This window comes from Thalia democratica, chromosome 4 (genome assembly GCF_965202585.1).
Source record: "Thalia democratica chromosome 4, ktThaDemo2.hap1.1, whole genome shotgun sequence".
Lineage (NCBI taxonomy): Eukaryota > Metazoa > Chordata > Thaliacea > Salpida > Salpidae > Thalia > Thalia democratica.
The window spans coordinates 59,015,055-59,076,002 of record NC_139168.1 but is presented as its reverse complement, the minus strand read 5'-3'; the positions used below and the strand labels follow the sequence as shown (position 1 = coordinate 59,076,002).

At 24.9% G+C, this 60,948-nt stretch overlaps 4 protein-coding genes across 9 annotated transcripts; 2 read left to right on the top strand and 2 right to left on the bottom strand.

Annotated features, from left to right (window-relative positions):
• Positions 1 to 233: 233 nt before the first annotated feature.
• Positions 234 to 10,198, bottom strand: LOC145834401 (4-galactosyl-N-acetylglucosaminide 3-alpha-L-fucosyltransferase FUT5-like). 4 transcript variants are annotated; one of them, XM_082941822.1, is made up of 5 exons: positions 10,002 to 10,198; positions 8,316 to 8,414; positions 5,142 to 5,215; positions 2,069 to 2,185; positions 234 to 1,824 (listed from the first exon to the last, which is right to left on the bottom strand). In XM_082941822.1, exons 1-5 carry the CDS (start codon positions 10,068 to 10,070, stop codon positions 1,089 to 1,091), a joined length of 1,095 nt encoding a protein of 364 aa, XP_082797948.1. In that variant the 5' UTR covers positions 10,071 to 10,198; the 3' UTR covers positions 234 to 1,088. The 4 variants fall into 4 exon arrangements, with proteins under 4 accessions (XP_082797948.1, XP_082797950.1, XP_082797949.1 ...); XM_082941824.1 differs by having other exon boundaries at positions 5,142 to 5,207; positions 10,002 to 10,139; XM_082941823.1 differs by having other exon boundaries at positions 8,321 to 8,414; positions 10,002 to 10,139.
• Positions 10,199 to 13,196: 2,998 nt separating this feature from the next.
• Positions 13,197 to 29,198, bottom strand: LOC145834755 (tyrosine-protein kinase transmembrane receptor Ror-like). Of its 2 annotated transcripts, XM_082942264.1 has the most exons (11): positions 29,087 to 29,198; positions 27,722 to 27,852; positions 26,779 to 26,920; positions 23,939 to 23,953; positions 23,337 to 23,442; positions 22,109 to 22,282; positions 21,210 to 21,451; positions 19,596 to 19,800; positions 19,231 to 19,365; positions 17,184 to 17,334; positions 13,197 to 13,576 (listed from the first exon to the last, which is right to left on the bottom strand). In XM_082942264.1, the coding sequence occupies exons 1-11, from the start codon at positions 29,136 to 29,138 to the stop codon at positions 13,439 to 13,441; spliced, it is 1,491 nt and encodes a 496-aa protein (XP_082798390.1). In that variant the 5' UTR covers positions 29,139 to 29,198; the 3' UTR covers positions 13,197 to 13,438. The 2 variants fall into 2 exon arrangements, with proteins under 2 accessions (XP_082798390.1, XP_082798391.1); XM_082942265.1 differs by lacking the exon at positions 23,939 to 23,953.
• Positions 29,199 to 40,625: 11,427 nt separating this feature from the next.
• LOC145833471 (WD repeat and HMG-box DNA-binding protein 1-like) lies at positions 40,626 to 51,134 on the top strand. Its single transcript, XM_082940647.1, has 12 exons — positions 40,626 to 40,669; positions 41,319 to 41,442; positions 41,526 to 41,632; positions 42,515 to 42,647; positions 42,739 to 42,843; positions 42,908 to 43,064; positions 43,707 to 43,870; positions 44,096 to 44,298; positions 48,598 to 48,692; positions 49,094 to 49,252; positions 49,996 to 50,243; positions 50,955 to 51,134. The coding sequence occupies exons 1-12, from the start codon at positions 40,626 to 40,628 to the stop codon at positions 51,132 to 51,134; spliced, it is 1,719 nt and encodes a 572-aa protein (XP_082796773.1).
• Positions 51,135 to 51,308: 174 nt separating this feature from the next.
• On the top strand, positions 51,309 to 55,242 carry LOC145834716 (uncharacterized). 2 transcript variants are annotated; one of them, XM_082942218.1, is made up of 8 exons: positions 51,309 to 51,341; positions 51,456 to 51,590; positions 52,563 to 52,690; positions 52,882 to 52,916; positions 53,289 to 53,377; positions 53,684 to 53,931; positions 54,778 to 54,910; positions 55,107 to 55,242. In XM_082942218.1, exons 1-8 carry the CDS (start codon positions 51,312 to 51,314, stop codon positions 55,173 to 55,175), a joined length of 867 nt encoding a protein of 288 aa, XP_082798344.1. In that variant the 5' UTR covers positions 51,309 to 51,311; the 3' UTR covers positions 55,176 to 55,242. The 2 variants fall into 2 exon arrangements, with proteins under 2 accessions (XP_082798344.1, XP_082798343.1); XM_082942217.1 differs by having other exon boundaries at positions 52,870 to 52,916.
• The last annotated feature ends 5,706 nt before the right edge of the window (positions 55,243 to 60,948 follow it).

Here is a 60,948-nt window from a genome sequence, read left to right as displayed (position 1 = left end):
AGTCACCATTAGATTGCGAACAAAACTTTGAAAAAATAAAAATAGTTAAAGTAAGAAATTTGAAACTGCGAAAAAAAAGTATACTACCGTTGATATCTTAAAGTAGTTTAAAAGTCTGGAAAAAAGTGTATAACAATATACAATTAGTGAACTAAATATATTTAAAAGTAATTAAATAAAATTTCTTTTAAAACTCATAAAATTATGATTAAATATAATATGTAAAAGTCATGTCTACTATATTTCAAAATACTACATAAAATTAGTAAGTTTAACTTAAATCATTGTTACTATTTTTAATGTAAAGCTTCCGAATAATAAAAAAAATAAACATTACTTGGAATAAAATCTAAGGCTACTTATACTAAGCAGTTTACTAATATTTTAAGGCAACTTGAGGCTTTCATTTATGAACAAGTTGTTATATATCTTTAGAAAATATAATAAATGCGAAAAGGACTATATTAAAAAAGTTGTACAAAATGCATTAAATTAATATGACTTGACACACAAACCTGTACGAACACCAATTAGTACATCTTAACATAAGAACTTCATAAATAGAAATTCTAAAATTTTTTGGTAGGTGTCAAATTATGCAAGAAGGGACACTTTTGCACAAATTGCTCTTGCAGGAAGACACTTTTCCAGGAAGGGTCAATTTTACACAAAAATACTTTTGCACGGGTTGATTTATTTTTTATTTCTTATGTTTATTTTTTTACTATAACTGTTACCCCTAACCCTTACCTACGGTCGGTAACTTTCTTTTGTTAACTTCTAACTATCACTGTCATCTCTAACCCTTAACCTTGATCGGTAACTTTGTTTTTTTTTTATTGTTTGTTTTTATTCTTTTTGTTTTTATTTTTTCTTTTTATCAATATCTATGTTACCCCTAACCCTTACCATTTGTCAGTATTTTCTTTAATTGAATTTTATTTATTTAATTTATATTTTTATTATCTTCTGCAATGTGACCCTTCGTGCAAAAGTGACGCTTTGTGAAAAAGTGCCTTCGTGCATATTTGACCCATATCCAAAATGTTTAAATTACTTAATGATAATACTAATTTGAAAACATAGTTTTAAATTTCGGTAGTTGTGTTATAGCACTCTAAATTTTCGTTTTCAAAAATCCAACTATATATTGATTTAATGATTTTTCTTTTCAAATTAAAAGTTTTATGTTTTTTCAAAGCTATGCAAAGCTTACAATTACCATCTAAATGTTGATTACCGTGTATGTGTTCAGGTTTTAAAAGCCTCCATTTGAAATATTCAACGTAAGCAGTCTGATTTCTGTCTAGATAATTAAGATACTCAGCTAGTTCTGTAATGTTGTCTTTGTAGTCGTCAAAGAATATAAAGCTATGCTTCGGTAAAACTGCTTCATAGTCTGATTTTTTCGGACCCCAGACAATAGGCACAGAACCAGCTAAAAACGAATTAGTATACAATTTTTCGGTGATGTAGTCTGAGCAATGATGGCTATTTTCAAATGCAAGGTAAAACTTATACTTTGAGATAAAGTTGATTTGATCAGTGAGTTTGTTTCCATTTAATGTTATAGGAATGCTTTTGTTAAAACATTTACCTCTTCCATCTACTTTAATTGCATTCTTCATGAGTCTATTAAATAATTTAAGTCTCTTTTTTGCTCCAGCAGTTTTGCCACAGTTAGATACTATCCATGTTACTAAACCTGACTTTTTACTGATTGTCTCTTTTATGCCAACATCTTCAGTATCTTTAAATTGTTGTTTAAGCTTTGAATAAATACTAAATGCTGTGGAATAAGGCTGATATATGTCTGAGTTACGTCTGTGATAATTAAAAAAAAAACGTTTAACTTAATAAAAAGTTTTTCGAACTAGTACTAATGCTTCCACTATACGTATTTACACTTTTTATTAAAAAAGAAAGATTAAAAAGTATTGTTTTGAAAATTTTTATTTAAATGATAATAACAAAGAAAAGTTGTCTAATATCAAAAATAAAAGTTAAGAGTTTATACAATTTTGAAAAAATGTCTCGTTCCTATTTATAAAAAAACTACTTTTCGAACCTATATGTCATACTTAAGTTGTAGAAGTTTTGATATATATTCCAATCTTCTTTATTTTTACTGAGTATAAACTCTGGACTTTCCATTGAAAAATAAACATAAAGCTGGTTGTAATTCCTTTGAAATATAAAGTGTTAAAAGTGTTTTTTAAAGTTTCTATTGTATGGTATATTGGAAAGGGCTCTAACAAAAGTTCTCCAAAAATTTGCTTGTTAATAATCATAATACGAACTTTAAATCATAAAAATTCGTTTTATTGAAAGATAGATTTTTATTTATGAATAATCTATTTTTAAATACTTAACTGTGAAGTATTTGTAAACGATTCTATGTGGTTTTTTGTAAATTTACCAAACAAAAAAGCTAACAAAACTTTTTTGTTTATTCCGTGCTTTTTTTTAACTTTAAATCTATATTTCTTTAAGTTTTTTACCAATAAACTGTTCGTACTATTTGTTAAAATTCTTACTGTTCACTTTATGAATAAGTTTATTAAATATAACTATTACTTACTGAAAACATATTTTAGTAGAATTAGGTTTTGTTGTACTTAAGTTTCAAAGAGATAAACTTAGCCATTTTCAAAAAAATCATTTATATTATATTTTTTCACTTAGCATTTAAAAAGGGATATAACTATAATTTTTCGTAAATATATAATACTTTACTAAGTATAAATGTTTCAAAGCTTAAATACATTTGAAGTTGTTTTTATACACTTTGTAAATAAATACTAAATGTTTACATGACATATTTTATTAAAAAATTTATTGATTCAAAAAAGTTATCGTGTTTCTCCCTATCGTTATGAGACTGTTATAATACTGTTGGTTCAAGAGGACAAGTTTTATTTACTTAAAAGTATATATAATTTCAATTATAATGTAAGAACATTTTTTTAGGAAAGCAATAACTAGATTACCAAACAAACTCAATTTGTAAAACAAGTATACAGTAGTTTAAATACTAGGTATTTAAGCTTGGTAGCTGTCTAAATTGCACGAGGGGATAAAATTGCACGAATATACTTTTTCACAAAGATAAAATTGCACAAAGATAAAATTGCACTAAGATACTTTTGCACAAAGGGTCATTTTTGCGCGAAAAAACTTTTGCACGAGCAGACTATTTTGAACGGTTTTTTTTTTTTTTATTAGTTTATTTTTTTTTTACTATCTCTGTTACCCCTGACCCTTATCCTCAGTCGGTAAGATTTTGTTTTAAAATTTTTTATTTCAAGTTATCTATTTTTTACTGTCACTTTACCCCTAACCCTTACCATCGGTCAGTAGCTTTTTTTTTATAATTAATTATTTTTTATTTTATTTATACTATCACTGTTACCCCTAAAACTAACCCTCTGTCAGTAACTTTTCTTTTTCTTTTTTTTGATAAATTATTTTATAGTATTTTTTTCTGTTTCATTTTATTTTTTATTTTTTTACTCACGTGCAAAAATGTAACTCGTGCAAAATTGACCCTTGGTGCAAAATCGTCTTCGTGCAATTTTGTGACCTCGTGCAAATTTGGCTTCGTGCAATTCATTAACCTCGTGGATTTTTGTCTTCGTGCAATTTAGACCCGTTCCCATTTAAGCCTTGGATGCTGACAAAAAAAAATTTTTGTGTCAAATCTTAATACATAATTGACGTAAACCTTTTTTTTTGCTAAACGTCATTTTGTTTTCGGTTTAGTCTAAACATTAAAGCAAGCAAGGTTACTTAGTTTCTACAACTTAAAAATTTAATTTGTTAGACAAAAAAAGTAAGCGAAAATACTTCTACTTATAGTTATAAGTTTTTGTTAAATTAGTCTTTTAGCTGATAGTTTACTATTTCATACTTCATATATGTTGTTAACTCTAGAAAAAAATTTAAAACTACAACTCAGTGAAACAAATCAATTGTAATTATAAAGCAATTTTGTGTAATTGTAAAACATTTCTTCAAACTCGCTCAAGCTTAAAACTAGACCTGTAGATTTTTTAAAAATTATTTTAATTAAAAATGAGTTGGTTAATAAATGCCTTTTAAAATTCAAAATTTTGTTGAGTAGTAATAAGCAAAAAAAGTTTTCTTTAATTTTTTTTAAAGTCTTAACAACACTTATTATAATCATATTCTCTCTTATCTAATAATACATCAAACAGTTTTTCAATGCAGAATATTTAGATTGCATAACTTTCTGTTAATGAACCATAAAAATATGTTAAGATTTTAAAGTTCCTTTTTTAATTTAAAAGTCCGATTAAAAAACTAAAGTAACAGTTTTTCTTGCTATTTATATTTAATTAGTTTGTTAAACAATATTTAGATCTGTATAATATATAACTAAATAATTTTAGAAAGTTATTATGTTTGTTGTAACATTACATACATGTCTAATGACAACAATAAAAAAAGCTTTACTTAGTAGCTTTAAAAAAATTAGACTTTTAAAAGTTATAAATTAATTGAATTATAAAATAACTAAATTAAATAATAACTTCTGAGAAAAATTAATTTGTAGTAATTAATTATAGCTTTTAGACCGTTAAACTTTTGTTGATTAGAGTTGTTATTACTAAAGTTATTAATATAACTTTTTTACAAGTAAACTTTAATTAACAACATTAGTCTTATATAACTACAACCCTGGGTTAAAAAATAGAGAATTCAAGATATTTATTAAACGTTTCTTAGTTTTAACTTTTGATATGTAATGCTCGATCGACTTTTTCTAATCAATAGGATTAACGATTGCAGTTTAAATACAACATATTCAATATTTTTAAACATACTACTACCATCATAAACACCACATATATTTAGTATTTTATTACATTATATTAGATTATGTATTGTATAAAAACAAAGCATCTAATCTTATACGGAAAAAAAAAATGTTTAAATACAGCTAAAAACAAAGAGCATGTCTTTCAAGATTTTTCTAAATAGTTAATTTGAAAATAAAACAAAAAAAGATTACCAACAGCTGTTTTCAATGTTTTATTAAATAATGTTACATATTTTCTTTTCATGCTTTATTAAGGTCAAAATAACGATACCAAAAAAATATTTTTGAACACAATTACCTTGTATGTGGTAAGTCTTTAGAATTTGTTTCCCAAAAATGAAATATCACAGATTTTGTTGAACTCCTGTTTATCTAAAATTAGTTTAGTTTAACTTAAAAACAAAATAAGAAAATTACTAAAAATAAGTATACTTACTCTATTTAAAATCTAGTTAAAATTTTTGAAAACTTTTAGTAATGGTGCTATTTTAACTCTTAAAAAAAAACTTATTTCTACGTTAAAACTTTTGTTTTACTTTTACTAACAAAATAAATCTTTTAAAACTACACTGTGCATTATATATTTAATTTTTTTGAGGTTTGATTTACTCCAAACTGTTTGCACTTAAACTAGTAAAATTATTCTTTATTAAAGTATAATTTTTTTATTTAATAAACAAAACTTCCTAGTTCATAAAGATTAACAAAATGTTAAACTTTTTGTGTAAAACATTAGTGAATTATAGGAACTGCTAACTGAAATTGTTATAAATACAGTATTCAAGAAATAACTATAAATGTGCAAGGTTGAAACTTATTTTTAAGTTTCAGTTATTTGTTATGATAGTTAAAGTATAATTCAAATTTACGTACATCTGAACAAAAACTTTTTTTGTTTGCTTAAAAATGATTATATATTATAAAAAAACTTTGTCATATAACTGATAAAATTCGATACACTATCTTGGGTAAACAATATCATAAACTGTTTGTATATTTCTCATTTTTATTTTTAAAATTTTGCTTAGTATTTTACAAGTAATTTTTTTTTGGAAATGAGTAAGACTCTCGTATAAATATTGGTAAGTTTGCTGTTACTACAACTAGACCAGTACTACTTAAAAAGAAAATATATATTATGCTAAATGTTATATAAAGTACTTAAATTGTACGAGTTGTTTTTTGAAAAATATTTTTCTTCGAACATTTATGATGCTCATTTCGGCATGGTCAACTTTTATGTTTACAGTAATAATAATAACTTGTTTTAATTATTTGAAACCGTAAAAGCTATATATAAAGTATTTGTGAAATTTTTTGTATTTAATCAATAAAACTTTCAATGTAGGTTAGATGTGATTTTAATTGATATATATTTCTTTATTTTTATATCATATTACAATATCAATTATATATTACTATAACAAATAAAATTTTTTGAAGGTTTATATAAAAGTTCTCATTTATAAAAAAAACACATAAAAGCTTTATGAATTTAAAAAAGTACAAAATTTTAAATATATATTTTTCAACCGCTTTAATATTATATGGGGTAAACAATTATTGGATGACAAAAATAAACGTGGGTAGAAAATTTATGTACAAAAACAAAGACTATAGACAGCGCATATGATATAAAGTTAAAAAGAATAAAGATGATTTAAGTGACAAACAAAACTACTTAACTAAGCTCTTTTTTATTACTTCGTCGGCTTTTTTGGTGTATTTTAAAGTTGCTTCTCTATTTTACAAAGTCATTGCTGTTGAGAAAACGAAAACTACCGCGATCATATGTTAATTTTTCCAACTGGTTGATTATATTATGTAAAATATTAAGGTCGTGATGCAAATTTCTTTTTATCGTAGCTTAGGGTGACATTTGCTAAAGTTTAAAATGCTTGACAGTAGAACTTTTGGGATGTACTTGTCGCTAATTCTTGATACATGATTTAGCTAGCAAATCAAGTATGAAAATAAGTAAACAAAATAGTTATAGTAACATAAAATAAAAAAACGTTTATTTTTTGACTTATAGTATTTTCAATAACAACTCAAGGTTATTAGCTTAATGTCATTTTAAAATAAATAAATAAAAACCAGTTTTTAAATTAAAACAAAAACATAGAATTAAGTACATCATGCTGAAAGTAGAATACCAATTTTAGGTTTTACGGGTAACTCTAAAGGTAAAAATTTTCTTAGTGATAACAACTACAGTGCGTTTGTTTTTAAGATACGAAATATTCAAAAAAAAAAAAGCTACCTCGACTTGTACTTTTAAATTAAAAAAAAAGTTAATGTTTAATTGACCACTGTAACTTACAACTTTTGTTTTTACTTAAACTTATGTTTTATTACTTTTAACTACTGTTGACTTTGTTGGTCTTTGTTGACTTATAGAATATTTCATACATGCTTCTTTGCTTAGTTTTTGTGATATTAAAAAATTTGCTGAATTTCATGATTCTTGCTTACAGTATTTAGCTCAATTACCTCTCAGATTCAAGTATTGTTACTTAGACACGTCAACTTTTTGTTTGAACATATTAACTTTTTACATTTTTTTGTGTATGACAGTAGCACAAAGTCTTAAATAACTTTTTATATGATCTTAAACCGCTAAATGTAAGCTATTTTCCAGCCAAACCTAAACAGGTGTACAAAAAGATTATTAAAAGTTTCTGGACACTTATGTTTATTTTAAAAGGCTGTGAAAAAGTTTATTGCAATCTTTATTCTTGTACGATAAAAACATAATCTAAATATATTTTTAATAAAATTAGGAAACAAAAATAGTCTTGACCTTTTTAAGAAAATTGTTAGGATTTTGGGAGTATTCAATGTAGTATAGAGTATTTGTTTACTAAACGATTCAAGCAGTACTTAGTTATCTTTTTCTTAAACTTTGTCAAAAAATTTGCGGTTGAAACAAAAATACTTTTTGTTTATAGATAATGTTTTTGTAACTTGTTGCATAAGTTGATCTTAATCAGATAAATAAAAGTTTTAATGTAAGTACAAAATTTATAGCCATTAACTATTTAGTAAAACTTATTAAAATGCCAAATTTTATTACTACCCACTAACCAGAACAGATTTGTAATAGTTTAAAGTAAAAGTTTATTTCTTTTTAGTTTCTCGTTTGATTGTACTAAGCTTGTGTTAAAGTTTTTAGAAAAGCTTAACTTAAAATTTTAAAATGGAAAAAGATATTGATTAAGGGATTAAAAATTTCCGGTTTACTGCACAGTTGTTCTACGAATTCTCTAAACATATAAAAATTAGCTATTTTAAGTGCTCCATAGCTAAGTTAGTTACAGGTCAAAGTTAACGAATTATAAAACTTTTGGTTAATAATTTCAACTAATGTTATAGTTTAGTTAATTTATTTCTTAACCCTGTTATATATATTTTATATACTCAAGTTTTTCATTATAAATCATCGTGTTTTCAAAATATAAAACTAAATAACCATACTCCTGTTATCAGTAACTGCACAACCTCCGCACTTATCTGAAAGCTTGTAATTTCTACCATGGCCCCACGGTTTGTTCCAGTACAGAATTGTTACCTGAATTGTTTGGTATTTTAATAAAAATTGAAAGTTCAAAAAAAAAATCTTATTTTATTTTGAACTATTAGTTGCGATAATTTCCAAATTAAGTTTCTAAAATATACAGATTTTTGTGTATAACGTTTTTAATTTACTTCATTATTCAGACTTGAGATGTTAAAACAAACACAAGTTGAAAGATTTTGTTATTTGGTAACAAGAGGTAAAATAATCAAACGACCATAACATTTTTTCTTACTTTTTGATAAACTACTTAACAAACTAATTCTATTAATTACCTAAATAACTTCACGTAATTATACTATTTTACTATTAAAATGTGTCATAGTTAAAAAATAGAGTTATAAAAAAGTATATGTAGTACTCAAAGACCAAAACAATCATTTATCAAATATTTATTTATCAAATAAATATTAATTAACAAATCAATTATTATTAAATTTAAAAAAAAGAAATAAAAAGAATTTATTTACTGTAAATGTTAAAAAAAACTTAATTTTTATTTATTCAGATAAAACCAATATTGCCTTTATCTATAAAGCATACAAATACTTATCAGTATATTACTAGAATTTAAAAACTGTTTTAGAAATAAACATTGTTCTTTGTTTACTAATGGTAATTAGTTATTTAAACAAGAAAATTTATAAACACCTAAATTTTTTGTTTTTTCAATTAAAACTTAAAGATAATTTCCTTATTTCTTACTATTAAAATTATTTTTTTTAATGTAAAAATATAAACAACTAGTCTTAATTAATGTTATGCAACGAACTAGTTTATAGTTAAAACTAGAGTTACTAACAAAAACTAGTTATTACCTGAAACTCAAATACTAAAATATGAATTTATAGTTTAATTTAGATTAGTACGACAACTTTATGTTATAGAAAATTTTTAACATTTATTACTTTGATAGCATTTTTTGTATCTAAGCTTAAATAAGTATATAGTTAACTTACAAAACAAAATATATATAAATTTAGTTGAAATTTTTAATATTAAGTAATTTAAAAACTATGAAAATTATTTTAAAACTTTACTATTATTTTGTGAAACATAATTTTTGATAGTTCAATAATAACCTTTAATTTTACGGTTGAACAAAATCGATAATAACTTAGGATATTGTGATCTTATTTTTAGTTTCCTTACTTTATTTAAAATGAAAAAATATATATAAATTATTTCTATATATTTAAAAAAAAGTTTATCAACTTTAGTAAGCGAAAACGACTTCTTTAATTTCATAACTGCAATTATAAACATTAAAAGCTATACGTAACAATTAAAACAAAACTCAAACTTCATAAATTATTATAAAACTTAAACTTGCCGTTTGAAGTTTATAACAAATTGTTACATATAACTTTTTTTAATTTCAGTCATATTTTATTTTAATCATCTAACTTTTAAAAACTAAAAGAACCTTATCTAGTCTTAGTAATATTTTTGAACTAAAGCTGTGAAAAAAATGTTTAACGATACTTTTCTTTATATAATTTTTGCAAACGAAACTTGTTTTTGTCTTTACCATTTATAATATGTATTTTTTAGATAGAAATACTTAATAAAAAAGCAAACTTCTTTATTTTCTTCTTTTGATTCGACTGCAGTCGTACTAATTTTGTCTTTTTCGGTTGTTTCTATCATATAACGTTTAATTGTTCTACTTTCTACTTTTTCAAATTTTGTTGATATTTTAGATAAGCTAATCTCTCCATACTCCTGAAAGTAAGCGAAAATAAAAACTGTAACAGCGACCAGAAACAATGTATGGTACTTTGTGACCATACTGAAGGAAAACGTTGATTACATGACTAAAATGTATCGCTTAGTTTGAGTTTTTAATTTTTCTGTCTGAAAATAGACGCAAGACGCCTTCACGTGGTAAAAAAAATAAATTGCGATTTTAGTTTCAAAACTGTATTGTTTACAGATACTGTTTTAGTTTTTCAACATAAACAAATTATAAAATAAGAATATCAAAATGTTCTAAACTTTTAAAAAGTTGAGCAACTGTTGAAATTTTGTTAAAGACAGTATTTAGAAACGTTTTATCTTTTAAAACTAATTTGTCATTTAAGAATAACTTATTATGTTTTGTGTTTTCATATTAGTTTTTACTGAACTAAAAATTAAAGATAAACTTCTAATATTAAATGAAATATAAAAATTGACATTATAAGACATTGTTGCACAACTAAAATCTATTACAAGGATTTGAAAATAGTTCAATTAACTTAGAAATAACGTTTTTGCTTACTACCAAATATCCTTAAGATAATTTTCTGTTTTCACAGTTAGATCTAAATTGGACTGTACGACTATCAACAAAAACAATAAATTTAACATTCTTGAACTTTTTTTGTCCTCATTAGGGACTCATCATCAGACATAGTCACGGAAATACGCTGTTTTAGTTAAACTAAATGTTCAGGTAACTAAGTTAAAATTTACTACAACTTTTTTTGTTTGTGTAAACTCTTTAAACCAAGATTCAGTAAAAAAACCCACTTGTTCTAAGCAGTTAAATTTAAAAATGAAAATATATCAACTGATAAAAAATATTATTCCGTTATTTTTCTACTGTTTATAGGCTTAAAAAAAACCGTTGAGATAAAATTTGTTTCGATATTTATAGAATTTAGATATAATTAACACTTATTTCAAATTTATTAATTTTTTTAAACTTTTATTTCCAGCATTTTACTGTTTTAGTTTGTTTAACTTATAAAATACATTTTTGTCCCAGCTTTGATTTGCATTAAAAATTAAATATTGTAAAAATGGTACTTTTAATAAACTTTTCGAAAATTAAATGGCAAAAAATTATAATAAAAGTTTTTGAACTGAAACTTTGCAAATACTCGTTCGAGTAGACATATTTTAAGTAACAGTGCCCTAAAACGTTGATCATTAATTTTGAACTTTAAACAACTTCGAAAACAAAAAAAGTTTGAAAACCACTTGATTGTAAAATGGAACACTTGCTTACTAATACCTATACTTAAAAAATAGCTGTGCTATAATGTAGTAAATTATTTTTCATTAAGTTAGTAGGTAGTGGTACTATTTAAAAAAAAAAGTAGTTATACTTATTTAACTTTTTTAAAGAATATCAAACCGAAAAAATTGATTCAATTCATTGACATCTAGTTTGAACTGCGAAAAAAAAACTAATGATAGTTAATTTAAACTTATTCAAAGTTATTTTCTAAATACTACAATTGTGTGACGAAAAATGCAAAGATAAATATAATAAAAACAAATTAAAGTTAGTTTTTATTTCTTAGAACTCATGTTGTACAAATAACTGCTATTACGCAAAAATGTATTTTTTTTACATTAAATATTTTAATTTTTAAGCAATAAAAATATTCATAACATCGAGTATATCTTTAAGATTTGAAATATTTATTAATAATAAAGTTATATTGTTGATAGGAACAAAAACCTTTTAAATCAGCGTTCAAGATATAAAAAAAGTTAGGTAAGTATAATAAAGTTTATAACAAAAGAAAATTACATAAGTCTAATATTTATGGTGATAACCTCACTTTCTCTAAGAATTTTTTATTTAACTTAATCAGTTTTTTAAAATGGTTGTAAGGAAATTTTCTAATTTTTTTTAATTTGTATAAATGTGTTTTACTTAATTATAATATTGAACTAATTTTAATTAAAAATCAATAAAAAACTTTTATAAGATAGAAAGCTAACAAAACACTTTTATTTAGAAATTCATTCGGAGACTTTTTGTATTTATCTTGATTTGAAACAATAATTATTTTCGTATGTGCTATCTTATAAAGCAAAAAAATTTATATTTAAAATGTGAGAAGTAAAAGTCAATTCATGTTCAAACCTTACTCAATTCAAGCCTGTGTGATTTGTTTTAGTAAACAACCTGCTAATAATCTACAAAGCTTTTCCAAGATATATTGGTATAAAACTTACACATTTAAAAACAACTATAGATAAAAGTATTGCGGTCAAAGCTAACATCAAAACTTTATTTATGTATTTACAAAACAAATCACTTAGCATTAATTTACGTTGTGTAATAACATTTCAAGCTAAACTATATGTATTAAAAAGTAAAGTCTTAAACTATACTAGGATAGTAAAGCATTCCTGTACTTATACATCAGCCTGGATGAAAAAAATAAACAAAAACTTTGTTTTCTAGTATTGAAGATAATAAATATATGTTAAGTTTTATTTTTAAACTACTAGTTAAAACATAGATCGGCAAAATGCGGCCTGTTAAGCAGAAAATTGTGAAACTTTTCCGCTAAAAAAAAAAGTATTTAAAGTAGTGAAAACATAACTTGTGGAAAAACTCACGATAAGACTCTTAATTAAATAATAACTTTTTGTTAAGGCTCTACTATTGCTAATTCTATCACATTTATTTTTTAAATATAATTTTATACTGATCATTTTAATTATTTTAAACACCAGCGGCCCGCAGAAGACATTTTTCTATACATTGCGGCTCATGCGCAACTATTTCACGAAAATTTGCCAACGACTTTTAAAAGGCTGAGGACCCCTAGGTTAAAAAAAATAAATGCAAATTTTAGACTGATTTTAATATTGTTTAAGTTAATAATTGACCTTCATATACTTTATTTGTTTAATTTTTTTTTACTGGTTTTATAAGAAAACACAAAAACGGTTATATAGATCAAGTTTTGAATTGATCGTTTTTTAGTTATAAAAAGTTCGTCTACAATAAATGTTTTAATTTCCAAACTTAGTTTATGTCAAAATATTTAATACCTTTATTAAAAACATAATAAACAATACTTACAACTAATAAAACTGGGATTGTAATACAAAAATTTCATGTTATTATAAAAACATACTCATATAAATTTTAAAGGCAACTAGAAAAGCATCATTGTGGTGATAAAAAAACTCAGGCACATTGGTAGAGAAGAACGAAAATAATACAACTATTTGTTGTAAAAGTCAAATACCAGTGCATTTAGTTAATTTGAAAAAATATAAGGTTATTGATTCAATATGTTGGTGAAAAACTCAAGAATGTCACTAAAAGAAGGTCGATAACTGTCTTCGAAATTCCAACAGAGCAGCATAACTTCATAAATCCATTCAGGTGACAAACGGGGTTTGGATAACAGTTTTCCCTATAATATTTTCAAGAGATGTGATAAAACACAAAAAACTAAACTTTAAACAACTTCATAAATTTTAAATGACAGTATTACAAATTAAAAATACAGTAAAAGTTGTAATAAAATGTAAATATTTTTACAAAATCTCTAGCTTTTTGTTATAGCTCATTAGAAATACAGCAACCTTCCCTTGAGTTATAAAACTTTTTTGGAACTTTAAACACAGTCAAAAAGGGGGAACGGTTCAAAATTGCACAAAGAAAATTTTGCACAAAGGGTCAATTTTGCGCGAATTACAATTTTGCACGGAGGGTCATTTTTGCACGAGAGTAAAAAAAAAAGAAATAAAAAAGATACTGACCAAGGTTAAGGGTTAGGGGTAACAGTGATAACAACAAAAAAAGAACTAATACCAATTATTATCAAACAAAAACTAATTAATTAAAAAAAAAGAAAAAGCTACCGACCGAGGGTTAGAGGTAACAGTGATAGTAAAAATATTTTTTTAATTAATTAAAAAAAATAATAAAAATAAGTTACCGACCGAGGGTACGTGTGACAGGGGAACGGGTCTTAATTGCGCGAAGACAAAATTGCACGAGGTTACTAAACTGCACGTGGGGACTAAATTGCACGAGAACAAAATTGCACGATGATACTTTTGCACGAAGACAAGTTTGCACGCGGGCACAAAATTGCACGAGGGGACAAAATTGCACGAAGACTAATTTTCACGTAAGCTCAATTTTGCACGAGTTACAATTTAGCACGGAAGGTCAATTTTGCACGACAGACAGTTTTGCACGGAGGGTCAATTTTGCACAAAAAATACTAACTTAAAATAATTAAAGTAAAAATATATTAAAACCTTTGTATTTTATAAAAAAAAATTATATGCATGTATTAGTGTAATTCATTTAATTTAATTAGGTTTATACTGATTTTATTTATTTTTTTTTAATTAATTTATTTTTTTTAAATAAAACTAAAATATTGTGTTTAAAAGCTAATATAAATTTAAAAAGTTTTTAATAAAAATAAAACAAGAATCTTATATAAGTAAAAATAAATCTTATTAAAGAATAAACATTTATTGATGTAAACTTAAATTAAATTAATATTACTTAACTTCAATATGAAATAAAACAAGATTAAAAATAAAATAAATAAATACATTTACATGGGTAGGTGTTAAAATTGCACGAGCGTACAAAATTGCACGAGGGGACAAAATTGCACGAAAATACTTTTGCACAGAAAAAACGATCATGCAAAGTAGTGAGATAACTTAATAAATTTAGAAAGGAGAAAATCCGTCTGAAGAAATTTTTATTGTGCATTGTACAGAAAGTTCTGTTATGGCTGTGTACTTTCATAAATTATACTTAAAATAGTTTTTTTGTTTTAAATAAAAGTTTTAAACATAATTTATATATCATTATTTTCTACTTGTCTAAACTTTATCTTAGTTGCATCACTATTTGCTTGCATTTTACTCTAATTAGCTCTTAAGTTTTTCCTGCTCTGTTTTTTCTCTTTATCTAACCCAGACTTGCGAAAAAAGCACTGTCAGAAGCAATTTTTTTCTTACTTTTTTAGAAGAAAAAGGAGAAACAAGCTTTTGACTAATATGAAACAAACAAAATAATACAACAGCTACAATTAGTTAATTTCTATTTTAACAAAAAAAAATATTAGTATAAACAAAACTCTAATTGGTAATTTTATTTTAACAACGGTTAGTATCTATTTTTATAATCTGTTTTTTTTTTTTATTTATATAAGTTTTTTTGATTGATTTTTGTTTATTATTTAATTTGTTCATTTTGACCTTTTATTTTTATTTTATTTAAATTTATTCAGTTATTTTTTTAATTTATTTTGACTTTTTTTATTAATTTGATTAACTTTTGTTATGTACTTTTGTTTAATGTATTTATTATTTAATTTATTAATTATTAATTTTTATAAATCTTATTTATTTTTTAATTTTTTTTAATTTATTTACTATTTAGATATTTGATTTTTTAAATTCTAACTTTTTTTATTATTTATTTTAATTTATTTAGCATCCAGTTTTTATTTTTTTACTTGAAATATTTTTTTTTATTTAAAAATATTAGATACATATTTTTTTTATTTAGTGTATATTATTTTTTTACTAGTTTTTGATTTGTTATTTTTTACTTAATACTTTTTTTAATTTTTAATTGATTAGTTTTTTTACTTAAAAAAAAAAATTTTTATTTAGTTATTGAACTTTATAAATCATTTTTTTTTAGTTTTTTAAACATTATATAAATTTTTTCATGCAAAAGAGACTTCTCGTGCAATTTTGTCCCCTCGTGCAAAAATGTCTACGCGCGAATTTGACCCGTCCTTGGGAAGGAAACAAAACCCGTGCAAAATTGACCCTCCGTGCTAAATTGTCACTCGTGCAAAATGACCCTTCGAGCAAAAGTGTCTGCGTGCAATTTTGTCTACAAGCAATTTTGTCATCTTGCAATTTTGTGCTCTCGTGCAAATTAGTCTTCGTGCAATTTTGTGTTTTCGTGCAATTTTGTACCCTCGTGCAATTTTGTATGCTCGCGCAATTTAGACAGCTACCCGTGTAACAGTGATAGTAAATTAAAAAAAAAACTAAATCAATAAAGAAAAAACTAATAAAACGTTAAAAAAAAAAATTAATCCGTGCAAAAATGTCTGCGCGTGCAAAAATATCCCCTCGTGCAAAATGTCAGTCTTCGTGCAAAAGTGACCCTTCGTGCAATTTTTCCCCTCGTGCATAAGTGTCTTCGTGCAATTTTGACAGCTACCCGTCAAAAAATTTGTACTAAAGAAATCCTGGTATATAATTTCATACATTAAACCTAATCTAAATAAACTAAAAACCGCTTAAGTTTACAGATTACTAAAAAAACCCTAAAACTAAAGACAAACATTCACCTTTTTCATTTGAAGCTATTAGAAAAGATGGATGATTAGATCATTTTTTATACTTATATTATATAACTTTGTAATACATTTTGCACGGTCTACTAAACTTTAGTTGATGCTTAACATTTATTAAAAAAAAACTAAATTTCAGTTTTAATAAACTTAAATATTTGTAAAAAGAAACTTAAAAATTTTCTAACTTAAAAAGTTCTTCTACACTTAAAGGACAAACAACTCTAACAAACATGTTTTCAAGAGTATCTAGTTATAAGTAAATGTCAATTGCCCTGTTCATTTTTTTGTATAATTAAGAATTAAATTGAAATTTTATTTTACTTTTATACCATAATATGTGTAAATTTCAATTGCACTGTTTGTAATTTTCGTTAATTTTTGTAAAAAACATAAGTTTATTCATTAGTATTAAAAACATTTTTTTTTTACTTCGTTAAACAAAATACATTTTTATTATTATTACTTACCGGTAAATTTTTAAAAATAATAAAATAAAGAAAATGCATTTAGAACAAAACACTTTTTTTGACAAAATTTGCGTACTCTACCGGAAGTTCGTATTTAAGAATCAAAACCATTAATTAACAAAGCATTTAATAAAAAAACACTAAACTAGATACTTAGAAATATAAAACATAAAAAAAACTTCATAGAAACGCAAAACAACCTTTAAAATAGCAGATATGACTTGTTGGTTGGATATTCCAAAGTAAGGTTGAACGCCGTTGGTGAAAATTTCCCACATAACAACACCAAAGCTCCACACATCTGACGCGGGAGTGTATGTTCCATCTATGAACGACTCTGGTGCCATCCATCTTATAAAAGTTAAATAAAAAAAAATGTTTTTTTCCTACATATAAAATTAATGTTCAGTTTTCATTCATTAGTTTGCGATTTGATATGATTTCAACCCATGTAAATGCCGATCCTATCGATTATCATCAGAATATTCCCACTAAAAAAATTCCTATCCAAGTAGTTTCCAAGTTGATAAACTATTATTCGAACTATTTTTTAATCAAATCCAATTTAGTAAACTTCTAATTAAATCGTTTCCTACCCAAATAAGGGCATAGAGGGTCTTACACTTTTTTTAATAGAAAAACTGACTTTTGCTATAACTTTAAACCTTAAAACTAATAATATAAAATAAATTTTATAAAAAAAAAAGTTTGGGATATATTTAGTTTTGAAAAAATTTTAAAAATAAACGTAAAGAATATAAAATTTTCATAAACAACATTCTCGCAACTTTTACAAAATTTAATAAAAATCTTTCTTCCCCTTCATTTTTAAAGAAAACTACTTCAAAATTTTCAGAGAATGTTATTTTCTATTAAAAAACTAGAACAAGCGGATTTTGAAAAAGAAGACTTAAAAAATATTATAACAAAAAAAAGATGTTTTGTTATTTTTGGAAAAAGAAAGTAAATAGTTAGTTTTTTAAAAGCTGCTCATATTTTTTAAAGATTATAATGTTTTTAAAAACTGCTAAAAAATTGTTAGAAGAGATAGGTTTTAAGTGAAATAATCCATTTTTCTCTTTTTAGTTTGTGCCTTACATTAGCAACTATAAGAACTCCCTAGCTTTGATAGCTTATATCTTAAAAGTTACTTTGAATTTCATAAAACGGTTAAAACAACTGATAGCTTATTTTTTCTATGTAAATAAATCCATTTTTAAAAAACTCCACTACGTCCTTAGTTATTTTTCAATTTTTTTAGTCATATAAAGATTTTTATTCATTTTATTCATTTAGTTTAATTTGATTTTAATTAATTTAGACTAAAGTTTATTTATTATTTTAAAATGTTTCGTTTTCCAGTTCACTGATAGACTTTAATAAATACAAAAAACTTATTTAGATTCCAGTTGTTAAACTACTACTACTTTTTAAAAAAGCTTATAAGATAAGATGTGTGCGAAACAAAAAAACTTTTATGAAGTATAGCGTTTATTTAGTTTTGACAAATTCTAAAACAAACTAAGTTATTGTAAATACAGACTACTAAAACTTAAAGTAAATTTGAATTAAAACCTGATAGCGTTTGTTTAGCACTTTGAACATACGTAATACTTTGTCACCCTTAATTTAGTTTAAACGTAATAAAAGTTTATAGGAGGTACTTAAATTTTTTTTTATAATTTGGAAGCTTTCACACTTCGATCAAAAATAAATCGGAGCGGAACTGGTAGAATGGAAATTAATTAACAAATTTCAACTGGTATTGATCGAATGCTAAATTCAGATTACAGTTGGGTACACTGGAATTAATTTGGGAAGGAAACGATTGGACACGAATTAGTTTGGGTTGAAATCTACTGACTAGAAATTATATGGGAATCGGACCATTATACCATTAAAAGTATTTTGTTTATAGGAACAAATACATATAAGATAAAATTTTACAATATGATTATAGTTTTTATTTAAAATATGTTTTTCCTTGGAAGCTAATAAGAGTATCAGGTTATAATACCTGATAGTTTTTAAAAACATCACGAAATATGTTTATGAAATATATCTGGAATAAACATAAACAATTACTATAGCCTACTTATAACCTTGGAAATTTCTAAGTTGATAAACAGAGTTCTAGAAAAGTTTATAACAACTAACTTGGTAAGTTATAAACACAAACAACGGTAATTTTTTTTGTGCTAATCTAACGCATCGAACATTTTAATTGTAAAAAACAAACAAACGAACCTTACAGGAAGTGCATCAATTCCACGAGTTGTGTAAGAATTTGATTGGCTCTCACCAATGTCACGTGACAAACCGAAGTCTGATATTTTCACATCACCTGAAGCAGTTACCAAGCAATTTCTTGCTGCTAGGTCTCTTTAAATTGAAATAAAACAGTTTGCAAAATTTATTAATTTAAGAGTTTATAATACTTTCTTGAACTATTTTACATATAAGTTTGAATTGTTATAAAATATTACAAACTCAAAAATTCAATATTAGTTTTTTTTTAATTCAAAATAAACTGTTACTTAATTACAACTGTTCATTTAACAAAATTCACTGAATTTTTTTCAACTAAACAAACTTATCTAAATATCACCTACCTGTGCAATATACAGTTTTTATGCAAATAGTTCATTCCGTCAGCAATTTGAAGACAAAACTTCAACCTGGCCATCATACTAACTCCTGATTGGTCAGATTTGCTCGAAGCGGATTGGTGCAAATGTTTGCGAAGATACGCGCATAAATCACCGTTGGCGCAAAACTCAAACATAAGAAAAGGCGGTTTGAAATCAGAAAGCTCCACTGTTTATAGTTTCAATTTTACTTTAAGCTTTATACTAGTGATCTACCGAATCCAAGATTCGGGCTCGGATTTCAAAATGAGATTCGGATTTGGCCGAATCCTAAATTTAAAAATAAGACTCGGACTCGACGGAATCCTAACTTTAAAATAAAATTCGGATACGTATTCAGCCGAGTCCGAAGTTTTGTATTCAGTAGACCACTTTAAAATTTTTGAATTTTTCTTAAATAAGGTTCAATCCCTTATTCTGTAGATCTGTAATGAGAAACACAGGTAAAAAATTTCTAAAAATAAAAAACAAACACTTTGGAGAAAACAGTAAGCTAAAAAAATATTTTAACAAAAACAATATTAAATTACAGCTGCATGCCAAATAGCGAAAAAGTAATAAAAAACCACAACAAAAAACTAATTAACAACAACAAAAAACAAAAGTAACTGCAGAAAGAAACAAACATGCCCCCTGGAAGGAGGAGAAGGTAATGCAGAAAATTTAATTTACCAGGCAACAATAAAAATAGATAATTCATCAAAAATATACATTGGACTAAAGTGCCAACCAACTAAAAAAAAAGTATAGCATCACACAATACCACAATTAACAGCAAACCAAACGACAAAAACTACCTCCAGTACAAACAAGCCACTGAACTTTCAAAACAAACAAACAAATTAAAAAAAATTAAACATCAACATTTTTAAAACAAATACAAATTAAGTTAGAAAATACTTAAAAAAATATCTAACCAGGAACAATAACATGAAAGTTGTGCTTAAAAGAAGCTTTATTAACACTTGAATCCGATGCAAATTGCATCAACAAAAGAACAGAACTAATGAACTCATGCAGACACAAAAACAAAAAATTATTAATAAAGTGAAAAGAAAATAAGACCTAAATATGTATACAATACTAGTACAAAATAGGTTATGACTTTTTTGTTGAGTTTTGTTGATACTTGGTTTAGATTCCAATTTTTTTAGATAGTTCTTAATCAAATTCATATAGAATAATTCAACAGCTGAACAAAATTACTGTTAGTCAAGCTTTTTACCCGAAAATACCATAATAGTATGAAAACGACTCAATAAATACAAAAATTTAAAGAAAAAAATAAGGATAAAAAACCTAGTCTGAGATTCTGAAAAATACACAAACTAGCCTAGTTTTTGAAAAAAAAAATTAAACAACCTTAGTCAGCCTGAGTTTTTTTATTTATTCTAAACTAGCCTGAGTTGTCCTGAGTAGCGTGAATGTTTGACCGTAAGCTGCAGACTTTTGTTTTGGGGTTTGGATTTTGCTGGGGAATGCATCTTGGCAACTCCTGCTTAAAACTAACAATATAAACTAATGTATTTATTTATTATCATAACATTAAAAAAAAATAATATTTCATACAAATCCAACTTGAATCACTACTCCATTTTCTTCCGCATATACGTGACATCAAAGTGGGTTGCTTGGAAACAGCAATCAGCTTCACCACGTTTGGGTGTCGGAGTGATGCGAGCGAATCAGCTTCAAGCATATCACGTGACACATTTTCCGACTGGCCGCAGCTTTTTACTGCCACCACGCAATTCCGACCTTCCGTATGACCCAATGTAGTTGCGCACCTTTCGTCGACGTAGTTGGGCAAGTCAGGTGCCCTGGTAATACAAGCATTGAAAAAAGTTTGTCTTAGAAACAAGTTTTGTCTGTACGATTACTTTAATTTAGAAAAGTTTTTTTTATTGCTTTAGTTTGTAGTTTGATCCCCTAGCACTACAAATCACAATATTTAGTAATACTTTTGTATAGCTTTACTGATTTCATCGTAAACTAAAAACATGTGTTTTAAAAAGAATTTGTAGCTATTTTTTGCAAAAACAGTTTTCATAACATAAAGCATTTATACAGTATAAAAAATCTTTTATATTTTTTAGACAGTTAAAAAACATTTTTTAATCAACTAGTAAACTTTAATTTTTAATTAAAAAAATTGGTGTTACCTAAAATATTTTTTTAAGTATGCAATAGTATTTAGTTGTAAAAAACAGTAAAGAGCATCTTGTAAAACAAAAATATAGCTTTATTTTTTTTGATATTAGATTAAAAGTGTTTAAAAAGTTTTAATAAAACATATTATTTTAAGAATACCTAAGAGTGTAAAGTCATAATAAAAAGTTTTAAGTTTTTTAATAATTTTTAGACATATTTTATTTTTTAATTTAAAGCTTACCTTAAATTATTTCTGTTATTTTTATACTTAAAAAAGAAACTATTTTTTTCAAAACTTAAGTTAACAGTTCGAAATTTTGACTTACTCAGCCAAAAATACTTTTCCAAACTCCCCTTTACCTATAGGTTTAATAAATATAAGCTTGTTTGAAGGGTATTGAACTGCTACATCTTCGGTTTGTAGTAAACACCAGCAAAACGTATTGCAGAAACAGTTGCAAAAAGCATTCCTCTTCCGTTCATAAAAATCAGTGTATTTGCTGTTTGATGAATATAAAAATGTAAAATAAAACTTATTTAACTGTTTTTGAATGTAAAAATAATATCAACTGAAAATTTATCAAACTTTTAAAAGCTTTAGATTTTTAAACGTTTTATTTTTTAAATATAAGATAAAAAAGTTAATATTAATCCAATAATAACAACTTTCTTAATTATTTAATTCTAAATTAATTACTATCTTTTTATCAAAAATGATCATTTAATTAATGCGAGGTATGTAGTCTGGGAATTCATTTAAAAAGGTTTCATAGCTAATAACTGGCTAATAACAATTTCAGATTTTTCACACGTCAATTAGTTGAAGGACTTTTAAAGAAAATTTCTAATTTAAAACCATCTCAGAAGAAGTTACTTACTAACCTTAGGAAAATATTGGCAAAAAAAGGGCGATTTTAACATTTAAACTTACTTAATAATATAAGATCTGTATACATTGTTTTTTACTTCACTTCAGTAGTTTCGGCAATTAGTTTTAAATGTAAAAAATGTAATAAACATAATTAATATTTATTTCATATTAAAAATTTATAAACATATTGAATATGAAAGAATAGTGGTACAAATTACTATGTAAACTGTTTCTTCCATTATTATTATGAAACACAGATAAAAAGTAAAAATGATATCATTACTGAAAGTATATACACAATATAATTTAAAACTTTTGATTTATTCTAAACTCTATATAGTTATACAAGTGTTTATGTGCAAATTCCTTAAATGTTATTTAAAGCAAACAAAAAAGTTTTTAAATGGAGTTAAAAAAAAAATGTTCTTCATAATTATATCTCAAAACTATAAATTCTATTAAAGTAGTTTTTTGTTAAATAATGTTAAAGTTCTTGTTAAAATAACTAATATCAAGGATAATTAAACTAATTATCTTAAAATAACTTAGTTTGTTTGTTTACTCTGACGAATAAAAAATATTGTTCAAATTTTATTTTGCTACCTTTTATTATAAATAGAAATTTAAAAAACTCTCAACTTTGTATCTAAATTACTTGACTATGGTAAAATTACTAAGCTTACTTGATTTTAAAGACGAAGAAAATAAAAAATGCAAACAAAATCAATACAGTGGCAATAATTATACAAAACTGTATCAGTAATAGAGGAACTCCATTTACAAATCGAGCTGTAAAAATTATTACCTTATTATTAAATTAAGAATAAAACTTACATTAGTACAAGTACAGCATTTTACAAAAAAAAAATTCATGATTACTGTGTGATTTTTAAAATAAGAAGTATTTTGTAAATAATACTCAAAATGATAGTATATAGGAGCAAAAAGACAATAAAAACTATGCAAAAATATTTAACTCATCTAACGTTTTTAAAAAGTTATTAAGTGATTAATACTTTTAGCTTACTTTCAAGAGTAACAATAAAAGTTAATAATTTTGTTTTTGAACATAGTTTGTAAACTTCAGCTAAGCCTTAATGTCTTCATAAATTTTAATGAATATTTAATTTTTCAGAATTTAATTTTAACTAAGGGTTTCATTGATTTGGTGAGTGAAACATAGCTACATAAAAAAAGTTGTTAAGTAATAAAACGTTCATTAGGTAATTTAAGAGTTTGTTTTATAGACTTATTATATAAAAAAGTAACAACTTAAAAAACTAACGGTCTTTTCTGCTTTCTTTACAATTTCAACTATAAAATAAGAAAAAAGGTTAGTAAAACTAAAAAGTTCTTAAAATAATTTGAACTTATGCTTGCTTAATTGTTGCTTATTTAAAGAATATTAACTTTTGGATGAAAACTAATAAATATTTTCAAAACAAATTCAGAAAAGGGATTTTTTAAACAGTACTATGATGATTTAACAGTATTTCTCCCAGTTCGGTTTTTAAAGTAAAGTTAGGTTAATGAGATTAATTTAAAAAATTAAAGATCATCGAAAAAACTTTGTTAAATTATATAAAACTGAAGTGTTTCATTGTTGCTCTATTTTAAAAGAAAATAATGTTAGAAGTATTGAAAGTATAAAAATTATTTGATTTAGCAAAAATTTTTATTTTGGTTGTGAAAAAAAGTTCTTTAAAATGACTAATACATTATTTAAATACTTATTAGTTTGTTTCCTTTAAATAAATAGGATATTTATAAAAACTTCAAAAAACTTAAACATTTTAGTACATATTTTATCTTATATATTAGTAATATATATCTTTAATTAGTGAAACTATATCAAAATACTCATTTTTTTTGTAAAGAAATAGTATGATTATAGATATACATTTTATTAAATTCGAAGTTTGAAGAAATTAAATATATTTAACATGAATTTTCGCGCGACAAAAATAAGCAGGGTGGCCACTGGTTTTTGAGAAATTTCTGCTAGGTTTTCTGAATTTCTTCCAGGTTTGAAAGTACGCGTTTTTGGGTCTATTTTTGGTTTAAAATTAATTTTAAGGTAAAAACAGTGCTAGATAGAACAACAACATTAAAAAAAAACTGTAAAGCTACTTTAAATGTATTTAAAAAAAAACTTTTGATGATGACAAAAATGTTTTATATCCAATATATTTTTTGTGTCAAATAAAAATTTTACTGTTTTACATGCAAAAATGTTAAGAACTACAGATTTTTCCAGGATTCAAGGTTTAATGGCCACTCGAGTAAGTTATTTAAGTACGCATCTTAGTGTGTGACGTACACTGTACAGGTACAGCATGTTTTCGTAAGCTTATTAAAAGCAGTCAACAAAAAAACTTTGAAGTACTTAGTAAATAAATAGTTTGACATCATTTGTTTGAAAAAAAAAAAAATTTTCTTTACAAATAATAATATACTTTTCTTTCATCATCTTACTATTTAGACTGGTTTGATATAATTAGCTAGTTGGAAGTTTTCAAAACAACCTATTAGTTAGCCTTAAATTTCAAAAAAATTTAAGCAGGCAATAGTCGGTAGCAGAAATGATAAGTATTGTTAGAAATTTGATAAAATAAAACAATTTAATGACAGGACTAAATAACTCAAAAAAAGATGGTTTTTCAAAATAAGTAATTTAACATTTAAATTAGTGATCTACAGGATCCTAGTATGATATACTGATCCGGTCGGATAATGCCTTTTTGTATTTGAATTCAGATTCGGCCGGAAATTAATATTTTGAATAACCGTACCCAGCCGAATCCTATTTTGAAAATACCAACCTAGTCCGGTTGTATCCAAATGTTATAGATCTTGTAGATCACTGAACATACATTATTCCTTTTTTTATAAGGTAAAACAATTATTTTAGAGTTTTAAAACTTACTTTAGATATTATGGAGTTCATGATAAAGAGCAAAAGAAGATCCTAGGCGTATTTTAGGGTAGTTTTGAAAGTTACATTAGATATAAATGTAAACCTTTGAAAGTTACACAAAATGTTACGAAAATATATGAAACTTACACTACAGTTTCTGGAGTTCTCAATAAAGAGCAAAAAAGGTCTAAGGCATTTTTTAGAGCAGTTTTGAAAGTTAAATTATATATTACAGAAAAGTTTGTCAAACTTACAGCAGAAATTACAGGAAATATAAAATTTATGATAGATATTCTGGAGTTCATGACAAAAAGCATAAAAAAAAGTTTAAGGCGTATTTTAGGGTAGTTTTGAAACTTATATTAAATATTATGGTAAAACTTAAGAGAATTATAAATTTCAAAATAAGACAAAGATCTGGATCCAGCCGCATACTAATTTCAAAATAAGAGTCGGATACTGATTTGTTGGATCCTGCAGATCACTAATTTTTATGATTTATATAAGTGGTTCCCAAAGTTTTCAAAGGGTGTGCAGAGTAGATAACCAAACAAATAAAGTTATAAAAACATAAGATAAGTAAATTAAAGTTAAGATACTAGTATATTGAAAAAAACTAACTTGAAAGTTTTTGTAGAGCAAGCAAAGTCAAGAAACAGAAGAAAACAGAAAAGAACATAAAAAAAAATTTTTGTTATAAAAGAAAATATAAGATGGCTGAATATGAAAGTAGTTATATAAAGTAAGAAGTGTAAGTTTTATTCGATCTAAAGCATAACAGCCTAGAACAGTTTTAGTATTGATAAAATGAAGTTTAATAAATAACATGATATATAAATTTACAATACAAAGAAGTATATAAACTACTTAAGCTTTTTTTCAGTTAGTAGGTATTGAAAAAATTCACATAATAATAAATTCAAACTATTATTTTGATAGTTATCTGATTTTTTAATTAAGTGTTTTTTAATAATTTTTAAGTTTAACTTATAAAAACTTGAGGGTACAAAAATTTCATTAGTTTGCAATCTTTTTTTTATTTACATAATAAGTAGTTAGGTTAAGAATATAGATATGTAAATATTTACAAGTATATAAATGAAAACTTACACACTAAATATTACAAAACTACAACCAAGTAAAATTTAGTGTTGGACTCTAGAGTAAATTTTGATATAAAATTTTCGTTAATAGTTTCGAAAACTTACTAGATTTAATAAATGAAAGTTTAAAGTAGTTAGATTTGATGTCATCTAATTCGCAAAAATAGTTTCCCAACCTAGTATCATTTATATTATACAGCTGCAAACTAGGACTTTGTTGTGATGGTAAAACTTGACAGTTTTTATCCTGAAGTGCAATTAAATTGAACTTATGTTGGTTCAAACCAAAAAAAACATATATAAACATTTATAATTCTTAAATTTTTTTATCAAATAAACACAGTGTAAACACCCAATGCTGTTAAAATATCTTTTAACTATACAAACATGTGACTTTAACTTAATTACACTTATTTTTAAAAGTTTAAGGTTTGCTGTAATTTTAATGATAACAAAAAAAGGCGAAGTACATTATCTTCATTTAAAGTTCTAACACAAAACAGTTAAAAGTTTGTATGATGTCTCTGTATTTTTTTACAACTACACCATATAAAAAGTAAAATATAGTATTTTTTACATGCTACTCATTTAAAGCAAGAAAAAAAACTAAACATTAGAACTTTATGATTGGTACTAAAACTTTGTATTTGTTGTTTCTACAATGTTTTAATATACAGTTGGAAAAGAGAAAATGCTTTAAAAAGTTATTTTTCAAGATTGAAATACTACAAAAAACTATGAATTTAAATAAAGTGTTTTTTACACAAAACAATTCCAAGAAGCTTTAAAAAATACTGCTTATTTGTATGTTTCTACAAAATTTTAAGTCTGTTTATTAAAGAAGTTTTGACACTAAGGCTAATTGTGCATAAAGTGTAGAAACTATACGGAAATATAGAACTGAAATATTAAATTTATAAATATATATTAATAATGCTTTAATAAAACCTCTTGGTACCATGAGAGAATGTAAAACTTGTTATATAATAAAAAGAACAGTTTTTTGTATTTTTGAAAACAATAAATGAAACAAAGAAATATAGCCTACCTGATAGTTGTAACAGAATATCCACCTAATGTATTTTGTTAAATTAGACCTTTTTAAGTTTATTTGACAACGAACTGTGATGTTAGACCCCCTTTTTATAGCAAGTTCTGATGGTTTTATTTCTACTTGACCTAAATTTTTAGATGGTAGTTGAGAACTTTGACTTACTTCGGTTATTATTTAGATACATGCAAAACAAACTTTCAATTTTTCATTATTATAAATCTATCTCTAAATCTATGAACTTAACAGTTTTTCAAAAACTACTTAAATTTACTACAAATAATTCTTATTAATGATGAGAGAATTGATAAATTTTAGCTAAAAATAGTTTCAAAACTGTAAATTTCTCAAAAAAAAAACATATTTTTCATACAAAATGAGATACTAAATACAAATATTAGCTGATTTGAAAAAGTTTAAGTTGAAATCAAATTAATGTTAGTATTTTATATATAAAAATATTTTAAAAGGTATAGTATTATTTTCAACTTTCATAACAATTGCTTTATTTTTTCTTTTTTAAACATATCTGTTTTACGAAGTTTGTACAGAAAATCAAACTTATCTTATTATTCAAAATAATAAATTCATTATGAAAGGTCACGAATTTATGTACTTAATTAAAAAGTATAAAAGTATAGTTTTTAGTGTTTCAGAATCACCAAGCAAAAACTAGAGTGATACTTATTTTTGTTCCCCTTAAGATACAATTTGAATTACTTATTTTTAGGTACATTTAGGTTTACAGTGTGAGTAAAAATTAGTTATACCATAAGACCTAACTCTGAACAGTTCTAAAACACTGAAAGCTGAAATAAATTAAAAGTTAAATGAACTTAAACAATATTTCATTAAAATTATTTTATTTCAGTATTTTAGTTCATTTTGCTTTTAACCACAAAAACTTACTCATACTACACTTTTTCATTAGCAAGTGTATAGTTAAAAAAAATTTGAGGACTTTACAAAAAAAAAAAGCAAAAACTCTTGCGAGTCAAGTGTTATTTATGATTTTAAATTTTATCAAGGAAAGTCCAGTCTGTTTAAGTCAAATTGCAATTATCCACTGAAATCTGACATAATAAATTTTATGAACCCAACTTTGAATATTTACAAAGCTTTATAAAGACACTTTTATTAATCTATGATACATTTTCTGTTAACTATTTTGTGCTTTACGAATTTTTCCATAAAAAAAAATTAACATCAAATAATGTTGTACTGCAAGCTATATATATTGAACAAGTAGTGAGTAATTAAAGTAATCATGAAATTCTCTGTAAAGTTTTTGATACTAAACTTGTTTTTTAGTAAAAAAAATACAAATTTGTATTATTTTTACAACTAAATTATCAAACTTACTGCACACTAATTGAATTGAAAATACTAAAATGGTTATCTGATGAAGATACATTATTATGATTCAGATTAGAGAGCTTCTACCAAACATTATAAACAACTACAAAAAACTTCTGTAAAAACAATTGAGTTATTTAGTTGTTTTTTGTTGTATTGAAAAAAATTCATTAAAACTGTACAAAACATACTTTAATTTTTGTAACTGTGAACAATTTCTGATCGTTACAAATTCAAGATAAATATTATCTCCAGATTTAGAAGAAAAACTACAATGTTATTTTTTAGTAGTGTACAGAAGCCACAAGGCTAAAAACAATTTTAAAATGAATAAATTTTTCAAAGCAATAAAAATCTAGTTTTTGAACAAAATTGGTTATAGAATAACTAGTTGTTAAATTTTGATCAACTAAATCTCATTCAAGATGTAGAAAAATCAGGCATGTGGTTTTGAAAAATTTTGAAACTATACCGACTTTCATTAAAAAAAAAAAACCTTACATTGATAAAAATCTTTAAATTACTATAAATTATTTATCCTGAATAAACTGAGAAATGAATATCCTTAGTGTGTGGCAACCCTTTTACAAGCACCTGTACTGAATATTTAAAGTTACAATGTGCTTTTACAGTTTGTACTAAACATTTTGTTTATAAAACACAACTACTTCTCCTTTCTTGATATTGTTCATTCGCTTGTTTCAATTTTTTTAGATGCTTTTATAGAACAGGCAACAAGAAAAATTCTGACTAACTGATCAAAGAAATTATAGTTTATGGAGGAGACAAAGTGGTGCCCATTGTAGACTTTCAATGTCAATATTCATAGTAATAGATTTAAAAATCATGCTCACCATTATTTTTATTACTGGAATTATTAATTAGTTATCTTATTAAATATATATATATATATATATATAAATAACCTTAACGTTTTTATTATAAAATTACATGAAAACAATGTTTACAAGCTAAATTTGTGCAACTCAATAACCAAAAGGTCTTTTTCACACAGATCTATCAACTATAATTGTAAACACTTTTATTGACGATAGTTGTTTCCTTTTTTTATAGTTATTTTTTGTATGTTGTTTGCTTGTTGTTTCTTGCCAATATCAATATGTTAGGATACTTATGTTTTTTTAGAACAAGGTTTATTTACTAAATTTATTCTTATACTTTCATGTGTTTTTGCTTATTTTTTTGAACAATCTGTTAGTGTAGTTCAACAATCCTTTAACAAAAGTACTATATATCAACATCAAGTATAAAAACGAGTGTAAAGTTAGCTTAATCGCGTTTCTCAAGCATTTTTATAAAATGTCCAAACTTTGGACCTAATTATTTTCCTTATATTAATAGCTAATTAACCAATTTTTTTGTATTCTAGAGAACAGTTTGCCTTTAACTTAAAAAAATCCATTGGATTGGGGTTTGGTTTTTTGAGTGGGGTCTCTTAGAAAAAATTGGGTTTTTTTTTCTGAGTTTTTTTATTTTATGAGTTTGAGTAAAAAATTATTATTTTTTAAATCTTCTTATTAATATATGAATTAACGACTATAATTTTTTTTACTAACTGTCAATATTTTGTATAATTTGGCCTTAATTATAATTTTTTATGATTTTTTTTATTTAATAAGTTTGAGTAAAAAAATTGGCCAGATCATTAGTTATTGTATGAAATATTTTGTTAGTTAGGGAATTTCCCTATATTTAGAAACAGCTGCAAATTAAAATAATTTGGAGCTTTTAATTTGGTTTTAAAAGATGTTTCAGCTGGATAATATACTATATCAAATATATAGGTAAACTAAGGTATAATAAAATTTAAATACTTATGAGTATATATGTTCCTGATTTCTTTTATTTAGCAAAAATAAATCGGAATTAAAAATTTTTAAGTAAAATATTGAAAGAATAGGTTTAAATAAATATTCTTGATAAATTTGTAATTTACCTAAACTTATATTGATTTTTAAACACATAACTAATAAAAAAAGTATTTAGTTAATGATCTTGTTAACAAAAAGTGTTATTTTTAATTCTTGGAATGATAAAATTTAACAGTAAAATTATACTGTTTAGTTAGAATATTCATTTTTTTATTGTAAAGAAACACTTAGGATAATTATTAACTACTTTTATTGTCGGAATGAATTTTTTGTATTTAATTACCATTTGTAAATTAACACCAGTACATTGTTCATTCTAATAATAAACTTGAAGCTATTCGAATCTTATACTTGACTTTTTTTTAAGGTCATTGAAATATAAAATAACTTTGAAAATTGATAAATTTTAGTCATTTATGATTTGATTATACGAACTTTTTTTTGAATAGGCTATTTAAACTAGAATTAATAACATTATTAATTTTAGTACTTTGAACAGCCTATTTCATAATCAAGTATATTTTTGTCGAAACTAATTTAAATTTAAAGGTCTCTTAGTAAAAACACTTAAGATCGCTACACTAGCCAAAAAAAAAAAACCCGAGTTTTAGATTTTAATTTCCATTTAATATTAGTTTATAATGTATGTTGTACTATATAAACTAAGATTTTAATTTTTTTGAAAAGCTTTTTAGTAATTCAAGTTTATTCTTTTTTGAACTAGCAATTCTGTCTGTTATATGTTGAGTAAACATATTAAAAAAAAAATAACTGAATTTTATTATAAAGTATAAGCACAACTGTTTCATTTTAAAAATTTTAGAACAATGTTAGTTCTTATATAACTTTTAAAAATGTTTATGCATTGAAAAAACACGAGGTATCTGTTTTTCTTTAGTTTACAATGTGTAAATAAACAATAAACATGTACTGATACTGTAGCAGAACATTTGTTTTTAGTCTACAATATCAACGATGCTGTAAACAAATTACCAAGTACGTTATAGTTGTCATTTTATGGTTAGCTTAAAGTAAAAATAATTTGAGTGTTGGAAACTTTAATTAAAAAATAAAGAAATGATCGTTACATAAGATATTTAATTTTTAAATTCGCCAATTAATGTACGTCAAATAGTTTTGTGTCTAATCATTTCCTGTTTTTTTCAAGATTTTTGGAAAATAAAACGATTGACTAAACTGTTTTAAAGAAGTCTACAACAGTCAACGTTAGTGTTATAGTATTGTTGTCGTTGATACGACAAATGTAAAACTTTCTTTGCATCGCTGATTAAAAAACAAAAAAAATCCGTTTTAGAATTGTTTTATACCCGGGAAAGTAAATGCAATAAACTTTAAAATCTTACATATCATGCTCTGTAAACAAGCTAAAATCATTACCCTTAACCATTTGGCAGGCTGGTGATACTAAAAAAGTTTTTATAAGCTGAGTTTTGTTTTGAAATATTTATTTATAGGATTATAAAAATCTTTAACAAATTGATTTTTATTCAAATCACAGCAACCAAGCTGATTTACTGTTTCTATAAAAAAAGTATTCAATAAAATAGTTATTTAGTGTTCACTAATTAAAATAAAAACTTAAGAGCACTTTGCGAAGTTTTTATTAACAGTCTAAATTTATTTGATAACAAAACGATATTTTAAGGCTAAGAAATACAATCTTGTTTGATTTTTTTGTTGGGATTAAATGCTCATCCATGATATAGTTATTATATTCACACCTATTTACAATAGATTAGTGAACACAAAAATCAAATAAAAACTTTCCAGCCAATATTTCTAATAATGATTTATTTAAAGTATGAATAGTTTACAAAATTATAACAATTTCTTTCTTAATTTTAGAAAAACATTCTCACTATTCCTTCTACTAAGTCAAACAATTTAGCAAATCAAACAAGTAAGTCAACTTATGTGTAATTCTACTTACAACTAAACCTTAAATGTCAATTAAAAAAAAAAGAAAACTCCTTGGTTCTACTTCTTTAGGCAAATACTCACAAGTTAAATCTGGAAAATATTGATGCTCTAATCTTCAAACAAGTAATTGCTGATTCAGCAAAAAATACATCAAAAATCTAGACATGTGATCCCTGCCACCAAAGTTTACTCACTATTAGCTGTTGCAAATTATAAATAATTTTTTATGTTAAAAAAACATCAGTCTTAAACTCCACCCCTTGCAACATTAAACGTATTCTGGGGATGGGATAAAATTTTCATCCATAATGACTATATTATTCGTGAGCATTTAATTTAAACAAAAAAATCCAACAAGATTGTATTTCTTAGCCTTAAATTAACAACTAACTGAAAGCATTAAGTTGTCTTACAATATTTAGTAAAACAAAAAGACTAAAAAAAAAAGTATGTTAAAACCTGGCCAGTAATAACTTTACATTGAATTTGGTATAAATTACCTCTAATTTTATCTTTAAATAGTTAAAAAAACATCATGTATCATAAACAAATTCAGTTTTGTTCCAATAAGTGCAAATTTTAACAATAAGTTTGAAAAAAGTATTACTAATATCAAATACAATTAGTTTTAGTAATTTATAAATTATAACTCATTTATTTATTAACTAAACAATCACAATAGAGACTGATGCCCAACACAATGATGTGTACACAACATGTTTCAAAATTTGTTAAATATAAAAAATACAGTGAGAAATACATTAAATTTACTTTCTGTAGCAATCTAATAAAGATTGTTGTAACTTTAAAGTTTTTTCTTTTTATAAGTTTAAAAAAGCTCTTAGACACTGAACAAAAACTTGGAAAGGCCTAAGTATTAAAATGATAATATTATAGCTTTAAAGTATCAAGAACAGCTTACCCACATAATGAAGATCATTTTTTACCTTCAAGGATGTCAAACTTGTTGAAAAGGTGTGTATTGAGATGAAATTTCCATTGATAAAAACAACACTATTAAGTGGCAAATTAGGGCTAGGACCTTCAGAATCGACACCAGGAAAGCCCCTAAGGTAAAATTTTAAATACTCTTAAAGAGTTCATAAGTGGCATATTGGCTAGAATTCATAATTAGAAATTATAGTTTATTGAACAACAAAAAAAGTGCTCAAAATATTTGGTTTTAAGACCTGGTGCCAAAAAAACCTTTTCGTTATACCTTTTAACGTTTTGTCTTAAAAAACCTTTTAGCACACCAGGGATATCTTTTAACGTCTTATCCAGGGCGTGTTAAATAGTTAAGCAAATCACCTCTATCACAATCAAGCCAGTAATAGTCATAAAAATCATAATTTTTAATAAATAAACAAAACGCTGAACTACTTGTATTTAAATTTTGTTTTAATTAAACAAATTAAATTAAAAAATTAGTTAAGTTATAATAAGAATAGATAATATTTATAAAATCTTTGTGTGGTTGAAGTATCCAAGCTTTAAGAAAACTGGATAATAAGTTAAATGATTGCTAACATATTTACAAAAACAATTATTGTAAAAAGAGAGTGGGCTACTTAAATTTTGTACTTTGAAAACAAATAGCAATCAAGTTTAAATATTAGTACAATATATAATTTAACTTATTATTTTTAACTAAAACCTTTAGATTTTATCAACCTCTTAATATTACATTTAAAAAAAATAACTACATATATAATTAAAAAATCATACTTATTTCATTATTATGCAGAAGTTAAGTTATATCTAAAAAATACCAACATAGCAATTTTTTTGAAGAACTTGATTTTTGTTGATTTTAAATTCTTTTTTTTAATATGTAAAAAAACTTAAGATGACTCGGGACAGTTTTTGGTTGCTCAGGACAGTTTTTTCGACTCAAGAAGTGGCAGCCCTGTCAGAATTTTACTAAGTTTTTAGCCAGCTGTTTTTAACTTATTGATATTTTTTTGTTTATATGTGAGTAATTGATTTCAATCTTGCAACATTTAACTTTGTAAAGAAAGAGAGTTTTAATGTCCTCATTAGGAACCCTACATAATTAAGAAACATTTAAGTTATTTGAAATCTAATATACTTATTTTCATATCTAGTACAACAGATCACAGTAGCTTTATCTTTTGATTTCATATATTTAAGTAACTAAAATAAGCTTAAGGTTATTAAGAGCATTTAGAATACCTATGACATCTTAATTATGATTGAGATACTATTATATAGATTTACTGAAAAGCTGCTTAAATACTTAGTTAATGAAATTAAAAGAAAAGTCCTTCTCACACTAGATTGTTAAGATTATACAATGTAATAAAAGTGTAAATTGTTATAGAACTTTAATAAGTTAAAAAAATTGAAAACAAAAAAAAAACAGTTCAAATAAATACATGTCTTTCAAAACTGGACTTTCTAGCAGTTTAAGTATATTAAAAAAGTTACACTGGATTTTGTTTTGCAAAGTTTATTTAATTTATTTTTTGAAATCTTAATTTTGTTTTAAATATAGTTATTTAGGTATAAAAAAACAATCAACAATCATATAAATTTGTTGTTTTTCCTTAAGAAGAGATGTCAATTATTTAGGCTACTTAGACTAACTCATGATAGTTTTAAATTTTATTTGATTATTTAGAAAATTTAGGCTTGTTCTTGAAAGTTTTTTTTTTTAAACTCAGGCTAAATTAAATATTGTCTTAAAATATCATGCTAGTATTTAAGAATTCATAACTATATTTATTCTGATATTTAAGTATTTTTGAATGTTAAAAAGTTCTTAGTTTGTTTTCTTTAGTATTGTAGCTTGATTAACTGTATTTTTACTTTTCCTCTATTTTTTTTATTAATTTATAAATAAACTCACACTTACTTAGGCTAGTTTTTGGTCAATCAAATTGGCTTTTTTTTTACTTTTAAACGTTGTTTAAGTTATAAATCACTTATTAGTTTTTAACCTTGTTTAAGTTATAAAATTTTGTTTTATTAATTAAAAATAAGAAAGTGCTAACTAATAAAAAAATAGTAGATTTATTGTAAACATTCTATAATGCCAGCTGTAAATGAAGACAAATATTTTAGGAAAAAATGTCATGATGCTGGTGTTACTGATGTTACTTTAGACTCGTCTGGACAGTAAGTTTTTAAATAACTTAAACTTATCAAACAGAATGTCAAAAAGTAATTTGTACACTTTATGAATTGAAATAGCTCTTAAAAATCATGCTTAGTTAGAATATACATAAATTTTAAAAAAGCAAAATATAATGTTTAGCTTAAATGTCTTAGTACATATTTTAATAATATTTGCTAAATTATTTTTTTTGCTTATTATTTGTAATCCTAAAAAGTGAAAAAAAAAGTATTGACAATTCTCAAAACTGTTTAATAAAGGTATCTCACTAAAAATAAATACTTTTAGATGAAATTAAAATATTAAGGTTATAGGGAGTAAGGCAATTTTTTACATGATGATCTTATTTAAAGATCCTTAACTTAAACTTACAGTTGCTTTTTACAGTTTCTCATAATAAAAAATAGTTTTTTAGATATGAGTGACAAAGTCAAAGAATCAATTAGGAACCTTATGGAAGGGCGAAGTTAAAAAGGCAGAAAAAGACTAGCCAATTTAAAATCTATCTTCTCCTACAGTTTTTAAGCAATTTTTCTTAAAATTTCTGAGTTTAATGTTAAATTAATAAAAAACAATTCTGTTGTAGGAATTAAAAAAAATTAAAGTAAAAGTTTTTCTTTTTTTAAATAATAAAAAAGTATTGATTTTTTTTCTTGTTTTGGTCATAAGATTTTTATTTGTTTTTTTTTTTAAAATCCCTACAATAGGATTTTTTCTTGTAATAGAATAAACATTTCCTGAAAATTTAAGGTCAATAGCTTAAAAAATGAAGGAAATGATAGATTTTTAGTGTATTTTTTTAAACTCTAGAAAAGTCTACCTTGAAAATTTTGATTCCATACAATTATATAAGTTTTTTTATCAAACTGGTTATATCTTAAAAGTTTATTGATTTTTTTTGTTCTACAAAAACTATCTTATAGTATATACTATATGCTTTTAAATAATAGCCAATGTTAATTTTCTTAAAAATAAATCTGGACCCTTCTTCGCTATGCCCTTAATAAATTTTTATAGAAATTAATGTCATAGGAAGAGGAGAGTAGGTTTTTTTTCTTAAAAAAAGATTATTCTTTTAAAAAGCTTAATTTATAAACTACAATTACTGTTTATAGAATTAAAAAATTATTCAACCTTTGAGACAGAGCTAGTTTAGAAATAAAAGGATACAGTTGAACAGAAGGCCAGTTTTTAAATTGGTAATTTTCTCACTTTTCCAAAGTTGAAAAACACCTTAAAATTCTATCTTTTCCTACATTTTTAGATAAAGACCTCCTATTTTCATGAAATGTTCTTCTTATAGTTTTTAATTTTTCGATTGTTAAAATTCTGAAATGTTTATTGCATTACAAGAAAAAATCCTATTGTAAGGATATAAAAAAATAACAATAAATAACATTTTTATTTGATTTGAAAGATTTTTTGGTTTATATGGTATAAAAATTATTTTTTTTGTTAAGTATTTAAATGTATTTCTCAACATATTTTTCAGAATTAATTAAGATTAGGCTCAAAAAAAAAAAAAAAAGATTGCTTAAAAATAGTAGAAGGATCTTAACTCTAGTGAAATAGTCATTTTTAGCCTATTTGTTTTGGACTATGCAGGAGAAGCTTTTGAATCTCTTAAACTTTGATTGTATATTTCATAACTTATTTTAAATTTTTTAGACAGTAGAACAATGTTGGTAGCTTAGTTATTTTAGTAAAAATAAGTCTGGTAGTAAGTTAACCCATGCACTTATTTAAGTTGTCTTAAAAATGAATCTTAGAAGAAATCGACTAAACTCACAAACTTTGAAGTCTTGTATCTAAAAAGTAGTTATAATTTAGTTTAAATGAAAGGTATCTGGTAGCTTAGACAAAAATCAACACATTGAGGCCAACTGAAAAAAAGTGAATGTAATCTCCTATTGTCTTAAGCTATTTAAAGAATATTTTTAAGAAATATATTTACCAATAAAAATAACCAACAATCAAAAATTAAGCAGTTTCATTTATGTACAAGTCAAGTAAAATATGAAAACATTTTAACTAAATTTCTTAGTTAATTAACAGTAGATAGAAATTAAATGAGTTTCATTTAAAGACTCTTGTCAATTACTTATGTTTATACATGATAATTTAAAATAACTTAAATAAAAAAGTATAATTAATATAGTACATCATTATTTTAGTTTAGTAATAAAAAGATAATGACAGTTATTTTATTATTACTTATATTGTAATCATCTTGAATATACAAATTTCTTTAAAAAATTAATTTGAATCAGATGAAGTAACAAAAAGATAAAAATATTTTTTTGAAGTATTATGTGTTTTACTGGTTTTTAAAACTAAATATGCAAATGATACATAAGTGTTTTTAATTTACAATTACCTAACAGTTTTTGTTTAAGATAAAGCAGTCAATTTTTTTCGAAAACCTTAAGTATATTTATTAAAATAAAAATTCATTATTTTTATTTATAAAATTACATTAAAGGTTTTAGATTAAGTGTTTTATAAAATTCAATTCAAAAACTAGTTTTCTAATGTTATGTTTCTGTTTGGTCAATATAAGTTTTTGCAATGTTTTTGAAAAATAGTAAACTTGAATTTAAGAATTATTATTTTATTAAAATTGGTTTGTTAAAGCGTAATTTATCTTTGAAATAAACTTTTTTGATATAATGGTACTAAATACAGTTTGTCTGTTTGTTATGTCATGTAAATTATAAAACTTTTAACTCCAGCTCTACATACTCTACAAATACATTTAAGTTTGCTATTATATATATATTTTCGATAATTTTGCTTTAACTATTTTAAATGACATACAGGTTGCCTTTCCTCAGTTTTTTGGCTATATATGAAAAATTATTATAATAGCAAACATAGCGTTGTCAATTTTTGTAGTATAATGTGTATAATTTAGCTGTAGTATAACAAACTGAAAAGTTACTTAAAAAAATATTTTTATTAAAACAAATCACATTTCATTTTACAAAAGTAGTTTTTTTAAATTGCATTTTACCAAAATAAAATCTTTTAATGACACTAGTAACTTTACAGTTGAAAATATGTTATACACGTTTTTACTGATATCTAAAGTATAAAAATTTTTATATCTTTTAATTTTTTTTAGTAGATGTTAGAATGTTTTTTTAATTGAAAATCAAATTTTAGTTTGAAATTATCTATATTTATAGTTTGCTGTTGTCTTGTGGCTGTGACGGAGATGTTAATATACACATGAAAACATTCTTTTGCTGCAATGACACTGCTTCATACAAACCAAACTCTACAGTTTCTTGTGGAAGTAAAGTTTCAAGCATTGCTTTATGTGTAAGTTTTATGTTTTATATACCTTTTAAAAGCTGTATCCCAATTAAAGTTAAAAATTAAAGTTATAGTAAATAATTTTTAAACAGCTTTATACTTTTAACTAAGTACTAAGTAAATAAAAACTAAAATTTCGAAGTATTTTAGTAAAATTTTAGCAGATCAATTTATGTAAAAGTTAAATGAAACAAAAAAAATATTTATTTAGTAATAGCATAATGATAAGCCCCCTGTCACCGAAATCGGCTATGCGTATTGTGCATAACGAAAAGACCATAGTTGTTTATTATAGTGAAAAAACAAAAATAGAAGTAGTTTATGAGTTATTATGATAAAGATAATTTAACGAAGGTGATTGGAAAACTTCCAAATTTTTAGGAAAATAGTTTATTCATTGGAGCAGAAGACACATTTGTAGTTGATTGTTATGGCCATGAAGAAAGTACTCACGAATTTAGTTTCAGGTCAACTGCAATGAGATTTACTGGTGATGTGACAAACATTTCGGTTTCTGAATCAAACAAATATCTTACAGCTGGCTCTAGGTCTGATTTGTTATTATGTTTGCTATATAAGATTGAATGTATTTTTTTAAACTGTATAACGCTATAGTTCCAATTAAAACAAAAAATATTTATTTGAATTTTAAAAAACAGTGATTTTGATATAAAAGTCCACAACATTGAAACAAAAAAACAAAAGACAATGCTAGGGCACCAGGCTCCTATACTTAGTGCTCAAATCGATCCTCTTGACAGTTTTGTTGTTAGTTATTTACATTTTGAAAACATTTTAAATAAAAGGTTTTTTTATAAAATGAAAAAGAAAGACATTTCCAAGTGATTGAAAACTGTTTAAAGAACTGTTTTTAATCATAGTACTAAAAGTAAATTTCTTCAATTTTTGTCTTTCAAAAATAAAAAAAGTAGTTGCTTAATAGGATCTTATTCTTCACTTTATTTGATTGCTAATGTAAAATGGCTACTTAACATAAAATCATACACATACTTATAATCCATATAAATATTTAGTTTTTTTAGGCATCAGTTAGTTGTGATGGGAAAGCAAAAGTCTGGGATTTAAAGAACGAAGTAAGATTAAGTTTTCTACTAAAAGATATACTGTAATTTTATGTTTAGAACATGAGTTATAAAAAAATGTTCATGTTTTTCTTTTATTAAACAGTTTGATGTTAACTAGTATTTGAAGTGATTTTGTAAAACTTTAGAATTGTATTGCCACTATAGAAGTGATGGAAAAAAGTAACGACGTTTGTAACTCCAAGTCATATTGCCGGTTAGTTGTTAAGTAGTTTTAATAAACTCATACTATAACTTTTTAATTGGTATTTCAAAGTGTTTTTAATTTCTTGATATTGTTGTAAAAAAAGTTTTTAAGTGAAGATTCTAGAATTTCCTTGAACATAACTACCTTGAATACGAAAAGATCTCCTAGTTTTTCGACTTTTATGAATTAAATTAATTAAGTACCCAAGTTTGTATATTTAATTTAATAAAAAAATACAAAAATATTTTTTAAAATTTAATGCTTCAAGAGCGCTATCTAGCGGATGACGTTAACCTATTCTTTCTAAGAACTTCAACTAAGTACATTTGAACATACTTTAATAAGTATTACGTCCTCTTTTTAGTTGATAGAGTTAGATTTTCACAAAATAACTTGATTCTTTTTACTTTTGGATAAAAGTTTAAAGAAATTTAATGGTTTTTACCAAATATGTAAACAATTATATTTTAAGCATTTATAAAAAATAAACGAGCTCTTTTTACTTTCGTTATCATAAAGAAAATTTTAAATACTACTAAAGTACTAGCCTTACTAATTAGTTATTAGTAATTGTTGTTATTATCGTTTTGTATTAAAGGACTAATACTGGGAACAATTCTTTCTTTTATTATGTTTAAACCTTTTTTCTTGTGTGCAGTATAGCTTGGAGGCCATCGACAGGTGAAGATTTTGCCATACCTTCAACAGACGAAATCATACTGATTGCTAGGGATACTTGGAAGCAATGCTTGAAACTAATGAACAGCAACCCTGATGGTTCAGTTAGTGTTTATATATTGTTTAATGTATTAGTAATATTTTGTGTTAAGTCATCATGTTTTAAATTTGTAATTGTTATAAATAGGTGTTCCAGTGTTGCTGTTTTTCTCCGTGTGGTAGGTTTTTGGCTGCTGGAACTGATAAAGGAAAAGTTTTTGTTTTTGATGTTGATACAAAAGAACAGCTTCGTGTGTTAGTTATTCTTATTTTTATGAACTCCTATAATAAATTCACTTCTCAACTTTACCCTTGAATAACATTGCCTTGTTAGAAAACACATTTATATTTACTTCTTACTCGAAAATGTTAATTTGAAACACACATTTTAAAATAAAAAAATAATAAATAAAAAAGAAATATTAGTAAGTGATCAACAAACGACTTTTAAAATAAGTTTTTCATTTTTAATTGAATAAAACAAAAGCTAAAACTAAAGCTTACAAAAGTGCTAACAAGCAAGCAGTAGATTACTGAAAAAAAAAAACGAAAATAAAGAATATTACAATTTACATTTTAAAATCTATAAAATATCTTTATTTTTACCTTTAAAATTTACAGAAGTTGCCAATAAAACATTAGTCCTTTACAAGTTTTTTTTTTCTAAAGTAAAAGTTTTAAAAAACTAACTTGATTCAAAATTATATCGTAGTATTTCTTGTTCTAAAAAAATCAGTATTGCCTTTGTCAAGTATTAAAATAACAGTAAATTTAAAAACGTCTTTAGTTAGTTACTCAAATCAAACAATCAGTTACTGAGCTTAAAATAAAGAAATATATTTTTTGCAAAGTTGTTTATAAGTTTAAAACACTTTACTAAACAGTTTAATAATCGAACATCTTAAAGTAGCTTCAATAAAACGAATGTTTATAGTGCATGTTATTAATTGTTTTATGATATTTTAGATCACTATATTATATAAGCAACTTTTAACTTTTTTAAACTAAAATTTTTGTAAAACTAACTAGACCAGGACTTCTTTAGTAAGCTTTTTAGACTGTGTACAAAGTGCGTGCTCAAGAGGAAGACTACTGTACTTATAAAGTTTTTCGTTAAACAAAATCTGTAAAAAACAGAATCGATAGCGTTGGTTCAGCAAAAGTTTGTGGCATTTGTTGGAATCCTATTGAGGAAGAAACAATCGTTTTTAGTGATGTAGAAGGTTACGTGCATCTGGTCAAAAAGATCCACGAAAAAACAAAAAAGAAGGTGTTTAAACATGCTAATTCTTATTGTTACCTAAACAAATAATAAAATAATTCTTTTAGATTCAGTTTAATTGTTTTTTATTTGTTTGAAGGAGAAAAGTTTGGATGCACTGTTCGACTTATCAGATGACGACATGATTACAGATGATATTCCTGAAAACGAGCCAATCAAGAATAATCCTTTCATCAATAACGAAGTTTTTATTTTTTACAAAGGTTTAAGTAAAATGAAAAATAAACATTTTAAATAATAACCTTAAGGCTGATGTCGATGACAATGATGACTTGATGTCAGTTACGTCACAGCCCAAAAAGCGAAAGTTAATTCTGGATGACGACGATGATTTGATAGATGAGGGCATTCCGACTGGTGAAAATTTGGATATTCCAGAAGACCCAAAAGATATTGGATTAGATGGTAGAGTTGAAATTTGTTTTCAGTCAAAGAATTTTTTTAACAAGTTGCCCTTAACTTTATTTAAACGTGCAAAACAATGTCTCAGAATTGCTTTTATAATAAGCGATTATAGTTGTAAAATTACAAAATTTACTTACAGTGTACAAAATAAAATATTATTAAGAATTTCTAAAAATAAATAAAACTCATATTACAACATTTGAACAACAGTTTATAACTGATTCAAAGTAAATAATTACGTACATTTATACAATAAGGGTTTAAAGAAGTTTTTTTTTACAAAATTTTCCATTGAATCTTAATTAAAGGTGTTAAGTACAAACATTAAAAAAAGATTTGATATACTTTGTTTTGTAAAAAAAATCGATACAAGCGTATGGAGGGAAGATTTTTATCCTTAAATATTTAAAATATTTGTAACTAAAAATTTCACCTCAGTTTATTCTTATTTGTAATTTATAACATCGCATAAAAGAATAATGTTTTCAAAGTTATACAAATTGAAACTATATTATAATCATTTATTTTTGTTTGAAAAAGAGATAATAGTTGTTGGACATAAATTGCTAGTAACCTAATACAAATTAAAATTTTTGATCTCATTATCCACAAAATAAATATTTCAATCAAACTCTTATACAGATCTGAAAACTTCTAGTGGAATAATCGGAGGCGAGACTCCTCCTCTGCCGGTCGATGACATCATCAACGACCACGATGACGTAGCTGAAAGGATGGTGCCTTCCTACCAGCAGCAACCATTTCAGGTCGGATCGACCCCCATGGAGCTCCCTCACAGATTTTTGGTTAGCTAAATTAAAGCTTCTTATGTAAAACTGAACAAAAAGAGGCATTGTTTATTTCAGAATTTTTGTGCAGATTACTTAACTCTTGATTTTTTAAACAAACTTATTTTTTAAATTTATTTAGTTTCCTAAATTGAGAGTCTTTAAAATTGTTTAGTCACACTAGTTTAAAATTCCGTTTTTTGTTTTGTATACTTATTAATCAAGTATTTTTTGCCAACTAAGGCTTACAACCACGTGGGGATTGTCCGCTGTTACTCGGACGAGAACGACAACGCGATCGACGTCAACTTTCACGACGCCTCTCACCACCATGCGGTGCACCTGTCCAATTTGTTCGGGTACAACATGGCCTACTTGTCCTCGCATGCTTTGGTTATGGCCAAGAGGGCTGATCCAGAAATAGAAGAAGAGGACAACCAGTTAAAGTAAGTTGTGTTTGTTTATTAACACTTATTATTATTATACTGTTTATTGTGCAATGTTGGACTCAGGCATCAAAACCTGAGCCACTAAAACAGTACACACAAAAAGAAAATAAACTTATATTCAACACTTAAGATTAATTATATATATATACAAAAATAAAATTTTAAATGAAAACACAAGTTAAACACAATATGATATACATATGAACTAAATTGAAAAATTCAATTCAAAATATTCAAACTTATATATTACTTAGTACACACAATAAAGAATTTTGTCTAAAATCATCGCTTATAAAACAAAATTCATAATTACAAAATAAATAAAAGTAAACTAATAGTTTGTAGGGGGGCGTAGATAAAAGAATATTTTTTTCTTTTCTTTATAGTGGAAAATTAGTGAATTTTACTGGTATTTATTGTATTTAAATCAAATCTTTTTAGCTTTAAACGAAATTGTTCAACCCCCTCACAAGATACTATATCCTGAGGTAGTCTGTTCCACATAGCTTTTGCTCTGTGAAAAAATGCGCCTTGCCACTGACTGTTTTGAAAATCATGTTTGCATTTTATTCTCAAATTATTTCCTCTTAGTTGTTATTTATTTTGGGAAAAACTAGAAAACTGGTTTAAAAAACTTTTATATTTGCCATTGATAGTTTTGTAAAGAGTTAATAGATCAAATTCCCATTTTCTATATTCAGTGATTCTAAGCCAAATTTAATCATTCTATCATTATATGATGTGTAAGATATGTTGCAACGACTACAAATAAGACGGGTAAAACTCCTTTGCACAGATTCAATTTTATTAATTTCCTTTTTAAATAGGGGGACCAAATTTGGGTATTAAACTCAAGTTTAGGGCAAACGTATGTTTTAAATAGTTTTGTCAGAATTGAAGCAGAATTAGTTTTAAAACTTTTTAATATTTGATAACATGAAGTTTGTGCAATCTTATATAAATAGTTGATATGTTCACTCTATTTTACATTTTCGGAAATATAAATTCTTAAATCTTTAAAAACTTTAACTTCTGGTAACTTGGTGTTATTGATTAAGAGGTCAGTTGGAGAAGATTTTTTTTTGTTAATGGTTAGAATTTTACATTTTCTAGGATTTAAGATTTTCTAGGCTTTCTTGTTTTTAACCATATGTAAATATTATCTACAGATAGTTGTAATAAAGTATTTGACTGACTAAAGATTTTGGCATCATCTGCAAATAAGCTTAACTCACTTTTAATATCAATGTTTGAACAAATATCATTAATATAAATTAGAAAAAGAAGGGGACCAACTACACCACCTTGTGGTACTCCACTGTAAATTGTTAAAGAGTCAGAAAGCGTATTATTAATGAGTACTCTTTGTGATCTATCATTTAAAAAGTTATCAAACCAATTAATTAAGTTTTCATGTAGCCCATACTGATTTAAAATTTTTAATATTCTTTTGTGTGATACTGTATCAAAAGCTTTTTGAATATCCATATAAACTACTTTAGTAAAGATAAGGAACTAACCAAGAATGTAAGCATGTTAACAGTTGAATGGTTGATGAGCGGTTTGGGACAAAACCAAACTTTTTGTTAGCTAATAATTTGTTATCAAAGAGGTGATTGAGAATTTTTACAGATACAATATGTTCATAAATTCTTGAAAAGCTACTTGTTAGAGATATTGATCTGTAATTTAACGCATCGTGTATATTACATTTCTTGTGCACTGGAATAATAAAAGATGTTTTCCATTGTTTTGGAACATCAGATAGTTCTAGAGAGCAATTAAATATTAATGATAGTGGAAAAATTATTGATTGGATAACATGCTTGATATAATAGGGTGGAATGTTTTCTGGCGTTCTAATGATTTTATCTTTTATGTGGTTAATTGAACTTTTAATGTCTTCATAGGTTATGAAAAAATTTTGCATTTTACTACAATTCTTTTGGGGTAGCTTAAAAAAATGGTAACTTTCATCTTTTTTATAAACTTTTTGAAAATTTATGTTAAAAAGTGTGGCTATTTCAAAATATAAGGTTACTGTTTTGTTTTTATCATTATCATATAAGAGATGTATGGAATTATTTAACTTAAGTTTAGATATCATGTAGCTATAAAACTTTTTAAAATTTGTTTTTTGCAGAATTTGTTTTTATATTCAAAGTTGTATTTTTTAACAGCCAATTGATCTTCTTTAGACTTGTTTTTGTATTTTATCAAAAGCGATTTATTTGTCTTACTTTTTTTGTATAGATTCGCTTTTTCTTTTAATAACTTTTTAATATGAGATGGATACTTATCACTTTTGTTATTTTTAGAATAAATTGGAACAAAACGTTTAATTGAGATTTCGATTAGGCTAATGAATTGATCATAGAAATGCTGGAGGTCCAATGACTTTTTGACAGGAAATCATTGATGCTTTCAAAATCTGCTTTTTTATAGTCATATGAGACTTTTTTAGCAATAGGTACTATTTTATTTTCAATTTTAATTTTTAGTGAAAGCAAGTTATGGTCACAAGTGTTTGTTAATGGAAAATAGTTGAGTGTGATATGATTCTATCTAGACCAAAATGATTGCAAATTATGAGATCAAAAATGTTACCATTCTTATGGGTTGGACTTTCAATTACTTGGGTTAAAAAATTGTCTGTACAAAAATTAAGTAAACACTCATGGGGTTTATTGAAATCTGTGCTAGGAATTCTCCAAACTATGTTTGGCATATTAAAATCCCCAAGAATATAACATTTTTTTAAAGAACATTCTTTTGGAAAAACCATTCTAATCATTTTAATTACATTTTGAACAGTTAGTGCGCATCTCGCAGACAGTGGAGGAAGGTAGACACAAAAAATCTTAGTTTTATCTTTTTTAAAATTGCATCTACACATAGGTATTCAAAATTTATGTTGCTAGTAGAGATAGAATCGTTTTTAACTTTAATAACTATAACCGATTTTTTTTAAAATGATAGCAATACCTCCACCCCTACTAGACCTATAATTTCGGTAAATGTTATAGTTAGAAGGACACACTGTGGCATCGTTGACCTTATTACTCAACCATATTATCTTATATTAGTGTAACCAACTTTTAAATAGTTGTTGTTACAATTTATATAGGAAAACTTGTTAGCGTTAAAATTAATCCTATCAGTTAATAAATTTATATCTGTTGACTCACGATTTCCTCCACTAATCCCAGATATCCTGGGATCGGTAACGAAAAGGCTGTCTTGTTAATTCAACTATCTTGTTGTTCCTTATAACATATTAAATGTTCAACTTTTTCTCATCAGCGATGACTTGCTTTATTTTAACTTCTTTTCTCAAGGCTCTGAATGCTACAATTTCCAAGAAAGTTCTGTCAGGGTTGATGTAGACTTTTGATTCAATTTCATCATTAAATATTATTAAATTTCTTAGCTTTAACAGTCGGTGTTTGGATGCTAAATAGTCTAATTTGATTATAATGGGTCTGATTTTGTTATCTGCAATTTCACCAACTCGATAAAGTGACTTAAACTCTTCTTTTTTCATTTTATTTTCTTCTTATACTTGTCTAATAATTTTTAGATCATATTTGCAATTTTCTAGTGCACTATTAGTTGGATTTTTACTTTCTGGAATGTTAAATATTATGACATTTAAAGCCTTTTTTTTCAGTTTTTGTTCATTATCAGCCTCTATTTTTTCTGCTACTAAATTTAATTTGGTACTAATGTTTGTGATAATTTCTGTTGGTTCGCTTTTCTGCATAGCATCAGCATATTTTGAGAGTTTAGTTTCAAACTTGTCAAATTTAGAAGAAAATTCAGACTTAAATTCTGAGAAACTTTTTTGTAATTCTGTAGTTCTATTTTCTATATTGTCTATTCTCTTACTATGCATCAAATTTTGGTTACAGCTGAATTCATCTTTTTGTATCTGATCAATGTTATTTTCAATGATCTTACTTTTTTTATTATGATCTTCCTTCAATTTAAGTATCTCAGCTTGAAAACGACTAAATTCATTGTCCTTCTTACTTCCAATTGCAATCAGTTTTTCTTTCAGCTGTTTTCCAATTTTAGAGGACTCAACCAATGCTTTAATTTCAGCCTCAACAGACCTTCACTTTTTTAAATTACAAAACCTTATTCAATATATGTGAAAACTTATCTAAAAATTTTAAATGTGAAAATAATACAAGTTTTAATTTTAAGTTAATTAAGTTAATTTTAAAGATAAGTATTTTACTGTTGGTAAAGATTTTGTTTATGCTTAACAGTTTATTGAAGTATTTTTTGCAGTGGCAGTGAAGTTTGTTGTCATAATTTCGAAGCATTGAACAAAGAATGGAAAGTTAAAATGACAAATAATGAAGAGATTGTGTGTGTTGCAACTTGTTAGTTATCATACGTTTAATATTATCTCTGAGATTATTATTCACTTAATTTGTGTATGTTGCTCATATTGGTAATTTAAAAGTTTATAAAAGAATACCAAAAATAATTTATCTTTATGTCTTTTTAATTAGTCATAAGTATCATTATTACTTACTAGTTTTGTTTTCAAAATATTAAAAATACATAAATTATTAATAAATCTATTAGTAAATATTTTTAAAGTAATGAAAAGGTCAGAACGTTCATTTAAACTTGAGTACTTTTTTATTTTTACTTAAAGCAGTTAAAACTAAATATTAAGCTTTATATAACTTAATAAAATTTAAATCAGATACTGATTGAAAGAATTGAATATTTTAAAGTTTATTTAAAATAAAAAGTAATTTTATAAACGTTACAGCAAATGATTGGGTGGCAGTGGCAACTTCGCTCAACCACATTCGACTTTTCACCACAAGCGGCATACAACAGCAGATTGTTTGCGTCCCTGGTAACGTGGTCACCATGTGTTGTCATGACAACAACAATTCTCTGTTTGTTGTGTTTCACCATGGAGCGGGTTGGCAGTTTTGTTATCAAATATACTGAATTGTTTTATAAAAATTAGTTATCTAAATAGAAGACTTATTATTAGTCACAAAATATAATCTAGTGTATTATATCTACAAGTCAAAATATAAATTGATAGTTGTTTTTTGATTGGTGATGTTTGCTTATGTATTTTATCAAATTGATATGTATAACTAATCAAAAAAAAATTTAATGTACTTAAAGTTGAATGTGTTGGGGTTTTTCAACAAGTTTCACTAAATTATTTGTTTTTATTTTAAACCTCAACATCTAAAAATGCTGTAAGTTTTTTAATGTACCAAAAAATATTATTGTAAACTGTAAGTTATTTGTTTTTAGTTAAGTGGCGAATAAAAACACTTAAGTTTGTACTTTTTCTAAGTTTCGATTAAGATTTGTAGTTCAAAATAGTTGTAATAAATATGGTCAAATAGCATAAAACTCTAAATTTAAGTAAGGTATTAATTACTTCTAACTAAAAATTTTCAAAATAGTTATATTTTTTTAAACTTGTTTTGTTATAATAATATTAATAGATGTACGAAGCAACCTAATCATTGCAATTTCTAATTGCAAGTATTTTTTAGATCAAGGTTTCCCAAACTTGATGCCCACTTTGCATAAAAAAAAATTGCTCACATTGGGAAACAATAATTTGGGGGCAATAATGTCTACCTTGGGAAACTCTGCTTTACTTAAACGAATTTTCTTTTAGTTCCTTTGTTTTTCTAGGTACTGATGGAAATCAGTGTTTGAACTACATGCTATTGGACATAAGATCAAATTCGGTTATGACATCACAATACGAAGTTATACGCCACAGCTCACCTCTTCCAATTTCGCCGCGATCCACTTTGGTTTGGTGCGGTATGGACTCAAAGTTGTCGAATATAATATACACTCAGGACAGCGATGGTCTTCTTCGAATGTTGGACCCAAAAACGTTCATTTGGACTACAATTTGCATGACGATGAACATGGTTTGAAACATTAATCACAAGATAACTATGTTTTTTCTTGTATCAAGTTGTAGTTTATTAGTTTTAGTACTGTTAAACTTCTAAAAGTTTATATAAAACTGTATCAACGACTAAAAATAGAAATGGTTTTAGAAATTGATAAACTGTTACGATCAATACTTTGTAAAACTTTTAACTGTGATTTAAGTATTTTATTAAAGTTCGATCAAAACAGTTTTTGTTGTATTATGTTTTTTTTCAAAAATCTTTCAAATGATTTAATCTATGTGCAGTTTTTTAAAATGATTGTTTACCTATATTGTTGTACATAGTTTACTATATTAAAAATAACTGCTTTTTATTTTGAATAATAATCAACTTTTTACGGAATTTAGAAGAAACATAAAAAAAAGAAATAAATTATTTTATATTTATCAATGTTTTCAAATACAGTATTCTCAAACATTAGAAGTTAAGGTAGACTATAATGTATAGTAAAACGATAGTTGTTTAGAATTACTTGAAAATTAAAATTATATTATTTTAAAAACACAATTACACTGTTTTACCGCGGATTTACAAATTTTAAATCTTATTCAAAATTATTATCAACAGCCAAAGATTACTTTAACATTATTTAAAATAAAAAAATTAAACTGAAACTTTCTGCTTTAATGACAAAAAAAAATTGTGCTAAATTTCAATTAAAGAAATAAAGCCAAACATTCACAGTGCAAGTCATCGGCCGATTTTTGCTGGATGGTTTCCATGTTGGGTTGTGAGCAGTTTCGTTACATCATGTGCAAAGGAGCGAATTTTCCTCCAACCTTACCCAAACCTGTCATGACGTCATCAGCCATGAAACTGCCCCTCCTACAACTGGACCAGGACAAGGGAAGATTTCAGGTATAAACATTTCGTTCAAATAGAAAAAAAGTGGTCAGTTGTATTTTTTTAATTGTTAATTTTTTATTACACTTTTAGGAAGAGTTTTGGAGGAAAAATTTGGCGTACACAGCTCATCAGTTTGCAAATGCAAGCACTGACATCATGATTGAGGCGTCGGAAATAAACAAACTTCACACTGAAATGAAGAGAAAAATTATGATGATGTTTGCAGTAAGAAATTTCATTCAATAGAAAATACAAATTTTTAATAATATGAAAACGTAGATTAATTATTTTTAAATTTAAATGTTTAATTAATAAATAAATATTTTAACACATTTCTAGTACGCATGTCAGAATAACGAGCATCAGCAAGCGCTTGATGTCTGCAAGATGATGCCAGACATCTCCACTCTGCAGCTCGCAATCAAGTATGCCAGCAGCAAAGACATGCGATCGCTGACTGAGAAAATAACTGAGGTCTGTCATGAAATGTTGTTTGTGATTGTTTCCAAGAAAAACTTTTATTTCAATTTATACAGTTAAGTAAGTAGGTTAGATTATTTTTTAAGAATCGTTCAAGCAGAGAACATTCGAAAAAGTCTTAAGTAACAATGAAAAATAGTTTTTGAGTTAAGTTGTTTCCTTGACCCGCAAAAAAATATGTTTTGTGTTTAAATATTTATTTTTGATAAAATAAGGTATAATTAACTTAGAAAAATCTATTTATTTCTATTATATGTTGTTAAGTATTGTAACTGGAAAGTTAAGCCAAGAAAGGACCTAAAACTGTTTTTTGCAAGTTGTTCTTATTTACTTAAAAGTAATTTTTCTCATAAATACTAATTATATTTTTTTGCATTTTAATGTTGTAAATCTTGTTGACTTTGAAAATAAGCTAAACCTCGTATTTGATTTTAGGTTAGTGTTAGGTGATTAATTTTATTGCTTTAAAGACAATCCTTGTTAAACTTTTATTTTGTTTACAACTTAACGTTCATTTTGAATAAAAACCTTCTAATTCTTACTACCTATATTTTTTTTTTGTTTCATTAAACTGCTTAAAACTGATTATAGAGGGAGTAAGAATTAGAAGGTTTTTATTCAAAAGTACAATAAACTTATAAGATGTAACGTTAAAAGGCGTTAAATCTTGGAGATCCTGATAAGCTAAGCTTATTGGAATATATACTACAGATGTTTTTTTCAAACTTTGTTTTTAAACCATAAAGTTCGTTTATAGTTACTACTCACATAAATACTATACATAAATATACATGCTTTTTTTCTAATGTGTGTTAATATTTTATAGACTCCGTAGATTTGTTCTTAAATTTATTTTAGAGCAGTGAAACGCCGTTAGTCGGAATAAAGTTTTGACACAAAAACATCTGTGGTATAATAAACTTATATATTTTTCCTGCGTTAAAGTTCGTACATCTCATTGTTTAGATGGCTAGGCAACGTAAACAAATGGAGCAGAAAGCCGAAGAAGATGAACTCGAAAGTTTGATGACGTCATCAACTGATAATGATGTCGTCACGAGCTCATTATCATCTAAACGTTTTTCTATGGGAAGGTTTGTTTATTTTTGTAGTTTTATTTTTAGTTTTAAATCCTTTTTTTTTATATACAATTTAAAACTTTAGAAAATATCCTTAACAACTTTCATAAACCAGCTGTAATTTAAATGATTAGGTTTTAAATATTGTTTTTTTTTTACTATGTTATATATTTACTGTTTTTTTTTCAATAAAGCTTTTCAAACAGAAAACGACAGTCTACAAGTGCTAACATTTCAATGGGTAAGTCTAGCTGCTCTTTACTAAGTATTAAAAAAAAGAATCTGTTATAATGTTGATTGTATAATAATAAATATATTTTGAAGAGAATTTAAATTGTGAGCATGTAGACCTAAATATTTTTAGTATTAATTAGTCTTCAGAAAAAAAATCTTGAATATGTATAATCCGTTTAATTTAATAACTTTTCTACTAGCTTTTTATAAATAAGGTTGTACTTGATTTAGAACAAAAAAAAAGTTTTGTTGTTCAAGTTTAAAATAAATAAATTTTCTTTTAAAGTACAAATAATGTCAGAAGACTATATTGTAAACAACACCTTTAACTAGTTTATATTTTAAAAAATGTTTTAAAATTTTTTAATCGTTTTTTAAGATGTAAATACCAGCATAAATGATGAAGAAACCAATACAAACGAAAATGAAGTACCAAATAAAAAAAGAAGAAGCATTAACCCATTTAAGGTAAGAAAACTAAAGTGTCAATTACTTTATGTTGTACTCTACTTCATCTTAATCGAAATTTTGAAATATATAGTTTACCTAAATTAACTTACTTTATTTATTTGAGTACTTAATTTTGTGTACTAGTAATTATTACTGAAAATTTTTGATTTTCTGATGAAGTATTTTTTATACCTGTTTATATTTAAAACTAATAAAAGACACACTATAAATACTTTACTGTGTTTTAAGAACATAAAAAGATATTTAAACAAATCTTTTACAATACCAAAAAAGTAAAGAATAACAATATATTTTTTTATTTAGAAAAAGAATCAAAGCTCTACTTCATATTCTCAGAATGTGGTAGAAGCAACGCCTAATAGCAATGGATCATTAGATTCACTTAAAAGGGCAGGCTCGGAAAAGAAAAAATCCACAATGACTGCATTTGTTACCAATAAAAATAAAAAGCAACCATCTACTGTAAAGAACACTACAAGTAAAATGCAGTCTACTTTGTCATTGTTCAAAAAATCATCTGAAAAAGACAAAGTTGAAGAAACTAATAAAAAGTGAGATCTTTGTTTTGGAAAGCCATCCTAAACATAGAAAAAGTTTTCACTTAAATAACTTTTATTAGATTTATTTGAACAAACCTTAATATTTATATACTGCCTCTAATAGAAATAAAGTTTTTTTCGTTTACTACCTTTATTAGTACTTAAATTAATATATCAAAATAATTTTCATTACAAATAAGGGTTTTAAAAGTAATATTATAGGTAATAAAATAGAACTGTTGGGTATTTTTCAACCCAAACTTAAAATTTTAATTTACATGACAGTAAACATTAGTTTTATTTTGTTACTATGCAATAAAAAAAAATATATATTGATACATGACAATACAAACTACGACAATTAAAATTTTTATAAATAATTTTAAAGGGCCTTATTTCTAAAAATAAATTAAATTATTTTAAATACAAAATGCTCATGTAGGTCTAACTAATAATATTATAATGGTAAAAAAAATAAGATGTTTTTAGCATAGAAAGTTTATAGATACTAAAAACATCCAAATTTAGTTATTTTTAAAAATTTTCTAGCCATATTTCAAAAAATAATTTGAATTTGAAAAAAAGGCTATATAGGTCTAAATAATTAGGTTATGATGTTGTCAATGATTGAATTGTCGTGTACTCAAACCAAATACATAAGTAGACATTTGACATTTGTTTATGATGTAAATAATAATGCTTTTTAATTTAGTCCCTATTTGAAGTTCATTAAATAAAAGTTTTTTGTTTGTATTAAAAATATTATAAATGCTCCTAATTTGCAAGTAGTTGTTTCATTATTATGGGGTCTGTTTTCCAATTACTTAAAACAAATTAAAAGTTCTTTTTAAAATACAGCTCAGAAAATACAAATGGGTGCCAGAGTCTTGTGAGTTACATCGAGGAAAACATGGAAAGCTGCATGCTCGAAAATGATGATCTTGATGAAGAAGACTGCAGGAAACTGCTCATTAAAAAATACAGACAGATGGTTTGTTTTTTGCTTGCTAGTTTAATTTTTTTTTACTTAACCTAAACTTGTTTCGTTCATTAGTTAAATTTTTTTATTTGTTTAAGCTTGTCAAGAACATTAAAAAAAGATTTGTTCTTTTAACATGTTTATTAAATTTATAGTTTTGCTTTTTTAAGTTTAAAAAATTAATTATTATTTGTTTTAAATTTTATAGAAAAAAAATTTGATGAAAAATAATGAAGATGGTGTTAATGAAGAAAAGCAGTCACTACAAGCTGAATAAATATATAAATTAATTAATATTAATGATCAAGTTTTTATTAAGTCTTAAAAATTATTTTTAACTATCCAATGTAGCTATATACTGTTAGATAATAAGTTGATTTTTTTTATTTTACAAATTTAAGAGTTGTTACAAAATTGACATAAATTAAGTTAGTGTATTTGAGAAATTATTGATCGTGTAAACAAAGAAATGCACTTTTTAATATTTTACTTGTAATTTTTAAATAAGTATTCATAATATATTAATATGTTTGTTCTAGTTATTAAATCTTATTCTAGTTTTAATTGGTATTTAACCATAAATTTTTTTTTACGTTTATTGTTGAATAAAAAAAAATATTGAATTTTATTTTACTTTACAACTTCAATAAATTAGTAAAAACAAATATTTAACAATTAAAGTTATATCGTAATAAAAGAGAAAACAATATGTTTGTGTAGTTTTTCAAGAAAACAGCTCTATAGTTCGATGTAATAATATTTTTTAAAACTAAATAGTTAAAATTGTTAAAAAAGTTTCAACTTCTATAAACTTAATTATAAACTTATTAATTAATTAGTATTTTCCATATTAAAAAATTGTAACACTATATTTGTTTTACAATAGTATAAAACTACTGTAAAAAAGCTTGAGTCTTACTTGCAAGTTATAATGGCTGATAAAACAATGTTTGGCCAAAAATGTTATTTTTGTCTTAATTAAAAAAACTCATCTAAAAACTTAACTTTTTTAGCATATATATAGTTAAAAATGAGCAGAGTAAATAAAGATATATAATTTAAATTCAAATAGTTGATTAGTTTAATCCAAGATTTCCCAAACGTTTTTTCATAAGGCCCCCTTTGAAGAAATAAAAAAAGCTGTGTCCCCCTCTCTCAAAAACTAGTTTTAAACACGCCAAAGACCTTTTTCTTCATTATCGACTACATTATATCTAGTATAAGTTTTTAATTACTGCCTTTGCAGCTTATGGCTCCTGGTCTAATATAAGTTTCAAAACAACCCTTAAATACGCCTAACATTTTTTCTCTTCACCGTAAACTTAATTAATATCTAGTATAAGTTTCAAAGTATGGTCCATTTACTACTCACGCTTTGTTCTGTATCAGGGGTCGGAAAACTACGGGCCAAATGCGGCCCTCCTAAGTCAAACTCTGCGGCCCGCGAGCTCCTTTTCAGCCAAAAAATAAAATTTTTAAATAATAAAAGTTAAAGATTTTGTAACAAAAACTTACAGTTGGCTCTTAATTTAAAAAATACTTTTTACTAGTGCTCTACTTCTGCTTAATTTATTATATTTACAGGGTTGCTACTTTACCTGGAATTTAAAATTTTATTCTAAAATAACCTGGAATTTGAGAATTTTTGAAAAAAAAACTGAAAAAACCTGGAATTTTGATCAAAAAACCTGGAATTTTTAATAATTTTAACATTTTCAGTTGTAAAATATTGATTTGACACAAAAATATCTATCATATAATTAAGATTTTTTGTCATCATCAAAAACTTTTTTTATTAAAAAACACATTTAAAGTAACTTTACAGTATCTTTTCAATATTTTTATACTATTTAACACAGTTTCTTAAATAGAAATTAACTTGATACCAAAAAATAAACCCAAAATTGTGTACTTATAAAAACCTGGAAGAAATTTGAAAAACCTGGAAAAAAATTTGAAAAAACGAGTGGCAACCCTGTATTTATGATCTGAAATAATATTTTTCTACTGATTACTTTAACTTTATTTAAATAAATGCGGCTTTCGAAGGACTTTTTTCAAAATAGTTCGGCCCGCGAGCAGTTTTTCCAAGGAAAGTTAGCCCTCGAGCTACAAAAGGCTGCCGACCCCAGTTCTATATATTTCATTTATTTATACTTTTTTAGTTGAGACAAATAACTATATATTTATACATAAAAATGTGGATAGATACTATTTGAAAATTAAAAATAAGTTTTCATCTAAAAAAAACCTAGAAGTTTTATACTATCAAACTAATTTATTTTTTTAAATACATTGAAATTAGATTTGCAAAAATCTTACTAATTGTTTGAAAACATAAGTATTAGATATTAATATTTTTTTAGACTTGATTTTCAGCTTTGTTTGGTAATCATAAATATTTTTTGATTAAATACTTACATCTTCAATACTTTAGACCCTGATAGTCATTTTTCACAACCTTTACCAGGCATACAGCTACAAAAGTTATTATAAATCTATTAAAAAAAACACAAGAGAAAATTTTAGTTAAACTTAAGCAACAATGACTTAAAATATGTTTTTTAAAATTATCTAAATAATAACTTTATTTTTTATGTATTTTCTGGTTTTAATAAAAGAGCTATCCAAATTTTACTCGAGTTAAAACAATTTTAAATATTTTTAAGCTAATTAGCACAACTTTAATTTTAGAATGATTTTTAACGTAGATTTGACGCCAAATTTTCTAAAAATCGGGTTTTTGATGGGTCGACTGCAGTTGTAAGGTTTTAGAAATGGTTTTGTTCATAACATTATAAAAATGAGGTATAACGGTAATACAGCAGAATATTAAGAACATATATACCCTTATCCCTAACCCATCTTACCAAATATTTTTAGTCTACACCCTTATCCCTAACTTACCTTTTACTCGAATATACAAATTAACCAAACTAAGTTTTATTACTTAAACTAAAATCAAGTACAACATTAGCCAATCAGAAGCGACCTTAGAACTGCAGCCGACGTCTTTTCGATCACTACTTTTAACCAAAATTGAGTAATGACTTCTTCTTGAGTAATTGAGTAAATTCTTCTAATTGCAGATCCTCTATGATAGATCTAACAAATTTCGTCTTGAATGTTTGAAACAGTTTACTAGATGCCATTTAATCTTTTACAGGCAATATAGTTTAGTAGTCGTTTAAGTTTTGATAACATGTAAACAAAATGTTTTATTAAATTGCAGTGGACCCAGCTCGTGTAAAATGAAAATAGTGAACGAAACTTCGTATAAAACAAATATCTGTGCAGCTTTTGAAAAATTAAGTATTGTTGTAGCCCAAGATTATATCAATGAATTTTTATAACTAAACTAATAAATTCTTAAAACTAAAATTAACAGAATTAAAGAAGTAGCTTTCTAAAATGTTTATGCTTTATAATTTTTCTACTAAAAAATAAAACTTTTTTTAACTCAAAGTTAAGCAAATTGAAACTGTTACATAATTGTTTTAGTGATTTTACAGCTTTTAAATGTTTATCTTAAATATAACGTTTTTTAATGAAAAGAAACATATTTTACTGAAACTGGTCTTTGAAACTAAAAAACTTATACTCTTTATGCTGTTTTTAAAGGAAACATCGGCTTAAATTGTCTTAATAAATAAAAAGATCATTCACCGCCATATCTTAATTCTTTTTTATTTTTTAATTTGTTTAACCTAACTTTTTAATGTATGCATAAATATAATAAAGTACTGCAAAAATTATTGTAGTCTTTAAAATTTTACAGGTTAAAGGCATAAAACAAGAGAAATAACATTGTTTTAAGTTTTTTTTTTGTGAGTAGAGCTGTAAAGTATTGTTACTGCTACTATTTAACTTCTTAAACAAAGTTTTGGAAAGTTTTATTTAAACATTATTCTTTAAACCCTTTTTTAACTATGAAATAAAAATCTTGAAAGTAATCTTTAATTGTTTTTGTTTTTACTGATGATTTTACATTTTAAAACTTATAGTAACTTTATCTAAGCAAAATAAATAGGCTTTGCACAAAACAAAATAATTTCTATTGAAGATAGATATAAAGTTTCTTTCGAAAATCTAAAATTTCTTAATATTTTTTATGCCGTAAGTTTAAAAATAAAATTAAAAAAACTCTTTTTTTAGTTTGGGTGCTACTGTGTAAATAAGACAAAATAGTTTTAATTTAACAAAATATAATTAGTTTCAATATATTTTTTAATGAAATTTTGTATATTATGAGGTTGATTTATAATATTTTAATACTATTAAAACGTTTTCTAAAACTGACTTGAGCTTCATGTTTGTTTCAGTTTATAATTATAAAAATGGTTTTGTCCACGTTTATTGATTTCACATAGAATTTAAAATCCTTCAGATTAATTAAAAAAATGCTACATAGTTTTGAATTAAAGAAAAATTAAACATTATAAGTTATACTAAAACTAACTAAAATCTAATTGGCTAACAAACGTTATAATTATAAGTTAACTTTATAAAGTTTTTGTACAGATTCAAAAAGCATATTTCGGTTTTTTTTTATACAAACAAAAAATAAGTAACATAACCATTATGAAAAATAATTAATTTTAATGATCATTTTATGTTTTTGCCAAAGTTTAGCCAAACTTATAAGCTAAAGTTAAAATTAAGGTAGTTTTTATAAAGTATTATGTATATTTTCAAAAAAGTAGCGTTTTTTTTTGTAAATTTAAACACGTAAAAGTTACTATACATTAAAGTTAAAACAATAATTAGTGGTATTTAAGACCTTTTTAAATAGTCTTTACGTCTTATTTTGTTTCAATTTTTAAAACTTAACTACGGTTAAGTTTCAAAATCTTTGTATTATCAGTTAGTATAATTATTATATTAGTATAAATAATTTGTTAGTCTTTTGAAACAATAAAAAACAACATGAAAAAAAAATACAACTTTAAATATTAAGTTTAATAACTAACTTGAAAAGTTCTTTAGGTAGCAACGCAAATAAAATTCCCTTATAACCTTAAAAAACAAATAAAACAATGGTTGTTTTTCTACATGAACAAAAGTTTTAGTTTTCTTAACAGTACAATCTCAGCCAAAGAAGTTAAGCTAATACAAATAAATCTATTAATATTCCTAGCGTTCTTTGTGGAGTGCAAAAGACAAAAGATAAATATAGCTTTCATTGTATGTTTTAAAACATTGATAAATAGCTTGATATAAGTGTAATTTTGTCTCATTAAAAATGCAAACGTTTTTTTCAACAAATTTGATATATTTAATTTATAAAGTTACAAAAAATTATTTGTATTTTAATTTTTGCTTTAAAGTTTTATGTTGACCCTTTGTGCTTTATCAAACAACTATTAGAAACATGTTAAAAATAACTAGTATTTTTTATAAGCGACACCAAAATAAATAAGCACATTAACTTATTTTTTTTTTCTAAGAATGATTTTTGATATTGAAGTTCAATAGTTTAGTCAGAGTAGTCTGAAAACATGCTGTTTGCGCTTTTTTTTCTCCGATTCTTTTACGTAACTTTCCAGTGAGCTCGTTGTTTGTTTTCGTTAATATCTAGAAATATCATAACATTTACAGTTTTAGTACTACTTAAAACTTCATTATATAAACCATTATTACTAGTTTTTATATTCTTACTTTATTTAACATTTAAAACTTCCAGATTTAGACAAAATAGCTAACATGGTTGAAGTTTTCATTTGGATTTTTACTTGCCACTTCACAAAATGACTGAATAAAATATGACCCACATTTTTTATTTCTCCAAGATAAACATCCTAAATTTAAATTGGTACTAGTTTATAGTTTTCAATTGTAATAGGAAATTTTTAAGGTATAACTTTCTATTAACTTGAGTTAAATTTAGCAAGTTTTAATTGAAATACGTTAAATTTTTTCTTAGTATGTACAATGATGGTAAAAATTGAAAAAAAATTAAGTTATAGGAAAAAAAACAATAACAAAAAATTGTTGAGCTACTAAAGCTAACCTGGAATTGTTGAAAAAGCAACAATAAAATCTTCCGGTAG

What these genes read in the sequence shown, in the direction of transcription:
- LOC145834401 (XM_082941822.1), bottom strand. Translation starts at nt 10,070, where the DNA reads ATGATAGAAACAACCGAAAAAGACAAAATTAGTACGACTGCAGTCGAA. An exon ending in TTACTGATAACAGGAGTATG is followed by an intron (nt 5,216 to 8,315) that starts GTTATTTAGTTT and finishes AACTAATTTTAG; the next exon opens with ATAAACAGGAGTTCAACAAA. An exon ending in AACTTAAGTATGACATATAG is followed by an intron (nt 1,825 to 2,068) that starts GTTCGAAAAGTA and finishes TAATTATCACAG; the next exon opens with ACGTAACTCAGACATATATC.
- LOC145834755 (XM_082942264.1), bottom strand. Translation starts at nt 29,138, where the DNA reads ATGTATCTTCATCAGATAACCATTTTAGTATTTTCAATTCAATTAGTG. An exon ending in TTCTTCGTCTTTAAAATCAA is followed by an intron (nt 22,283 to 23,336) that starts GTAAGCTTAGTA and finishes TTCATCAAACAG; the next exon opens with CAAATACACTGATTTTTATG. An exon ending in AAAAACTGTATATTGCACAG is followed by an intron (nt 19,366 to 19,595) that starts GTAGGTGATATT and finishes TTCAATTTAAAG; the next exon opens with AGACCTAGCAGCAAGAAATT.
- LOC145833471 (XM_082940647.1), top strand. Translation starts at nt 40,626, where the DNA reads ATGGAAAAAAGTAACGACGTTTGTAACTCCAAGTCATATTGCCG. An exon ending in ACGAAAAAACAAAAAAGAAG is followed by an intron (nt 42,648 to 42,738) that starts GTGTTTAAACAT and finishes ATTTGTTTGAAG; the next exon opens with GAGAAAAGTTTGGATGCACT. An exon ending in TTTGCATGACGATGAACATG is followed by an intron (nt 50,244 to 50,954) that starts GTTTGAAACATT and finishes AAACATTCACAG; the next exon opens with TGCAAGTCATCGGCCGATTT.
- LOC145834716 (XM_082942217.1), top strand. Translation starts at nt 51,312, where the DNA reads ATGAAGAGAAAAATTATGATGATGTTTGCA. An exon ending in AAGTGCTAACATTTCAATGG is followed by an intron (nt 52,917 to 53,288) that starts GTAAGTCTAGCT and finishes TCGTTTTTTAAG; the next exon opens with ATGTAAATACCAGCATAAAT. An exon ending in TTAAAAAATACAGACAGATG is followed by an intron (nt 54,911 to 55,106) that starts GTTTGTTTTTTG and finishes TAAATTTTATAG; the next exon opens with AAAAAAAATTTGATGAAAAA.